The 72,089-nt window shown below is 36.6% G+C and overlaps 3 protein-coding genes across 3 annotated transcripts; all 3 read right to left on the reverse strand.

Moving 5' to 3' along the window:
* On the reverse strand, positions 13,053 to 31,223 carry LOC102186211 (olfactory receptor 4N5). Its single transcript, XM_005685432.2, has 3 exons — positions 30,946 to 31,223; positions 17,330 to 17,403; positions 13,053 to 14,229 (listed from the first exon to the last, which is right to left on the reverse strand). The coding sequence occupies exon 3, from the start codon at positions 14,219 to 14,221 to the stop codon at positions 13,292 to 13,294; it is 930 nt and encodes a 309-aa protein (XP_005685489.2). The 5' UTR covers positions 14,222 to 14,229; positions 17,330 to 17,403; positions 30,946 to 31,223; the 3' UTR covers positions 13,053 to 13,291.
* LOC102182509 (olfactory receptor 4L1-like) lies at positions 37,562 to 40,106 on the reverse strand. Its single transcript, XM_018054507.1, has one exon. It carries the CDS (start codon positions 39,883 to 39,885, stop codon positions 38,956 to 38,958), a length of 930 nt encoding a protein of 309 aa, XP_017909996.1. The 5' UTR covers positions 39,886 to 40,106; the 3' UTR covers positions 37,562 to 38,955.
* On the reverse strand, positions 47,308 to 48,246 carry LOC102182232 (olfactory receptor 4K13-like). Its single transcript, XM_005685575.1, has one exon. The coding sequence runs from the start codon at positions 48,244 to 48,246 to the stop codon at positions 47,308 to 47,310; it is 939 nt and encodes a 312-aa protein (XP_005685632.1).

Below are 72,089 nucleotides of genomic sequence, written 5' to 3' on the forward strand. Positions count from 1 at the left end.
GATAGAAAGTTAAGTATTGAGACAGCTCCATGGTTTACTTAGATCAAACCCTATTCATTTACACCTGAAACACCAGATTAACTCTCAAAAGTGCAGATACTCATTCACCTATTTTCCTAAATCTTCCCTTTATGTGGCTATGTAAATAAGTTTATTCCATCTGTGCATTCTTACCCTGCATGCTGCATGCTGTCACTTCAGCTGTGTTCAACTCTGTGCGACCCTGTGGACGGTAGCCTGCCAAGCAAGAATACTGGAGTGGGTTGCTTTGCCTTCCTCCAGAGGATCTTTCTGATCCAGGGATATCAATTGCATCTCCTGCATTAGCAGGCAAGTGTTGCAAAATCTATGACCATTTTTATCTGATATTTGCTCTTTGACTCACATATTTTCATAAATACAATTAGTATGTAGAAATACCAAAAATACTGTTACTAAGATCATGAGCTAGTGATGTAACCAGGGTAGTCCTGTTCAACTTTTCACTCAAAGAGATGTAAGGAGCAGGGTGACTGAATTGTTTACAATTGTGCATCTAAACAAACAAACTAAAAGTATGATGAACTGTTTGAACAGAGTAGCAACTTTGGATAGTTACTTCTCACCTTTGAAACTGTTTCCTCTCATTGATTTTCCTTAAGGTTCCTTTAACCTTTAACTTTGTCAAGGATAGACAGACGTCATAGATATTGTAGTGCTGATTGAGGTGGACTCTGCTAAGCTCAATTATTTTTAAAAAATACAAATAAAAGGAAAAGTCAATATTTCATCTACATAAACTCACTTATTTCATTGCCTCCCCTGTTGATCTGATTTTAGATCTATTGTTCAAGTTTAATTACAGGCTCAATGATCATCTCTAGTGCTTTTATTGCCTTTTTCAGAGCCTAGAGTCAGACCTAATGCCAAAAAGAGAATAAAATAGAATATATTTGATTATTTGTGTACCTTTAACCTGTTAATCACACAGTACAGTTTTCAGAGACACAGTATATCCTGTTGACCATAATGAACATTACATACACTTAGGTATGTAAGATTAATATCAGTGAGACACACATTTGATAAGTGGCCATACTCTAACCATTATGTTTGACACCATTACTTAGAGTAGCATAGAAACTTCATTCTTTCACGTGGTAGTCAGATAGAAAATGGAAATCTTTGATATATGAATCATCATTCCTTCTTTGTGCTTTGTACTCTTAATGTAAGACAATGATTTTATCTAAGCTACAGCCACTGGATCTTCTGTGTTTTTCTGAAGTATGCAAATAAGTAGATTTGAAGGTGCTCATTGACTTGGCAAACATCACATCCTAGACAGGATGATTCTTCTCTCTCTCTCTTTTTGTTTTTTACAAACTCAGTTCAGTTCAGTTCAGTTCAGTCACTCAGTCATGTGCGACTCTTTGTGACTCCATGAACCTCAGCATGCCAGGCCTCCCTGTCCATCACCAACTCCCGGAGTTTACCCAAACTCATGTCCATTGAGTCAGTGATGCGATCCAATCATCTCATCCTCTGTCAACCCCTTCTCCCCCTACCCTCAAATCAGGGTCTTTTCAAATGAGTCAGCTCTTCGCATCAGGTGGCCAAAGTACTGGAGTTTCAGCTTCAACATCAGTCCTCCCAATGAACACCCAGGACTGATCTCCTTTAGGATGGACTGGTTGTATCTCCTTGCAGTCCAACAGACTCTCAAGAGTCTTCTCCAATACCACAGTTCAAAAGCATCAATTCTTTGGTGCTCAGCTTTCTTTATAGTCCAACTCTCATACCCATTCATGACCACTGGAAAAACTATGTTTATTTAAATACACGGCCATTTTCAGACTGCTGTCACTGGATAGTTTGTCATAAATTCCTCTCCATAATTCTAAACAAGTGTAATGAAAGCATCAATATTTTATGTGTTGAAACTCTATGATTGTCCAAGCCATGAATCAGGCATTTTATTCTTGCAGTTTTGTTATCCATCTCCCTTAAAAAATAACTGCATCCCTAAAAACAAATATTCAAATTCCTCTATATTATGTAGTAGCTCAAAGAATAAAATCATTTAATCTGATCAGGGTAGCCAAACAATTAAAATATCTTGAAAACATAAAAAAGAATAATTGTTCTCTAAGAAGTTATTCTCTAAGAATAATATTCTAAGAATATTTCTAAGAATATTATTCTCTAAGAATAATTTATTTGGCCTGGATTACTGCCTTGCTGCTGCTGCTAAGTCGCTTCAATCGTGTCAGACTCTGTGCAACCCCATAGACGGCAGCCCACTAGGCTCCTCTGTCCCTGGGATTCTCCAGGCAAGGAAGAACACTGGAGTGGGTTGCCATTTCCTTCTCCAATGCATGAAAGTGAAAAGTGAAAGTGAAGTCGCTCAGTCGTGCCTGACTCTTAGGGACCCCATGGACTGCAGCCCACCAGGCTCCTCCGTCCATGGGATTTTCCAGGCAAGAGTATTGAAGTGGGTTGCCATTGCCTTCTCTGATTGCTGCCTTACTGCTGCTGCTGCTAAGTCACTTCAGTCGTGTCTGACTCTGTGAGACCCCATAGATGGCAGCCCACCAGGCTCCGCCCTCCCTGGGATTCTCCAGGCAAGAGTACTGGAGTGGGTTGGCATTGCCTTCTCCGATCGCTGCCTTAATTCCCAGTAAATATGATTAGAGTGATTTTTATATTTTTTCCACTTATATAAAGATAAGATTTGTTCCAGTGCAGTTTCACTCTTCAATCCTCACCTGTTATTATCTTGGCATTTAATTTTGTCATTTACTTACACATTTATATCATAAATGAACTAGCGTGATAGGTGTGTTGTATAAGTAGAGTAACACATCAGGATTACGTAACCTACCAGTTGCACTTGTACCTTAGAAGTAACGTCACTATGAAATCCTGAATGCTTGGTTATTATCCAATGATTCTATTTTCTGCTCTGGACTTCAAACTGCTCAATATATAAATGTATCCCTTAATAGGAGGTATAAAGGAGAAAACTCCCTTGATTGTTTCAGAGTCCTCAGAGACTGGCAGTAAAAAGTAACTGGGATTGTTAAAAGACACTTTTGCTGTTACATAAATTGAGACACCATTTTTCAATTCTCAAATTGACAATTCTTTAAAGGCTGCAATAGATAATCAAGGGGGTTTTGGAAGCTGTCACTAGTTGTGAATTGTGGAATTTTTGTATAGTTTTTGTTGTTGTTGTTGTACTTTAATGTCTAAAATAAGCATTAAGAAATGTTATATTTAGGCAAATATATATATTCTAGGTGACTTTAACTGTTGAAAATTATTAAGGTTGAGAATGTCACATTTAAACTCAAATCTGTTGACATTTATTGAGAAATGATATAAGGAAATTTTCCATCATTCCAATGAAATAGTACTCCACTAACAATTTGTTATGCATATACAAATTTGTAGATGGATCAGGTTCTTTGTTGGGTCTGCTCATTTTATTCCTTGTCTCGGCTGTTAACTTTTGAGGTAGTCCTATGCACTTTATTTTTACTCATTATGTTTGATGGTATATTTCAGTGTTAGAAAGCGCATGTCCTTTCTTACTGCTTTATTCATTCAAAGAGTTCTTGTATGTTTTTATATCTTTTTATTCTAAATTAAGTTGATTTATTTTCTAAAATTAAAACAAGTTTTACTAGTCATTTTGATATCACAATATTAAACATAAAATGTAGAAAAAATTAAGAGAATTACAAAATTGAGTATTCTAGGAAATTCTTACGCCCCTTTAAATATTTATTATCATGACACAGCAAAATTTTGTCATACTTGTTATTTCAACACATTTTTTGGTAACACATTTTTGTTAAATCTAATTGTGCATATTTTGTACTTAAGTGCTACACTTAATATTGGGTTTTCCCCTAACATGATTGATCTTACTGTTACTGTTTTTGTTTTACATATATAGGTGGTAAATGGTATCATTGCTGACATCTTATTTCTGATAGTTTTTCTACTAATTTCTCTTCTTTGTATCAGGTTAATGATAAAATGATCTCCAAATATTAGTATTTTTTCTATTACTTATCTTGTTAACTAAAATTTTCTAGCAATACTGAGTAACAGTGACAATAACTGCTATGGGCAAAACTTGTTAGCTTCCCAACCATGACTTTCTTTTTTCTTGATAATGACAACTCATTTTCTTGGGATTAGTTGCCTATGTACTTCCATGAAGCCTCAAACTCTATAAAAAGCTGCATCTCACTAACCAAGGTCAATCCCAACTCGACTATTCTCCTCACCAGTATCTAGTTTAGCCATGATTATACACCATGTAGCAGAGACTGCTATTATCTGCTGTGTGGCCTTCTCCTGTTCTTCATTTGTAATGGATACCTGAATTCATTTACAGACATTGTACAGCCTCCCTTGTAATTAGAATTGGTAAATAGCATGAAATAAAACTATATTATCATGTGGCTACTTGGTTGAAATTCCCTATAAGGGCTGACTCATCAAAAACTTATGCTCTTTGCCTCTTGCTAATCCTATATAATCCAAGTCTATGACCCGAACAGTAATGCTGAATAAGCTGGAGTTGAATGGTTCTATGAAGATTACAAGACCTTCTAGAATTAACACCCCCAAAAGATGTCCATTCCATGACTGGAATACAAAAGTAGGAAGTCAAGAAACACCTGGAGTAACAGGCAAATTTGGCCTTGAAGTACAGACTAAGCAGGGCAAAGGCTAATAGAGCTTTGCCAAGAGAACACACTAGTCATAGCAAACACCCTCTTCCAACAACACAAGAGAAAACTCTACACGTGGACATCACCAGATGGCCAACACCAAAATCAGACAGATTATATTCTTTGCAGCCAAAGATGGAGAAGCTCTATACAGTCAGCAAAAACAAGAGCAGGAGCTGACTGTGGCTCAGATCATGATCTCCTTATTGCCGAATTCATACTTAAATTGAAGAAAGTGGGGAAAACCACTAGACCATTCAGGTATGACCTAAATCAAATCCCTTATGATTATACAGTGGAAGAGAGAAATATATTTAAGGGACAGAGTGCTTGATGAACTTTAGATGGAGGTTCGTGACATTGTACAGGAGACAGAGATCAAGACCATCCCCAAGAAAAAGAAAGCAAAAAAGCAAAATGACTGTCTGAGGAGGCCTTACAAATTGCTGTGAAAAGAAGAGAAGCAAAAAGTAAAGGAGAAAAGGAAAGATATACCCATTTGAATGCAGAGTTCCAAAGAATAGCAAGGAGAGATAAGAAAGCATTCTTCAGTGATCAATGCAAAGAAATAGAGGAAAACAATAGAATGGGAAAGACTAGATATCTCTTCAAGAAAATTAGAGATACCAAGGGAACATTTCATGCAAAGATGGGCTCTAAAGGACAGAAATGGTATGGACCTAACAGAAGCAGAAGATATTAAGAAGACGTGGCAAGAATACACAGAAGAACCGTACAAAAAAGATCTTCATGACCCAGATAATCATGATGGTGTGATCACTCACCTAGAGCCAGACATCCTGGAATGTGAAGTCAAGTGGGCCTTAGGAAGCATCACTATGAACAAAGTTAGTGGAGGTGATGGAATTCCACTTGAGTTATTTCAAATTCTGGAAGATGATGCTGTGAAAGTGCTACACACAATATGCCAGCAAATTTGGAAAACTCAGCAGTGTCCACAGGACTGGGAAAGGTCAGTTTTCATTCTAATTGCAAAGAAAGGCAATGCCAAAGAATGCTCAAACTACCACACAATTGCACTCATCTCACATGCTAGTAAAGTAATGCTCAAAATTCTCCAAGCCAGGCTTCAGCAATATGTGAATCATGAACTTCCAGATGTTCAAGCTGGTTTTAGAAAAGGCAGAGGAACCAGAGATCAAATTGCCAACATCCGCTGGATCATGGAAAAAGCAAGAGAATTCCAGAAAAACATCTGTTTTTGCTTTATTGACTATGCCAAAGCCTTTGACTGTGTGGATCACAATAAACTGTGGAAAATTCTGAAAGAGATGGGAGTACTAGATCACCTGACCTGCCTCTTGAGAAACCTGTATGCAGGTCAGGAAGCAATAGTTAGAACTGGACATGGAACAACAGACTGGTTCCAAATTGGAAAAGGAGTACATCAAGGCTGTATATTGTCACCCTGCTCATTTAACTTATATGCAGAGTACATCATGAGAAACACTGGGCTGGAAGAAGCACAAACTGGAATCAAGATTGCCAGGGAAATATCAATAACCTCTGATATGCAGATAACACCGCCCTTATCATAGAAAGTGAGGAAAAACTAAAGAGCTTCTTGATGAAAGTGAAAGAGGAGAGTGAAACAGTTGGCTTAAAGCTCAACATTCAGATAACTAAGATCATGGCATCCAGTCCCATTATTTCATGGCAAATAGATTAGAAAACAGTGGAAACAGTGTCAGACTTTATTTTTTTGGGCTCCAAAATCACTGCAGATGGTGACTGCAGCCATGAAATTAAAAGACACTTACTCCTTGGAAGGAAAGTTATGACCAACCTAGATAGCATATTCAAAAGCAGAGACATTACTTTGTCAACAAAGGTCCATCTAGTCAAGCCTATGGTTTTTCCAGTAGTCGTGTATGGATGTGAGAGTTGTACTATGAAGAAAGTTAAGCGCCAAAGAATTGATGCTTTTGAACTGTGATGTTGGAGAAGACTCTTGAGAGTCCCTTGGACTGCAAAGAGATCCAACCAGTCTATCCTAAAGGAGATCAGTCCTGGGTGTTCATTGGAAAGACTCATGTTGAAGCTGAAAGCAATACTTTGGCCACCTGATGTGAAGAACTGACTCATTTGAAAAGACCCTGATGCTGGAAAAGACTGAGGGCAGGAGGAAAAGGGGTGACAGATGATGAGATGGTTGGATTGCATCACCAACTGAATGGACATGAGTTTCGGTAAACTCCATGAGTTGTTTATGGACAGAGAGGCCTGGCTTGCTGAGGTTCATGGGATGGCAGAGAGTCGGAAATGACTGAGCAAATGAACTGAATTAAACCCTGTTTTCTCAGGTCTAATTTGGAAAAGTGTTTGTCTTAAAGCTAATCTGAAACACGGTAAATATTTATAGTCAAATAATGTTAATAAATTTTTTAAGCAGAATTAATTTAATTACTCAAGTGGCACAATGACTGAGATGATAAGAGCCTTTGACCATCATTACTCTTGAGGACATATGAAATGTTCAAAATAAGATGAGTTTTATTATGATATGTTAGTTAAGCTTAGTTTTCAGCAAGAGATTCAAGAACTGACTAATGAGCAGATATCTACTGGCCTTATCATTTACTGCATAACAGAGAAGGTACTGTGCTGGCCGGTAGAGCATTAGAGTAATCATTTGCTATCACATTTTATTTATTTATTTATTTATTTTTGCTATCACATTTGAACCATCCATTTTTATATTGCATCCCGCTGTCTTGGGATAGCATTCTCTAACATACACTCTTAACCAGTGATTATTATGTCATTTTGTCCTAAGTTCCCCTATAGGAAGAATCTGTAGAATTTGTATTTTTTCCCCCCACAACTTTAGACTCTGTAGTTCTAGAAGCTCTGGGACATGCTTTCACCAGAAGATGCATTAAGATTTCTCTTAACTTCAACTTATTGCTGCTGCTCAGTAACTACATTTTCCTTTCCCAAAGACTCATAGGCAAGGAAAGGTGCCACAACCTTATAAAGAGTAATTTACCTTGGTCATCAAGAGAAGCAGTAGTACTATAGTATAAATGGTCGAGTCATTGAGGATATTAAAAAAGTCCAAATTGAAACATGGGATTGAACTATTCTGTTTGTGAGATGAGAATGCATTGAATGGTATTAATGACAGAGATGACATTTCAGAAAAAAGATTAGTGCACTTGAAATTACCAATAGAACTATAACATGGAGAGAATAAAAGATAATTTTTATTATATGTCTCTTTAAAAAGTAAATAATTTTGCAAGGAAAAAGTAATAATAATGTGTTGTTGAATGTATTAGCTCAGTAAGAAAATAGTAGACATTGAATATACAACACAAATATAAAAGCAGCGAGGAGGTAAATGGAAGTATGCTGCTGTAGCTTTCTCATATGACACATAGAAATATATAATTTCCAAGTTAGACAATGATAAGATGTACAGTACATATTTATAACCCTAAAAACCACAGGAAAAAGATAACTAAGTCAACATTATTAATATGAATAAATATAAATTAATAATAGAAAATACTTAAATATTTCCCCCAAAACAGAAAAGACAAAATCAGAAAAAAATGGGTGAAACAAATATAAAATAGAATGTTTTGTCAGTTTTACCCAAACTGCACCTATAATCATAATATATATAAATGGCTTCAGTTCAGTTCAGTTCAGTTCAGTGGCTCAGTCGTGTCCGACTCTTTGCGACCCCATGAGTTGCAGCACACAAGGCCTCCCTGTCCATCACCAGATCCTGGAATTCACTCAAACTCACATCCATCAAGTCGGTGATGCCATCCAGCCATCTCATCCTCTATTGTCCCCTTCTCCTCCTGCCCCCAATCCCTCCCAGCATCAGTCTTTTCCAATGAGTCAACACTTTGCATGAGGTGGCCAAAGTACTGGAGTTTCAGCTTTTACATCATTCCTTCCAAAGAACACCCAGGACTGATCTCCAGAATGGACTGGTTGGATCTCCTTGCAGTCCAAGGGATTCTCAAGAGTCTTCTCCAACACCACAGTTCAAAAGCATCAATTCTTTGGGGCTCAGCTTTCTTCACAGTCCAACAAATGGCTTAATAACCCAATTAAACACAGAGATTGTCATATTGGATACAATATATGTTACAGACAAGAAGCCATCATTAAAATAAAGATACATAGATTAAAAGTAAAAGGACAGAAAAAGAAAACTATACTAATATGTTATTGTTTAATTAAACTGCGATGTGCTGCTTTACTCCTGCTGCTATAAAAAATTACCACAGACTTAGCCACTTAAAATAGCCATAATTTATTATCTTACAATTTTTAGGTCAGAAATCTGATGCAGTTTCACTGGGTTAAATTCATAGGGTTGATTAGCTCTAGTAATTTTCTGGTGGAGTCTTTAGGGTTTTCCATGTAGAGGATCATGTCATCTGCAAACAGTGAGAGTTTTACTTCTTCTTTTCCAATTTGGATTCCTTTCATTTCTTTTTCTGCTCTGATTGCTGTGGCCAAAACTTCCAGAACTATGTTGAATAGTAGCGGTGAAAGTGGACACCCTTGTCTTGTTCCTGACTTTAGGGGAAATGCTTTCAATTTTTCACCATTGAGGATAATGTTTGCTGTGGGTTTGTCATAGATAGCTTTTATTATGTTGAGGTATGTTCCTTCTATTCCTGTTTTCTGGAGAGTTTTTATCATAAATGGATGTTGAATTTTGTCAAAGGCCTTCTCTGCATCTATTGAGATAATCATATGGTTTTTATTTTTCAATTTGTTAATGTGGTGAATTACATTGATTGATTTGCGGATATTGAAGAATCCTTGCATCCCTGGGATAAAGCCCACTTGGTCATGGTGTATGATCTTTTTAATGTGTTGTTGGATTCTGATTGCTAGAATTTTGTTGAGGATTTTTGCATCTATGTTCATCAGTGATATTGGCCTGTAGTTTTCCTTTTTTGTGACATCTTTGTCGGGTTTTGGTATTAGGGTGATGGTGGCCTCATAGAATGAGTTTGGAAGTTTACCTTCCTCTGCAATTTTCTGGAAGAGTTTGAGGAGGATAGGTGTTAGCTCTTCTCGAAATTTTTGCTAGAATTCAGCTGTGAAGCCGTCTGGACCTGGGCTTTTGTTTGCTGGAAGATTTCTGATTACCGTTTCAATTTCCGTGCTTGTGATGGGTCTGTTAAGATTTTCTATTTCTTCCTGGTTCAGTTTTGGAAAATTGTACTTTTCTAAGAATTTGTCCATTTCTTCCACGTTGTCCATTTTATTGGCATAGAACTGCTGATAGTAGTCTCTTATGATCCTTTGTATTTCTGTGTTGTCTGTTGTGATCTCTCCATTTTCATTTCTAATTTTATTGATTTGATTTTTCTCTCTTTGCTTCTTGATGAGTCTGGCTAATGGTTTGTCAATTTTATTTATCCTTTCAAAGAACCAGCTTTTGGCTTTGTTGATTTTTGCTATGGTCTCTTTTGTTTCTTTTGCATTTATTTCTGCCCTAATTTTTAAGTTTTCTTTCCTTCTACTAACTCTGGGGTTCTCCAACTCTTCCTTTTCTAGTTGCTTTAGTTGCAGAGTTAGGTTATTTATTTGACTTTTTTCTTGTTTCTTGAGGTATGCCTGTATTGCTATGAACTTTCCTCTTAGCACTGCTTTTATAGTGTCCCACAGGTTTTGGGTTGTTGTGTTTTCATTTTCATTAGTTTCTATGCATATTTTGATTTCTTTTTTGATTTCTTCTGTGATTTGTTGGTTATTCAGAAGTGTGTTGTTCAACCTCCATATGTTGGAATTTTTAAGAGTTTTTCTCCTGTAATTGAGATCTAATCTTAATGCATTATGGTCAGAAAAGATGCTTGGAATGATTTCGATTTTTTTGAATTTATCAAGTTTAGATTTATGGCCCAGGATGTGATCTATCCTGGAGAAGGTTCCATGAGCACTTGAAAAAAAAGTGAAATTCATTGTTTTGGGGTGAAATGTCCTATAGATATCAATTAGGTCTAACTGATCTAATGTATCATTTAAAGTTTGCGTTTCTTTGTTAATTTTCTGTTTAGTTGATCTGTCCATAGGTGTGAGTGGGGTATTAAAGTCTCCCACTATTATTGTGTTATTGTTGATTTCCCCTTTCATACTTGTTAGCATTTGTCTTAACATATTGCGGGGCTCCTATATTGGGGGCATATATATTTATAATTGTTATATCTTCTTCTTGGATTGTTCCTTTGATCATTATGTAGTGGCCTTCTTTGTCTCTTTTCACAGCCTTTGTTTTAAAGTCTATTTTATCGGATATGAGTATTGCCACTCCTGCTTTCTTTTGGTCTCTATTTGCGTGGTATATCTTTTTCCAGCCCTTCACTTTCAGTCTGTATGTGTCCCTTGTTTTGAGGTGGGTCTCTTGTAAGCAGCATATAGAGGGGTCTTGTTTTTGTATCCATTCGGCCAGTCTTTGTCTTTTGGTTGGGGCGTTCAACCCATTTAAGTTTAAGGTAATTATTGATAAGTGTGATCCCGTTACCATTTACTTTATTGTTTTGGGTTCGAGTTTATACACCCTTTTTGTGTTTCCTGTCTAGAGAATATCCTTTAGAATTGAATCGCCAGTCCATGTCTGACGTAGGGTGCAGCTTGCTTGGGGCTGGTGCATGGGGATGACCCAGAGACATGTTGTGGGGAGGGAGGTGGGAGGGGGGTTCATGTTTGGGAACGCATGTAAGAATTAAAGATTTTAAAATTAAAAAAAAAATTAAAAATTAATAAAAAAATAAATAAATTCATAGGGTTGGCAGAGTTGCATTTCTTTCTGTAAGATATAGGAGAGAATTCATTTCCTTGTGTGTGTGCGTGCGTGTGTGTGTGTGTGTGTGTGTGTGTGTTAGTAACTCAGTCTGACTCTTTGCAACCCAAGGACAGTAGCCCTCCAGGCCTCAGCCTCTCTGTCCATGGAATTCTCCAGTCATAGTACTGGAGTGGGTTACCATTCCTTTCTCCAAAGGATCTATCTTCCCCACCCAGGGGTCGAATGCATTCTCCCACATTGCAGGCAGATTCTTTACCATCTGAGCTGCCAGGGAAGCCCTCATTTCTTTGCCTTTTTCAATTAAACCAAAAGAAAGCAGAAAAAATAGAGCAAAAACAACAACAACAAAAAAAACATCTGGCAAGAAAACAAATTTTAATCTAACCATATCAATAATAATATCATTAAATATAAGTGATCTTTCATTTTTCACTATTGTACTGCATTTATACATGTATATACATATGTCATGTATATAAGTCCCATGAGATAGCTACTATTTTTTATACAGTCAGTTTTTAGTGTGTACTTATTTTAACATGTATCAACATAGTTGACAATCTTCTTCTATATCCCCCAGCTTTATAATTGTTATGAGCACAGTATCTTGTTTTATATAGCAATTTGTTGGCAATGTTTTGGGATTATCACTGAGTACCATAACAAAATATACCTTTACAACACTTTCCATGATTTTGTAAGCACCTAATGCCTTATATTACCTTATTTAAAATATAACCAGAAAAGTTAATTATCTATAACCAAATAATGACTTATACACCAAATACCTATCATTATTGCATTAAGCGAAAAGATTTTGTATGAACTCAAATTCCTTTCTAAGATTAAAAAGAAAATAACCATTATGAATAACCACAAAACTTTCCAAAACTTTGAAATATGAAGTTAAACTGTTTTATGACCATTTTCCATAGAATATTACAGTTTTCGTTACTTCACTCCACCAAATTAGGAACAAAAAACTACATCTTTAAGTGTCCATTAAAATCATGTAACAGCATGATACTTTGTACTTAATGATATTTTACTACTCAAAACTCTATAGAATCTCGAGAATCCTGCTTTAAATCAAATAGGAAACATTAGTCACTATTTTACTTAATACATTTTTTGGCCTCTCTTTGAAATTTGAGTAGATTGAACATCTTTTTATCACTTAAAATATGTGATTTTCTTGTACCAATATCTCTAGCTTCAATTTCTGCCACTTTCACACTAACTCTGCTACAGCTGGTCTATTTTTCTTTATGATTTTCAAATGTATCAGACTTATAAGATCTTTGTGTCCTTGTATTAGTCATCCTCTCTGCCTAAAATATTTAATCCCCAGGGTTATTGCATGATTGTTTCTTTCAAATCGTCTGGATATCAGCTAAATAACACTCAATATCTTGCTTAACAACCAAAAATAAAGTAACTATCATCTCTCAGTCAAACTCTAACATGACATTATTTTTAATTAGCTTCAGAGTATTATATCTTTCAGACATTGTGGTTTTTTTTTTTTCAGTTTAATAGTATAACCTATCTTTATCCACTCAAATATAGTCCCAGCAGATCTGGAATCTTACCTGTCCTGTTCATATACTTAGAATAAAGCCTGAAACCTGAAAGGGTCTAATAAATACATTATTTGCTAAATGATTGATTGATTCTGTGCATTAATGCATAAATAACTTATTTAATTTCAAATGAACTTACTCCCCTCCTTGGTTTTCCAGTCTTTCCATTGCATTCAGCAAACCATGTGATGACTCAACAACTTCCTCATGGAAGCCTTTACTTCCTGATTGCGAAGGGTATAAATCACAGGGTTCATCAAAGGAAAGATTACGGTGTGAAAGAGAGAAACCACTTTGTCAGCTGGGAAGGCTCTGAAGGGGCGGGTGTAGATGAAGATGGCAGGTCCAAACATGAGAAACACGATGATAATGTGTGTGGTGCACGTGGACAGCGCCTTGCTCTTCCCCTCAGAGGAGTGCCCCTTTACACGGCAGAGGATGACTGCATAGGAGGCCAGAAGGCCCAGAAAGCACAGCAGGGTGAGCAGGCCACTGTTGGAGACCATCAGGAGCTCCACCACAAAGGTGTCCGTGCAGGCCAGCTTGATGACCTGTGGCACGTCGCAGAAGAAGTTGTCCAGTCGGTTTGGACCACAGAAGGGCAAGTGGATAATGAGAGCCACTTGAACAATGGAATGAGTAAATCCCCCAAGCCACAGAGCCAACAGCAAGGCATAGCAGGCTCTAGGGTTCATGACAGTCGAATAGTGTAAAGGACGACAGATGGCAATGTAGCGGTCAAAGGCCATCACAACAAGAAGGAACATCTCCCCTGCCCCCAGAAAGTGCAAGAAAAACAGCTGAGTGATGCAGCCTCTATAGGAGATCACCTTCTTGTCAGAGAGGAAGTCCACCAGCATCCTGGGAGCCACAATGAAGGAGTAGGATGCATCCAGGAAGGCCAGGTTGCCCAGGAAGAAGTAGAGGGGGGCCGTGAGGCCGGGGTCTGACCTGATGGTGAGGATGATGAGGAAATTTCCAGGGAGGATGATGAGGTAGAAAATTAAGACTAGTGTGAAGACCAGGAGCTGAACATCTTGAGACTGGGTCAGACCAAGTAGGATGAATTCTGTCACCTCAGTGCTGTTCTCCCTCTCCATCATTCCTCAGTCTGTGGAACAACAAAGAGGAGAATACCATCTGTTATAATCACCTTTTCATCTATCCCCTAGCTCTTCTCCAAATAAAAATGATATTTTACACATCCAGCACTTTGCCAGCTGAATGCACTTTACACATCATAGCTCTCCTGTGTTTTCAGTTAAACTTCCTACCTTTCATTGTCCTGATTCTCCAAGACACTGATCTTATGGCCACACCACTTGCATTCCTATTTAAGCATGTGTTTCTATATAATTGTGTTCTTTAGCTATTTTGCTTGAAGTATACTAGAAAATTCCTGATTAAAGCAAAACTAGTCATTATTAAGGTTGTCAGGTTGTTGTGGCTCTTGTTGTTGTCGGTGGTGCGCTGTCTCTAATGCTTAGATTAGTTGCTGAGTTTTGGTCCCTTCTTCATCTCCACAGAGCAAAGATATTTTGCAGATGCTTCTTTCCTCCAGTTCCTGTAGAATTCCCAGTTCCTGATTTGCAGCTATGTGCTTCACTTTCTCTTTTTACCTTCATGCATTGGAGAAGGAAATGGCAACCCACTCCAGTGTTCTTGCCTGGAGAATCCTAGGGACGGGAAGCCTGGTGGGCTGCCGTCTATGGGGTCTCACAGTCCCCATGGATAATTCCATGGACAGAGGAGCTACAATCTACCGGGTCACAAAGAGTCAGACATGACTGAGCAACTAAGCACACATTCCCCTATTTACACCTCTGATTGGTCCCCAACCCTGCATGTGTTCCACACCCTGTCCTGAAATCCTAATTGATACTAGTCCAGTCTTACTTGCTCACCATGTATATCTACAGTCTACTTTTCCCTCAGATCTCAGGATGATAGCCGAATACTATTCCCACAAATATTTTGTTGTAATGTAAAGCTTATTAGAATATATAAAATATTTTGACTGTCTCAACTAATAAAATCAAAGCTAGATCTGGAAATGACCATATAGAACATGTAGTCTAATATATCATTTAGCAGATGAGAAAAATAGAGCAATTTCAGTTAAGATTCTTAAATTTGCAATGACTTTTCTTTTTAATTCTAATTAGTAAGTGATAGGGGCGAAAAGGTATGTGTTCCTCTGTTTAAACAGATTGTGTGTGTGTGTTCAGCTGTGTCTGATTCTTTGTAACCCCATGGACTGTAGCCCACCAGGCTCCTCTGTCTATGGGACTTTCTATGTGATAAAGTTGCTAATTAGTGCCCCATCAACTTGTATGATTTTATTTAGGCACTTAAATAATTACTATCTGCTTATATAAATACTTCGTCCTTGTGGGCTATAATCTGATCTAAAGAAGAATTCTGTTCATGACATCCAGAATTAAGGTTTAGTCTATATAGTAGTCTCCAAAATGGAGTATGCTCATTGCATTGGATAAACAAGATAATCCATTAGGGTGCATAAAAACAATGGAACTTCTCCTTTTATTATTATAAATCATGCTTTGAATTTTTAAAAGTATTTGTGATTGCTTTCTAAGTGTTACATTAGTATAATTGTAGAAATATCCTATAAATAAACATTCATATATGTGACATTTGTGCATATTTGTTGAGATGAATGATGTAAAAGAAGGTTGTTGACTATAACAAAATATTATAATGTGACATATAGCAATATATTTCCCTTGATTTTTAATTATACACAATGTTGATTTTCAAGAATGCTATGCATACAGTGGAATGCAATTTAGCAGTGAAAAGGAATGGATTACTGATATATGTTACAACATGGATATAACTCAAAACCATTATGCTATATAAAAGGAGCCAGTCACAAAGGACCACATATTTTATAATTCAATTTATGCAAAATGTCCAGACAAGGAAAATCTGTAGATATAGAAAGTAAAAGGGTGGTTGCCAAGGAATAGGAATGGGATAGGAGTGACTGTTAATGAGTATGAGATTTCTTGGGGAGTGACAGAATGTTTTAAAATTATATCATGTTTATGCTTGCATAGCTCATTAAATACACTTAGCACTGAATAATATGGTCTAAATGGTAAATTTTATCATATGTTTTTTATATCTCAATAAATATTATTTGCACTGTGCTCAATCGCTCTAGTTGTGTCTGACTCTTTGTGACCTCGTGGACTGTAGCCTGCCAGGCTCCTCTGTCCATGGGATTTTCCCGGCAAGAATACTGGAGTGGGTTGCCATTTCCTTCTCCAAATTTCTTTAACTATTATTTAATGTGCCAGACAAGAGTAAAGAGGAAAAAATTTCTAATTGAAATTTGACATAACTATTACTAGCCTCCCTGGAAAGAGGAAGAGAGAAAAGGAAAGAGTAAAGGAAGACCACCCTTAACAAGTCTGTATAGGGAACTCATGGGAAATTCACACAATCCACCAGTATTTTAGGCATACTTATTAGGAAACATCAGAACATGTGTTCCGTGTGATTAGCAACATCTGTAAGGAGCAGCCAAATGTGACAAAGAAGTTGTTTATAACTCATGGGTGGGCTTTCCTCATAGTTCAATCGGTAAAGAATCTGCCTGCTAATGCAGGAGACCTGGGTTCGATTCCTGGGTCAGGAAGATCCCCAGAGAAGGAAATGGCAACCCACTCCCATATTCTTGCCTGGAGAATCCTATGGACAGGGGAGCCTGGCAGGCTACAGTCTGTGGGTCGCAAGAGTCGGACACGACTTAGGAACTAAACCACATGTTTGTGCATAAAAATACATATTCACACATTGTGAGTCTAAGAAAATTGAAATAGGAAAAAATATGTCTTTGGTGACTTTCAAATTAGTTTAGGAGCTTCTTTCTTTCTTTTATCCACTTAAACACTGATTTGTCTCCACATTCATTCCTCATTCTGCCTGTAGAAACCTACTCTTAGGAAAGTAAGTCAACAGCTACCTCTATCTGTTCTTAAGCTTTGTGCATTTCAGGTGCTCAAGGTTATTTCTTTGGGTTCCAGGACAGAGGGATCACTATGAGTTACAGGCTCTTCCACTCTACCTTTGCTTTTATTTTCTATCATCCACCTCTACTCCCTATTTGTTATTAACAAATGAAAATCTATACCACTTAATACTTTAAATTCTCTGTTCTTCTCCCATTCTCATGTACATACCTTCTATTCCAGTGATTCTCAGATTCTGCTCTTCATAGAGATAAAGGACAGACGTGCCTTGGATGACTATTTCTCTGTGAAAAAAAAAAAAAAGAAAAGAATGAACTCTGAAAAAAAAAAAAGAAAAGTCCCAAACAATGGATCTTAGATGGACAAGCTTTTGTCCTAATCCTATAAAGCAAAGAAGTAACTGTCAGTGTAGGCTAAGATGTAGATCTGAATGCTCTCATCTCTAATATTCCTTGTTATTTCAACTGGTACAAAAACACACCTGGAACTGAAGATGCATGGGTAGAGATGTCTATTTCTTTTCCTTCTTTCTGCGAGTGCAGACCCGCAGCATCCCTCCACAAGCAATATCGAGCGTGCCTAGTTTCCAGCTGCTATTAGATCAGCTCCCCTCTGGGGACCTGATTACCATCCTGGCATCTCACTCTTTAATCTTTCCCCATTTATTTCCTGTTCTTGTTTTTTATAATTTCCCATTTTCTTCCTGTTAATCCTACCTTAATACATTCATTTTCTCAATTATTCTTTTTATATTTATATTTTATTTAGCTTCCTTTATTTTCAATTTTATTCTTTTATTTTTTCTGCAATTACTCTTCCTTGTTATATCTCTTGCTTTCGCATCCTCCTTGCTTCCTTTCTTATCATTCTCTTTCTTTTCCTTCTTTTTGCCCAAATTCTTTCAGTGTTAAATCTTTCTCACCTTCTTCTCTATATGTATTCTATTTCATCGTGTTCCATGCCTGTCTTTCCATTAATTCTGAGGTAGTAGATTGTTTTTCTCATTCCATGGTAGAGGGAGCATGGTAGGTGCTTCCTAAATGATCACTTAGAGTGGATTTTCTACAGACTGAAAATTCTTAACTTGGTCTTCAGCGCTACGCCTTTTCTCCTGAATACTATCCTCTGAAATTTACTCAGCCTCACATATTAGTCACTCAGTCACACATTCTCTCACATATTTTGTCTGCTTTTAACTCATTCTGATATATATGAAATGACTTTGTGCTCGAAAACTAATCTCCTTGATACCACCCTTACCAAGAGGAAAGTTCAAATATGACAATGTGGTTTCTGACAATGTATTGATTTCTATATTTTATTACAATATATTGTTACTATTACTACAAGATTTAAAAAATGTGGATCAGGCAGAAGAATAAGAATATTTAATTGATAGTAGAGTTGTTCAGTTCAGTTCAGTTCAGTTGCTCAGTCATGTCCGACTCTTTGAGACCCCATGAATCACAGCATGCCAGGCCTCCCTGTCCGTCACCAACTCCCAAAGTTCGCCCAGACTCATGTCCATTGAGTCAGTGATGCCATCCAGCCATTTCATCCTCTGTTGTCCCCTTCTCCTGCCCCCAATCCCTCCCAGCATCAGAGTCTATTTCAATGAGCCAACTCTTCTCATGAGGTGGCCAAAGTACTGGAGCTTCAGCTTTAACATCATTCCTTTCAAAGAAATCCCAGGGCTGATCTCCTTCAGAATGGACTGGTTGGATCTCCTTGTAGTCCAAGGGACTCTCAAGAGTCTTCTCCAACACCACAGTTCAAAAGCATCAATTCTTCGGTGCTCAGCTTTCTTCACAGTCCAACTCTCACATCCATACATGACCACTGGAAAAACCATAACCTTGACTAGACGGACCTTAGTCGGCAAAGTAATGTCTTTGCTTTTGAATATGCTATCTAGGTTGCTCATAACTTTTCTTCCAAGGAGTAAGCATCTTTTAATTTCATGGCTGCAATCACCATCTGCAGTGATTTTGGAGCCCCCAAAAATAAAGTCTGACACTGTTTCCACTGTTTCCCCATCTATTTCTCATGAAGTGATGGGACCAGATGCCATGATCTTCGTTTTCTGAACGTTGAGCTTTAAGCCAACTTTTTCACTCTCCACTTTCACTTTCATCAAGAGGCTTTTTAGTTCCTCTTAACTTTCTGCCATAAGGGTAGTATTATCCGCATATCTGAGGTTATTGATATGAGGATTATGTAAAATTTTATTCAATTGCACAAATCTTCACCCATACAATATCTTATAAATTAAATGAAATAGTTAAATTAGATCATATAAATTTGTATTTTCCTTTAATACTCCAAGATTTTATATAGTATCAGGAATATTATTTGAAGATATTTTATTTAATATAAGTGACTATTTCTATAGTTTGGTAACTGTATAACCTTGGGCAAGTTATTTAGTGTTTTAAAATCTGTTTTTTTAATCTAAAAAGGAGAAATAATATATCCCATCCTTTTGGGGTCAAATGAGATGATCAGTAGCCAATTCACATCTACTTAGACTGAACTAAACATCCAGTAATTAGACAAATGTAGATCTCACCTTTTCTCTGTTCCTGCAACATTATCCTATTAGCATGCATTTTCAGGCAGCAAATGTCTCGGACAGTTACAATGTGAATTGTTTTCTATTTTCTTCTTCCTTTCAATTTCCTTCAAATATGAAGACTGAGCAAAAATTTCACCTCACCAGGTGTTCAGTGTAACTCTCAAACAAATGGCTATTATCCTCCTCCTGATAAAAAGGGGATTAACTGATCATTCCAGAATTTTTCCTTAAATATATATTCTCATGGTGAAACATGATGAATTTTAAATCTGTTCTACAACTTATAATGCAATAAGGGATGTATGGGGTATTATAGCTACTTTAAGCCTACAGAGTACTTTCAGTGGGAATATTAGAATGTCATCTAAAACTAGAGGAAAAGATGAGAATACTTTAAGGATTAATTGTTCAAAAAATGTACCAGCTAGGGCCACACAGGTCTTGTTAGGATTTAGAATTTGACAGTTTATCAGTGACAGTGATAATGGAATGGCACATATGTTTATTAAGCATAATGAAAGTAGAAAGTCTAGGGAGATTATTTTAGATCTTATTATACTATTCATACAAGTGATGAAAATGCATGGTTGTTTAATAAGAAGTTAAATAGTGAAAATAAATCAATGGTAAATATGTTACTACCTTCATTTCTTTGTATAGAAGAGTTTGATAGAGAATATATTATGCTCAAAATGTTTTTCAAGAATAATTCTCCTTAAATAAGAGAACTTCATGATGTCTTGTAGAATAGTCTCTCTAGGGATATGCTGTCTCAAATAAAAGAATTATTACACTGTGATTTTTGTATCTATAGTTATTCACTTTTTTGAATGTGTGTTCAGCTGTAGCAAAATGAAGAATTTTTAGTTTCTAAATTAATGTTATATGGAAGAAAAAATAATTGTAAGAAATTAATTTGACTTTTTGTTTAAGAAGTGAAATAAATCTATCACATTAAAATTAAAATAACAAACATCTTTTTCAAAAGGAAAACAATATATGATCAAGTGTACTTTCATTCAAATTTATATCCAATTCAGCCAGAGATGCAGTAGGAGATAAAAAGTTGGAGAAAGAGGTAAAGAGATGAAAATAATGTTATTTATTTTTTCCTATTATAATCTGTGCTGCAAATAAATAACTTTGAATATATGTCATTTTGCTTGGATAAAATTAATATAACAATATAAATTTCCAGAAAGACAGATTGAAATGTAATTGGAAACTACAGGAGAAAAGAGGGGAAAAAAATGGAAAGACATAATGGAAAAAAAAAGAAGAAAAGATGTAGAGACAAAGAAACCATGCCCACAGAGATGCCTGTGCCGCAAAGTCATGTATGCAGATACAAGAAAAGGAGGAGAGGACAAAGAGAGAGGAGAGAGTGTCAAGAGAGAGGAAATATCCCTGGAAATGCAGTGCCTTTCGTTGTGATTTTTGGGTTTTATTGTTTTTTTTTTTATATAATTACAGATTTCTCAGGGATTTCAGTTTTCAGTAGTGATTGATAAGATAGATTCTATTTCTTTGAGAAGCCTCTGAGAAGTTGAGGTGTTAGGTGCATGTATTGATTCTTTCCCTCCCCAGGGAGAAATGAGAACTAAGGTTTTTAATCACCAAGTAGTATTCTTTTTAAAAAATATATAAATTTATTTATTTTAATTGGAGGTTAATTACTTTAAAATATTGTATTGGTTTTGCCATACATCAACATGAATCTGACACAGGTATACACGTGTTCCCCACCCTGAACCCCCCTCCCTCCTCCCTCCCTGTACCATCCCTCTGGGTCATCTCAGTGCACCAGCCCCAAGCATCCAGTATCATGCAACGAACCTGGACTGGTGATTCGATTCTTACATGATATTATACATGTTTCAATGCCATTCTCCCAAATCATCCCACCCTCTCCCTCTCCCACAGAGTCCAAAAGACTCTTCTATACATCTGTGTCTGTTTTGCTATCTCGCATACAGGGTTATCATTACCATCTTTCTAAATTCCATATATATGCATTAGTATACTGTATTGGTGTTTTTCTTTCTGGCTTACTTCACTCTGTATAATCGGCTCCAGTTTCATCCACCTCATTAGAACTGATTCAAATGTATTCTTTTTAATGGCTGAGTAATACTCCATTGTGTAGATGTACCACAGCTTTCTTAAACATTCATCTGCTGATGGACATCTAGGTTGTTTCCATGTCCTGGCTATTATAAACAGTGCTGCGATGAACACTGGGGTACACATGTCTCTTTCAATTCTGGTTTCCTCGATGTGTATGCCCAGCAGTGGGATTGCTGGGTCATAAGGCAGTTCTATTTTCAGTTTTTTAAGGAATCTCCACACTGTTCTCCATAGTGGCTGTACTAGTTTGCATTCCCACGAACAGTGTAAGAGGGTTCCCTTTTCTCCACATCCAGCTTCATGTTCATCTCACTCATAGTATCTTTCTGGCAGATGAGCTTTTCTACCTGACATGAATTGTTTAATAAGCCAATTAGATCTGCAAATTTACTCAGTTGAATTTTGTATTTTAACAGGTGTTTCAAACCACAGTTTTTTCAGTGAACGTGTGTTTTCTTCTACCAAATACTCAAGCCTGTCACTTTGAAGTTGCAAGTTAAAAGAAAATTATCACCTTGATGTTTCAGGACATACAAAGAATTTGATGACAAGCCAAACCCTTGTTAGGGAAGCACTTATTTTCATCTCCACTAAAAATCAAGTTTGAGAGACTTTTTTTTTTTTTTCTTGCTGCCTGCTTCTGCTGGGCAAGCTTTCTTCTGATTTTTTCTCTTTTTTTTTTCCAGACTCTGAGCTCTCATTCAGGTGAAGTCTGAGCCATCCCTGTTCAGGGTGTCAGCAGTGACACACAGTTCCAGGGCGTGTGTCTCCACACACGCAAGCTTAACCACAAGGGGAAGGTCACAGAATATACTGTCTATGACGCGGGGGCCACAGAAAGGCAGGTTTACAGTTAATACCATCTGACTCATGGTGTGTGTAAAACCAATTGTCCATGAGAGTACAACAAACCCGTTCAGCAACCTGTGGTTCATGATTTTCCTGTAGTGCAGGGGTTTACATACGGCCACATATCTGTCAAAAGCCATGGCTACCAGCAGAGTCATCTCAGCACCTCCAAACAAACAAGTGCATAAAGAACGTCTGAGCCATGCATCCCCATATAGAGATGGTCTTGTGTTCAGTGAGCAAGTCTCTGATCATCTTGGGTGTGGTGACCGTGGAGAGACACATGTCCAAAAAGGAGAGGTTTCCAAGGAGGAAGTACATGGGAGAATGAAGGGTGGAACTGCATGTCACTGTGACCATAATGAGAGCGTTTCCCAGCACAGTAGCCCCATAGATCAAGGAGAATGTCACGAAGAAGACAATCTGAAGTCCCCATCCTGCAGAAAATCCTTGTAAAATAAACTCAGTCACTACAGATCCATTTTTCAGATCCATTTACTCAACTCAAAAGAAGTTCCAGAAGTTCTTTCTTATCTCGGATATTTTCAAGAAATGATTAGTGCCTACAAATTAGAGAAAATAAAATGAAAAGAATGTTGTTCCCGTAGGTTAGCCTTCAGAAGTGTAGAGTGTAAACTAAAATGTTGACGGTGGACCTGGGAGTACACAGAGGACAGAACCACACTTAGCCTTCTATGAAGAGCTGTGCTACACGAATAACATGTAAATGAGCAGAAATATTACTATTGACACTTTTGTGACACTAAATGCAATAATTACATGCACTATGGAGAAACGACAAAGCTTGACAACTATTAACATGAAAACCAACTATAATTTGGGGACCATTGCCTTTGTCACATGGATTTTTTTTTTAACTTCCAGAATTATATTTTCTTATTTTTTAAAACTAAACATAAAGATAAGTTTCTATTGTAAATGCTCCTGTTAATGAGAAAGGGACTATACTTTTCACATAGTTCCTATGGTACATGGAATTTTACAACCCATGATACAATTAACAAAAGAAAAATCTGAATATGAAATTAATTCAATTAAGCAGAAATTGATTAAAAAGACTTATTTTGGCCTTTTACTTTATTTCAGAGGGAAAGATGGCATTCATTTAAGTTGATGACTTTCCCAGCGCTTGTGTCTCTTATTCTTTTTCCTGACCAAGTCTTCTCAAAATATTTATTTCTGCACTTAATAGACCTGCTCTTCTATTATGAATACAAAGGCAATTTAAATGAAAGGAAAGAAATTATTTTATAGCTTAGACAACAAAATGTATTGGTAAAGAAACTTTTATTCCTCTTGAATAATTAATTGCCAATTAGATTTTATTGCTTTCACTCAATTTATTATCCACTTTGGAGAAAACTGAAGGTAGAAAAATAATACATTAGCACTAGGATAGAACTTTCTAATCATTTTTTCTCCAAATCTTATTTAGTAAATGATTTCCCTGAGTCCTAAAGGCAAGACCACTCCCAAGAATGTGTAGTGAGTATTAGATCGGATAGCATATGTATAAGCTCCTGGTTTGGCACAGAATGAGCACCGAGAAGGCATATATTGAGTGTTATTCATGTAAATCCAAGATTAAAGTCTGAGAATAATTTACATAAATCCCTGTTAGAAAAGTAATAAAACAAGGCTTATTTTATTAAGTTATCAGATATGAACATTTCCACTCTTGCTCATGTGTATACAATACACATTACTTAATGTAACAAGTAAATCTTTTCTTTCCCTTTCATATAGACATTTTAAGAAAACAAACATAATTTCAGTATTGATGGATTTTATACTTTTTAAAACCTATGCACGCTTATCCTAGACAAACCTCAAAAACTAAGTAAAAGAGACCTAACACAAAAGACCACATGTTATATAATTTCATTTATATGAAATATTTAAAATCAAAAATCCATAAAGACAGAAATTATATCAGTAGTCCCCTTGAGTTGGGATGTGAATGCCAATGAGCACTGCTGATGATAATGACTTAAATCAGATTGTGGTGATAGGTATACATATATATGAGTGTAATAATAATCACTTACATGTGTACTTAAAAAGGGTAAATGTATACTATGTGAATTATATTCAATAAAATGTAAACCATTATACATTTTTAACTTTTATTCATGTTAAAATTTGGTGTTTGTAAATTATAGTTTTCTAGTACTGTACAGCTGCTTATACTAAAATATATTTCATTGTGAGATAATTAATGACCTACTGCAGTCCAATCAAATCTACTTATAAATGTATTGATACCCCTATTTGAATTTATATTTTTGGCTATGTTTAATATTTGGAAACTTGCTCTTCTCTGTTCTTGCTAAACAGTTTTCTTCATACTTTTCATACTTATTTGAATACTCATAATTAGTTTCCTGGAATATTCAAATTTTCCTTCAATCCAGAGTTCCGAAGAAAAGCAAGGAGAGATAAGAAAGCCTTCCTCAGAGATCAATGCAAAGAAATAGAGGAAAACAAGAGAATGGGAAAAACTAGAGATCTCTTCAAGAAAATTAGAGACACCAAGGGAACACTTATTCAAAGATGGAAATAAGGACAGAAATAGTAGGGACCTAATGGAAGCAGAAGATATTAAGAAGAGGTGGCAAGAATACACAGAAGAACTGTACAAAAAAGATATTCACGACCCAGATAATCAAGATGGTGTGATCACTCACCTAGAGCCAGACATGTGAAGTCAAGTGGGTCTTAGAAAGCATCACTATGAACAAAACTAGTGGAGGTGATGGAATTCCTGTCGAACTATTTCAAATCCTGAAAGATGATGCTGTGAAAGTGCTGCACACAATATGCCAGCAAATTTGGAAAACTCAGCAGTGGCCACAGGACTGTAAAAAGTCAGTTTTCATTCCAATCCCAAAGAAAGGCAATGCCAAAGAATGCTCAAACTACTGAACAATTGCACTCATCTCATGTGCTAGTAAAGTAATGCTCAAAATTCTCCATGCCAGGCTTCAGCAATAAGTGAACCATGAACTCCCTGATGTTCAAGCTGGTTTTAGAAAAGGCAGAGGAACCAGAGATCAAATTGCCAACATCTGTTGGATCATGGAAAAGGCAAGAGAATTCCAGAAAAACATCTATTTCTGCTTTATTGACTATGCCAAAGCCTTTGACTGTGTGGGTCACAATAAACTGTGGAAAATTCTGAAAGAGATGGGAATGCCAGACCACCTGACCTGCCTCTTGAGAAACCTGTATGCAGGTCAGGAAGCAACAGTTAGAACTAGACAGGGAGGGACAGACTGGTTCCAAATAGGAAAAGGAGTACATCAAGGCTGTATATTGTCACCCTGCTTATTTAACTTACATGCAGAGTACCTCATGAGAAATGCTGGGCTGGAGGAAGCACAAGCTGGAATCAAGATTTCCGGGAGAAATATCAATAACCTCAGAGATGAAGATGACACCACTCTTATGGCAGAAAGTGAAGAGGAACTAAAGAGCTTCTTGATGAAAGTGAAAGAGGAGAGTGAAACAGTTGGCTTAAAGCTCAACACTCAGAAAACGAAGATCATGGCATCTGGTCCCATCACTTCATGGGAAATAGATGGGGAAACAGTGGAAACAGTGGCTGACTTTATTTTTCTCGGCTCCAAAATCACTGCAGATGGTGATTGCAGTCATGAAATTAAAAGACACTTAGTCCTTGGAAAGAAAGTTATGACAAACCTAGACAGCATATTCAAAAGCAGAGACATTACTTTGCCAACAAAGGTCCATCTAGTCAAGCCTATGGTTTTTCCAGTGGTCATGTATGGATGTGATAGTTGAACTATAAAGACAGCTGAGCACTGAAGAATTGATGCTTTTGAACTGTGGTGTTGGAGAAGACTCTTGAGAGTCCCTTGGACTGCAAGGAGATCCAACCAGTCCATCCTAAAGAGATCAGTCCTGGGTGTCCATTGTAAGGACTGATGTTGAAGCTGAAATTCCAATACTTTGGCCACCTGATGCAAAAAGCTAACTCACTGGAAAAGACCCTGATGCTGGGGAAGATTGAGGGCAGGAGGAGAAGGGGTCGACAGAGGATGAGATGATTGCATGGCATCACTGACTCAATGGACGTGGGTTTGGGTCGACTCCGGGAGTTGGTGATGGACAGGGAGGCCCGGCGTGCTGCAGTTCATGGGGTCTCAAAGAGTCGAATACGACTGAGTGACTGAAATGAACTAAACTACACTCTTGAATATGAAGGGTTTTCCTGGTGGCTCAGACAGTAAAAAAATCTTCCTGCAATGGAGGAGATCCTGGTTCCATCCCTCAGTCAAGATGAGCCCCTGGAGAATGAAATGGCAACCCACTCCAGTATTCTTGCCTGAAGAATCCCATGGACAAACGAGCCTGGCAGGCTGCAGTTCATAGGGTTGCAGAGAGCTGGACACTACTGAAGCGACTTCGCACTTTAATACAAACATCTTGTAGGGACTTCTCACTCTTTCAGATTTATTTAAAATCTCATTGTATTAATGGTACGTTTTATACAGAGATTTTCTAAATACCTAGTTTGTCTACCTAACTCTACCTTGCCAACTCCTGCTTCAACTGTCATTATATATGCATATTTACATTTTCTGCCAACACTTGAACCTTGATCCCTATTCTGCGGAAAATGTCATGGGTTTCTAGGTTTTCCTTTATTTTATTTGATAGTATGAATTATTTGGATACTCAGGATTTACTTTGGAGAAGGTGATGGCACCCCACTCCATTTTCTTGCCTGGAAAATCCCATGGACGGAGGAGCCTGGTGGGCTGCAGTCCATGGGGTTGTGAAGAGTCGGACATGACTGAGTGACTTCACTTTCGCTTTTCACTTTCATGCATTGGAGAAGTAAATGACAACCCACTCCAGTGTTCTTGCCTGGAGAATCCCAGGGACAGGGGAGCCTGGTGGGCTGCCGACTATGGGGTCGCACAGAGTCGGACATGACTGAAGCGACTTAGCAAGCAAGCAAGCAAGCAGGATTTACTTTTCTTAATTTTAGTCATGATTCCTAATCACATCATCTAGTGCCATATCTTACTTTGCAATATCATTTTAAGAATATATACCTTTTAAATTTTCATGAAAATTGTTGGTTATAATTCATTGTGAAATAGGTATGTGATTTCAAATCTTAAAATCCATAGCCTTTTCCTTTCAGCCAACACAGAATTAATTAAAATACCATTTTCAGTGTATGAACCTTGTAATGAATTAGCTCTCTGTAACATTTTCTCTTACCTGTTCTAAAGGCACAGTATTAGGAGCAGCATGTTCAGGAGTTTGTTCAAAATGACAAATCTACTTTTCACTCTCTGTGAGTCCCTTCATATGGTTCTGGGTACTATTTTAGGCCTGTTTTATAAAGATGTGAAACACATTGGAGGCAGATTTGTTGGATCTCTGGGAATCCAAATTTTAGTGGAAGTAGTTAAACACCGAGGCTTCTACCATAGTGTGACCAGGAAAGATGTTCACACTTAATTTCTGATTCTGGAATATGAAGTCACTCTCCGGTCATTTTCTGGAGTATTCAAATTTTCCTTTATTCTCTTGAATATGAGGGGCTTCCCTGGTGGGAATTTGGAATGATTAAAATAGGCATGAGAGTGTTGGTAGATTGTGATATAGTAAGTGTAGACAGCTTTGATTTAACACAGACTTCATTTTCCTCACTTTACTCCCAAGAAATTTTCTTACATTCCTTCTAAGAACTCTGCAGTAATTTTTGAGATGAATAATTGAAAAACCTTTCTGTCCACCAAAACCTTAATATAAAAATGGATCTACACATATTACATAAAAGCACATCTTATGTATATGTTTACATATTCCAGAAGTAGAAATTTTAAAAAATAACATTGAAATAAATTATGTTAAATTATTTAAAATTGATAAAGAGACATGACTGAGCAACTGAACTGAACTGATATGCACATCATATAGAAATGATGCTAAAGCTGAAACTCCAGTACTTTGGCCACATCATGCGAAGAGTTGACTCACTGGAAAAGACTCTGATGCTGGGAGGGATTGAGGGCAGGAGGAGAAGGGGACGACAGAGGATGAGACGGCTGGATGGCATCACTGACTCGACAGATGTGAGTCTGAGTGAACTCCGGGAGTTGGTGATGGACAGGGAGGCCTGGCGTGCTGCGACTCATGGGGTCGCAAAGAGTCGGACACGACTGAGCGACTGAACTGAACTGAACTGAATGATATTTCTGCTTTAAGCTAACTAAAATATAGCTATTTTCGTTATCCAGGTATCTTTCTATGAGATTTTGAGAGAATATTTGTACTTGGCACAAAATAGTTTTATAATCATTTCTGGTGCTGTTGTGCTGTGTGCTCGGTTGTGCCTGACTCTGTGACTCCGTGGACTGTATGCTGCCAGGCTTCTCTGTCCGTGGAATCTTTCAGGCAAGAATACTGGAGTGGGTGCCATTTCCTTCTTGGGGATCTCCCAGACCCAGGGATCAAACCTGCATCTGCATCTCTTGCTTTGACAGGGGGATTTTTAACACTGTGCCACCTAGGAAACCCTTTCATAATCATTATCCTTCTAAAAATAAAATATAATAAGTTCTTGTTTTGTAAGTTGTTCCTTTTACTAAAGTAATCTTATTGATGTTTCTGGTATACTCTGCAACACAGGCTTCAAAGTCTGTTTCGATAACTTGACAACAAGGGATGCTCTGAATAACTTTTGAACTGGTTGACATCTCTGTTCCTTATCTCCAAATCTTTATTTAATTCTAGTCAAATTCATCATTTAACCTACGGTTTAATATAGAGCTTTTGCATGCTGCTGCTGCTGCTAAGTCGCTTCAGTCGTGTCCGACTCTGTGCGACCCCATAGACAGCAGCCCACTAGGCTCCTCTGTCCCTGGGATTCTCCAGGCAAGAATACTGGAGTGGGTTGCCATTTCCTTCTCCAATGCATGAAAGTGAAAAGTGAAAGTGAAGTCTCTCAGTCGTGCCTGACTCTTAGAGACCCCATGGACTATAGCCTACCAGGCTCCTCTGTCCATGGGATTTTCCAAGCAAGAGTATTGGAGTGGGGTGCCATTGCCTTCTCAAGAGTTTTTGCATAGGTATTGCTTTTTTGCAAGAGTCATTGTGGTTGATGGGAATTTCTCATATACAAATGTTAAAATCTCCCATAGTCTTACAATGAGCAAAATTCCTTTCCACAAGACTTAATTTATTCTATCACTATATTTGCAAGCATTAGAAATGGTTTGTGTGTACCTTTCCATGGTGTTTGCTGATAAAGAATGCATTTTATTTATTGTCATATTGTTCATCTTATCCATTTTTACAGAATAGCAGAAAAACAAGTATTTTTCTCAGTGAAATGTGGCTTTGTTAATTTGCTATTAATAAGAAACATTCTAAAACACTTTTTATTATATTAAGTGAAAAATTTAAAGCCTTCCATTGAGTATTATATGACTATTAATATTTCAAAGAAAATTATCAGTAGTTTCATTATGGCATTATTGGAAAAGGTGTTTGATATATTTTAAATCTTCTTATGTTTATTGAGACTTATTTTATTGCCTAACTTGATATCTACCCTAGAGAGTGTTCTATGTGAAATTGAAAAAATATATATTCTATTGATCTTGGATGGAATGTTCAATAAATATCTGTTAAGTTTTTCTGTTCTAATTTGTCATTAAAGACCAATATTTCTTTATGATTTTCTGTCTGGAAGAAAATCCACTGATATAAGTGGTGTGTTAAAGGCCCCCTACCATTATTGTACTGTCCTTTTATGTCTGTTATTATTTGTTTTACGTATTTAGAAGTTCCTATGCTGAGTGCATAAGTACTTACAAGTGCTATTTCTATTTTGAAAAATAAATGATTTTCATTTTTACAAGATGTAATACTAGTCAATCTTGTTTATATCCAGGTTAGCAAATAAGGCATGAATAGCTGCAAAGAGATTTTAATATTTTAGTAAATTCACAGAGTACTTGATAGTGTAACACAACTTGTAACTTAAAATTGTATTTCATTTAAGCATAAATTTCTGATATTTAAAGGAGAAGATAATCAGAAGCTTAGAAAATAACAGAGAAGAAACCAAAAAAAGAAAAATTTAAATGAGAGACAGGAGACATAGAAGGGCTACTTCGTAAGTCTGGTGTCTCAGCGGCAAGTTTAGTGGATGACTTGAAGGCAGAAACACAAAATAAAAAGCAGCCATGAGGTTGTTCTCTGATACCTGTTTCTCCTGCATTACCCTGCTTTTTCAAAGCTTCTGCTCCAGCCATGTCTTCCATGATTCAGGCTTACTCGTTGTTTCCTGGCATTCCAGAAACTTATTTCTCTTTCTTCTATTTTAGTTCCTAAATTTATGTTATTTTAAACTTAGAAATATTTCATTACTCTGCAATTATTTGCTTGTTCTTGTTTATTCCTAGCTGAAAGTTTTGAAGAAAATATTCCTCTGTAGTAGCATTCAGTTCAGTTCAGTCACTCAGTTGTGTCCGACCCTTTGCAACCCCATGAATTGCAGCACGCCAGGCCTCCCTGTCCATCACCAACTCCCAGAGTTCACTGACTCACGTCCATCGAGTCAGTGATACCATCCAACCATCTCATCCTCTGTCATCCCCTTCTCTTCCTGCCCGCAATCCCTCCCAGCATCAGAGTCTTTTCCAATGAGTCAACTCTTTGCATGAGGTGGCCAAAGTACTGGAGTTTCAGCTTTAGCATCATTCCTTCCAAAGAAATCCCAGGGCTGATCTCCTTCAGAATGGACTGGTTGGATCTCCTTGCAGTCCAAGGGACTCTCAAGAGTCTTCTCCAACACCATAGATCAAAAGCATCAATTCTTCGGTGCTCAGCTTTCTTCACAATCCAGCTCTCACATCCATACATGACCACTGGAAAAACCATAGCCTTGACTAGTAGCATTACACTGGTTCAATTCAGTTCCATTACTCAGTCATGTCTGACTCTCTGCAACCTCATGGACTGCAGCACTCCAGGCTTCTCTGTCCATCACCAACTCCTGAAGCCTGTTCATGTCCATCAATTTGGTCATGCCATCCAATCATCTCATCCTCTGTCATCCCCTTCTCCTCCTGCCTTCAATCTTTCCCAGCATCAGGGTCTTTTCCAATGAGTCAGCTCTTCACATCAGGAGGCCAAAGTATTGGAGTTTCAGCTTCAGCATCAGTCCTTCCAGTGAATATTGAAGACTGATTTCCTTTAGGATGGACTGGTTGGATCTCCTTGCTGTCCAAAGGACTCTCAAGAGTTTTCTCCAACACCACAGTTCAAAAGCATCAATTTTTTGGCACTCAGCCTTCTTTATGGTCCACCTCTCACATCTGTACATGACCTACTGGAAAAACCATGGCTTTGACTATATGGACCTTTGTCGGCAAAGTGATGTCTCTGCTTTATAATACGCTGTCTAGGTTTGTCGTAGCTTTTCTTTCAAGGAGCAAGCGCTTTTTTATTTTGTGGCTGCAGTCACCATCCACAGTGATATTGGAGCCCAATAAAATAAAGTGTCTCACTGTTTCCATTGTTTCCCCATCTATTTGCCATGAAGTGATGGGACTGGATGCCATGATCTTAGTTTTTTGAATGTTGAATTTTAGGCCAGCTTTTTCACTGTCCTCTTTCATCCTCATCAAGAGTCTGTTTAGTTCCTCTTGCTTCCTGATATTAGAGTGACCATCATCTGCATTTCTGAGGTTGTTATTTCTCCCAGCAATCTTGATTCCAGCCTGTGAGTCATCCAGCCTGGCATTTCAAATGATGTATTCTGCATAGAAGTTAAATAAGCAGGATGACAGTATACAGCCTTCACATATTCTGTTCCAAGTTTTGAACCAATCAGCTGTTTCATGTAAGGTTAGAAATACTGCTTCTTGTCCTGCATACAAGTTTCTCAGAAGACAGGTAAGGTGATCTGTTATTCTCATCTCTTTAAGAATTCTCCACAGTTTTGTTGTGATCCACATGGTCAAAGGCTTATATTGAGGAAATAAGCAGATCATCAAAGGAGATAATTCAGTATAAAAAAAGAACCCTATATACCACCATTCATCATTGGATCTTGATTGCCAACTATGTTCTCAATTAATAACTTGATACTTTAAAATAAATGGAATCCCTGGGATACTTCTTATTAAACAGTCAAAGAAAAACACTGAAGCTCTCTCTCATCATATAAAATAGCCCATGTCTTTGATGACTAATTTTCTTCAGTTTGAACTGAGAAGTTCATATATACATACTAATATAATCTAAAAGTCAAATGTTCTAAACTATGTTTTAATTTATAAAAGATGGTCACTTATGGTGCTCTTAGTGCTTGGGAAAAGGAAAGAATAAGGCAATAAGTAATTTACTAGTGAATTACATCTATTTTTCTGAAAAAAAAAAGAAAACTTGAAAAGCTATTAATTTTAGTGCACTACTAGTTTAATTTTAACATAATAGGAAAAATTAGAGACAAATATAGCATACAAAAATGCCAAAAAGTAGAGAATATAAAAAAGGCAATAAAATATCTATTAGGACCAGTAAAACCAGAACTCCTCTCTGCCATGCCTACTTTTACCTTGGAAAATGAATTAGACATTGGCTTTAAAAGCTTATAGCTGCATCCCAGGAGAAGGAGAAAAAGGATTTTGGTAAAAAAAACAAATCAAGATATTGCTCTATTATAATTAATATTATTTCCATAAAGCACTCTCAAATTTTCTTTTAATAACTATTGAAAGAATACCATACCCAATAACTTTATTTGATATTTTTGCTATTTTTAAAGCCAACCTTTAAATTCTGTTATCTACATGATAAATAATTTATAGATGTTAAGATGAACAAATCTTAAATGTGCACTTTGAAAATTTTGTTTTCCTTTTGCCGGCATCTATGAAACTACCACACTTGTCAAATTTCTAAATATTATTCTCACACCAAAAATTTCCCTTTGACCGCTTTGCAATAAACATTCACCAGCAGAGATAAGGACTATTCTCATTTCTCTCACGTAATATCAGTTTTGTCTATTGCTGAATTTCTTTTAAATAAAATCTTACAATGTGTATGCTTTTGAGTATCTTCTCTCTAAAATAACAGTCTTTAAGAGGTGTATCCAGAGTGTTTAATGTACAAGTTTGAAAATTTTTAAATGTATTACCGAGTTTTATTCCACTGTGTGAATGTACTATGAATGTAACCTCATCTTGGTATCCATTTCTCAGAAGACCTAAATTAACATAGTTGGTACCAGGAGTGGTCTGAAAAACAGATGAAAATGGGGATTTGTAGCTGGCTAATCACCTGGTGGCCAATAAGATTCCACTACAAATGGTAAGGTTCCCACGTGGCTCAGTGATAAAGAATCCACCTGCCAATGCAGGAGACACAGGCTCAATTCCTGGCTCAGGATGATCTCCTGGAGGAGGAAATGGCAACCCACTCCAGTATTCTTGCCTGGAAATTTACATGGACAGAAGAGCCTGGCAGGCTAGAGTCCATGGGGTCATAAAGAATTGGCTATGACTTAGTGAGTGAGCATGCATTCACACAAGTGGTAGATGGGACCCAGGTCCTGGCTTAGTGTAGTTGGCTGATGGCTAAATATTACATGGGTGGTGATCTGGGAATACAACCTGTTGGGAAGGAATGCTATCACAGGTGAATGATTCTTTTATTTGAAAGAAAGAGAAGAGAAGTTCCTACAAAGAGAGCAGTTGTTTGCTTATTGTAAGTTGTATCGATGCCTTGAAATAAAAAGAAATTGAAAGCCATTAACTAGCAGACGTTAAAGGTTAGGTGTTTAAAAGATTTAAAAACTCTTTGGTAGTTTTCAAAGAGTTCCTTGTCTCCTGATTAAGTAGACACAGACAAGCAAGACTCTGAAGATCTAACAGTTACACAAGTATACCTATAGAAGATTCTTCATCTTTGAAACTGTTAGTTACTCAGTAGTGTCTGACTCTGCAACCCCATGGGCTGTTGCTCGCCAGGCTCCTCTGCCCATGGAATTCTCTAGGCAAGAATACTGAAGTGTGTTGCCATTCCCTTCTCTAGGGGATCTTCCACAGCTACAGAGATCCAAACAAGTGCAAACACTCTAGGCATATGTGTCATGATAAGGTCAGAGCACTGGTAGGGAAAAATTTAGAACCCTGAAATATGGAATGAGTACATCTGGATAAATGCCCTGGCAGACTTTAGCTCTACAGACTCGTCAACATCAGTAAGAACTTGAACTTTCTCCTGCTCAAGGAGCTTCAGAGGCCTCGCCTCTGCAAGGAAATAGGTCATCTTTTAGGCCTGGACTAACTTCCTCTTGTACATAATAACTAGAGTAGAAGCCCAGCATAATCCCTGGGATACGCTGGGCCTGAAAAAAATGAAAGAGACTATATACTAAAGTAATTGTGACATTTCACTGTCATGTTCTGGCAGGAGCCATGAGACTATTATTGAAGGGAGTATTCATGCATTGTTCTCTTCATTCCAAAGGGAATTTTTATGACAGTTATTTTTAATTCTCAGTCAGGTAAATCATGAACTCTGTTTCATTACTGTCAGTTTCTGGAGATTTACCTTGCTTATTTATTTAGAACATCTTTGCCTGGTTCTCTGTTGATGCTCTGTGTTGGTCTCTAAACATTACACCATGCAGGCACCTCTGCCAGTCTTCACAGATTGGCCTTGTAGAGGAGGGGGTCCTCACCAATAAACCTGAACAGAGGTTCTGGAGACCTCTGCCGATGGTTTCCCACCTCAGGAGGAAGCATGCCTCTTGGCAGTGATTTTTGTTTTCTCACTCTGTGGACAGATTGTGGTAGGGTATGTGGTGAAGCTCTGGCATCTAGAAACCCAAACTGCCAACCCAGTTGTCCCCCAGCATCTGGACTCTATCAGAACCATCACAGCCCCTGCCTGGTGAGATAAGTACTAGTTCTTTGAGAATCTTCTGTGAAGTCTGGATGCTAGATCCATAAATTGACTCTTTTCCTTTACAGGTGGAAGCTGAGAGCTGGAATTTTTTATCCACTCATTCTGTGCTGAGTTATGGAGAATCAATTATATAGCTGGCCCAGCTAACTGCCTCTGTCTTTCCCCAGACAGCCAGACTGTGACAGACCTGTCAGAGCTCCAAGACTAGCAAGACTTGAATCTCCTTGCCTGATTTGGTGAGTCTAATTTTTCATCCCCCAGGGGTAAAAGAGACTTTCAATTGGTTTCAAAGTTCTCACAAAGAAAATCTATCACAAATTGCTGTTAAATTGGTGTGTTTGTTGGAGAGCAATGGTCCAGGGATTCCTCCTCTCACGTTGCTCATGTCACTCTTGGCATCAAGAAGTGAGGTAAGCTGTGATGTGAATGAGTCTTGAAAACATCCAAGAGAAGCCAGGCTAAAAAGACCACATCCTTGCTTCCCTCACACTCCCGGCTCTAGGCGACCATTAGTCCACTTTCTACTTCTAAGGTTTTGCCTATAAAGGACATTTCATACAAATGGACTCATGTAAGGTGTAGTTTTTAGCGACTCGTTTCTTTAACTTAGCCAAGTGTTTTCAAGATTCATACATAGTGCAGCATATACCGTGGTGTTGGAGAAGACCCTTGAGAGTCCCTTGGACTGCAAGGAGATCCAACCAGTCCATTCTGAAGGAGATCAGCCCTGGGATTTCTTTGGAAGGAATGATGCTAAAGATGAAACTCCAGAACTTTGGCCACCTCATGAAAAGAGTTGACTCATTGGAAAAGACTCTGATGCTGGGAAGGATTGGGGGCAGGAGAAGGGGATGACAGAGGATGAGACGGCTGGATGGTATCACTGACTTGATGGACGTGAGTCTGAGTGAACTTCCGGAGTTGGTGATGGACAGGGAGGCCTGGCGTGCTGCAATTCATGGGGTCGCAAAGAGTCAGACACGACTGAGCAACCGAACTGAACTATAGCATATACCAGTACCTGATTCATTTTTATTGCCAAATAATATTCCTTTGTATGGATATAACATGTTTTATTTATCCATTCATTAGTTGAAGAACATTTGGGTTGTTTTAACATTTTTACTAGTATGATGAAAGTTGCCACCATGATTTTATTATAACTTTGGGGGTGTACATGTGCCTTAATTTCTTTCGAGGGTGTATTTGAAATGAAGTAACTAGGGCAAGTGGAGAGTAAAAAAGTTGGCTTAAAGCTCAACATTCAAAAAATGAAGATCATGGCATCTGGTCCCATTACTTCATGGCAAATAGATGGGGAAACAGTGGAAACAGTGTCAGACTTTATTTTGGGGAGCTCCAAATTCACTGCAGATGGTGACTGCAGCCATGTAATTAAAAGACGCTTACTCCTTGGAAGAAAAGTTATGACCAACCTAGATAGCATGTTGAAAAGCAGAGACATTACTTTGCCAACAAAGGTCCGTCTAGTCAGGGCTATGGTTTTTCCAGTGGTCATGTATGGATGTGAGAGTTGGACTGTGAAGAAAGCTGAGCACTGAAGAATTGATGCTTTTGAACTGTGGTGTTGGAGAAGACTCTTGAGAGTCCCTTGGACTTCAAGGAGATCCAACCAGTCCATTCTGAAGAAGATCAACGCTGGGATTTCTTTGGAGGGAATGATGCTGAAGCTGAAACTCCAGTACTTTGGCCACCTCATGCGAAGAGTGGGCTCATTGGAAAAGACTCTGATGCTGGGAGGGATTGGGAGCAGGAGGAGAAGGGGACGACAGAGGATGAGATGGCTGGATGGCATCACTGACTCTATGGACGTGAGTCTGAGTGAACTCCAGGAGTTGGTGATGGACAGGGAGGCCTGGCGTACTGCGACTCATGGGGTTGCAAAGAGTCTGACACGACTGAGCGACTGAACTGAACTGCACTGAACTGAACTAGGGCACATGGTAATTCTATATTTAAAATTTTTGAGGAACTGCCAAAATTCTCTCCAAAACGGTTACACCATTTTGTATTCCGTCAGCAGTATATGAGGGTTCCAATTATTCTACATCCTTGTCAACCCTTGTTATTTGTCACCTTTTTGATTATAGCCATCTTTGAGAAATAATCATAATTTTTATGGGACAATTTTAGGTATAGTATAAAGCTGTTTCACTGGTAATTTTTTATGAGCATTCTGGTCAATAATATGTTTAGGTTATTTTGACATTTGTGAACTACTAAGCATGAATTTAGCATGTCATACAGTTTAAAGAAACAGGCTACCAACATGCTGTAAAGAATCCAAGCGATGTGTTTTAACAGCATCACTCTGGATGAACTTGAGGATACACTGAATGGAGAAAAAAGTCTATATGCTTCTTTAGGATTAACTTCAAAACTATTGCCTAGAACAAGAAGAAATATTTAGTCTCTTGAATTGGGGAAGAATACTTAAGACTAGCCATCAATAAGTTTAGGATTCTGAATTCAGCAAGAAATGCCCCCTACCCCTTAACACTAACAAGCAAATGTTAATTTGCTTATAATTGCAATAAAAATTGCAAGCTTAACAAAGACAATTGAACCATAGTTTAAGCACTTGGAAAAAACAAGTTACGTGGTATATTACATAAAATTTAAAAAGTGTGCTACTACTTTTATTTCCTTAGGTTTGAAAGTCAACTGTGTATACAGATGGAATTTCTTAGAGCATTTGATTTCAAGGCTGCTCTGTGCAGTTCTACTGAAATTGCCCTTCTATTTGTTTTTCCCTTTGGCATATTATGTTCAATCTAGAATTTTATATTTATGATGCTGTCAAATATAAGTTTTTAATCTTACATTTTCTCTCATTAGTTCAAATTCTTTCAATCATTATTTGTTCAGGGTGTCTCATTTAATGGTAATATAAATGACTGTCATTTGTATAAATGACTGAGAATAAATGATAGTATTATGACTGTCATTAACAACCCATTTCAATTGAAGTAATCTCTTAACAGTAATCACTGTGTATTTATATTTATTTCTTCACTAACAAATATATTTCCTGTATCATAAAGTATTTAATGATTTTTATATGTCTGTTTTGCTGAGATCACTAATTATCATATGTTATAACAGCACTGTATAAATTTAAAATATATTATCATTAATTTTTATGCATCAGTTATGATTCTAAAATAAAAGAGTAAAACCATGTAGTGCATATATATTCAAATTATATTTGCATTATATTTGCATTATATTTGAAAGCTGGATTACTTACACAGTCTAAAATCTAAAAGTTCTATGTGGAGCTAACATTTTGGAACCTTAATTTTTTCATGGCCTCTTGCATTTTCTGATTTCTCAAGGTGTAAATAATAGGATTCAATAAGGGTGTGATAACAGTGTAAAATACAGCAAGCACTTTATTTCTGGCAAAACTCTTGAAAGGCCAGGCATAGATGAAGATACACGGCCCAAAGAACAGACTGACCACAGTGATGTGGGCAGACAGTGTGGACAGAGCTTTGGAGAGGCCTCCAGATGATCTTCGTTGCACAGTGGCCAGGATGACCGTGTAGGAGACAAGCAGGAGGAGGAAACACATGAGGGACAACAGCCCGCTGTCAGCAATGACAAATAGTTCCAGGGTGTACGTCTCTACACACGCAAGCTTAATCACAAGGGGAAGGTCACAGAATATACTGTCTATGACGCGGGGGCCACAGAAAGGCAGGTTTACAGTTAATACCATCTGACTCATGGTGTGTGTAAAACCAATTGTCCATGAGAGTACAACAAACCCGTTCAGCAACCTGTGGTTCATGATTTTCCTGTAGTGCAGGGGTTTACATACGGCCACATATCTGTCAAAAGCCATGGCTACCAGCAGAGTCATCTCAGCACCTCCAAACAAGTGCATAAAGAACATCTGGGCCATGCATCCCCATACAGAGATGGTCTTGTGTTCAGTGAGCAAGTCTCTGATCATCTTGGGTGTGGTGACTGTGGAGAGACACATGTCCAAAAAGGAGAGGTTTCCAAGGAGGAAGTACATGGGAGAATGAAGGGTGGGACTGCATGTCACTGTGACCATAATGAGAGCATTTCCCAGCACAGTAGCCCCATAGATCAAGAAGAATGTCACGAAGAAGACAATCTGAAGTCCCCATCCTGCAGAAAATCCTTGTAAAATAAACTCAGTCACTACAGATCCATTTTTCAGATCCATTTACTCAACTCAGGAAGATTCTAGATGTTCTTTATATACAAAGAGAATTTTTTTAAGAAAGCCACAGTTAGCACTGGCATGGGGTCGCAGAGTCAAACACGACTTATCAAATGAACTTCAACAAAAACACCAACATTTTTTGATTTCTATTTGATGAGTAACTATTGGTGCTATGAGAATAGTCTTAAATCTCAGATCTTAATTGGAGATGTTTTCTCAAAACCTTTTATCATCATTGTTCACAGTGAAAAGTTTGTGTGTTGTGTGCAAACTTTTGGTATGTCATGGTTTAGAAGTAAATAGTGAAATGATTCAATCCTAATGTATAGATATTGCTTTGGTTGCAATATATCACACTAAATTTTCTTTGCTGAGCTTTTTAAATGTCATTCTTAGGATGTAGAGTGGTCAAAATTAATTATAATTATATGATCACTATGTGATAAGCTGTATTGTATTTCACATATGTTAATAAGCTTTACTGTTATGGGCATAACAATCCCATTATTATAATTATCCTAATTTTGTATTAAAGGAAACTTGGCATAGATGTTTTAAATGACTTACTCACACCAGTATCTGGGCTTATAGCAAAACACCATATTTCCTCCAAACATAAAGGAATGTATATTTATGGTCAGATTATTAAATATTGATTGAATTTATATGTTCCATTTATATGAGCATAACAGATATGATTCAACAAGTATTTGTAATCCTTCTAGGTAATTAACCGTACTTTTCTTTCTTATACAAAAGGAATCAGAACCTGGTATCTCAGGAGTTTACCATCTAGAGATTAATTGTCAATCAAAAATTAGCGATGAGACATGTAACAAAATATTTAATATAGCACATGATTTGTGAAAAATGTTGTAAGATTTTTTAAAATTGGCAACCAATTCCAAGTGTCACTTTTAAGACACAGCTTCAAACTTGTTTGTTATTTATCTTCAAATCATCTTAAAAAATTAAAAAAAAGTACTCATGGTCAGTAAATAAAAAGGACAAGGCATAAAGACTGAAGATTTATAAGAAGAAAAGAATTGATAACAGTGAGTAGAAAGAGTGGTATATTTGGAAAAGTGACTGAATTAAGTTTTAAAGATGCTTAGGAAATATTTGTTTTCCAATGACCTGTAAATCTCTCCTTGTTTTCAGCTCTGCTCGGTCTTTTGTCAAAACTTCTTATCACCGTTACACAACCTTAATTATCTCAATTGTTATCTTACCTCCGATATTTTTAAGAAATAGTCAGTGTCTACAAACTAGGGGAAATAAAAGTGAAAAATGGTGTAGTTCCTATAGGTCAACCTCCAGGAGTGTACAGAGTGGATGCTAAATGGCGTACTGCGGGCCTGGAGGGGCATGCAGAGGACAGTCTCCACACCATGCCTTCTATAACGACTGTGTTACATGACTATCATGAGAGTGACCAGAAATATTGCTGTTGAGACTTTTGTGACAGAAATTGCAATAACTGCATGCACTCTGGGGAAGTGACATGGCTTGATAACTGTTAGAAAATAATGAATATGCCAGCTATAATTTGGGAACCAATACCCTTGAATTTTATTTCCCACAATAAAGTAAAAACAGAACAACGTGCAAATGAAATTAATTTAGTTAAACATAATTGATTAAGAAAGATTTATTTTGGCCTTTTATTTCAGAGGGAAAGCTGGAATTTACTGTGTTGATGCCTTTCCCTGCATTTCTGTCTCTTATTCCTCTCTTTCACTTTTAAGCAAGCTTTCTCAAAATATTTATTTGGTTCTGCACTTAGTATACCTGCTTCTATATTATGAAGGTAAAAAGACTATGCAAATGAAAAGAAATAAGTTATCATATAGGTTAGACAAAAATCCTATCAATGAAGAAAATTGTCTTCCTCTTAAATAATTGCACATTTTGTGTTAGTTACCTTTACTCAATTTATGATGCGCTTTGCAGGAATTTGAAGACAAAATCACAGTATATTAGAGTTAGGATGGAACTTTGTAATTAGTTGTTCTCTTTAGTAAATGAAAAATCAAGACTCCCGTAATTAATTAAATTTTCCCAAGTCTTAGAGGTAGGACCACCCTGAGGAAATGTAGTGATTATTAGGTGAGATGGTGTATGTATAAACTCATGGCTGGACACAGAATGGGCACAGAGAGGGCATGTGTTGAATCTGAGTCACTCATATAAATCTTATATAATCCTGAGACTTTTCCATATAAATCTCTATTAGGAAAGGAAGGAGTCAAGACTTGATTTAGTAAATTGTTGAAAATAAATATTTCTACTCTTGCTCATGTGTGTATAAGACATAAATTACTTAATATAACAAAAAAAGAAGGGGGTAGCAGAGGATGAGATGGTTAAATAGCATCACCAAGTCAATGGACATGAATCTGAGCAAACTTCAGGAGATAGTGAAGGACAGGGGAGCCCTGTGTGCTGTGTGCAACAGGGTCGCAAGAGTCAGACACAACTTAGCAGCTGAACAACAAACACTATAAGCAAAACTAACTCAAATAAATATTTTCTCCCATTTTCATTATAGACATTTAAATAAACTAAGCATAATTTCTACCTTGACTAATTTCACCTTTTTCTAAAACTATACATATTTATCTTAAAATACAGATGAAACTGAAAAATATGCTTAATAAAAGAAGCTGGACACAAAAGACTATATGCTTTGTAACTTCACTTATATTAAATGTCTAGAAAAAGCAAATTTTTGAAAAAGAACCCATATTAGTGGCCCTTCAGCTGAGGATTGATTGGAGATGGGCATGAGTTTTCTTTTTGCAGTGGTGAAAATGATTTAAAATAAGATTGTGTAAAATAAGATTGTGGTGATCCTTGCATAGCTATGTGAATAGAATAATAATCATTACAATGTATATATATTAAATGGGTGATTTTATATAAGGTGATTATATTCAATAAAACTATTATGCATTTTTGCTTTAATTATTAAATTAAAATTATCTTTAATATTTTAATTTAGTGTTTTTAAATAGAGTTTTCTAGTACAGTCCAGCTGCTTGTCCTCAAATTTATTTCACCAGGAGACAATTACTGTCACACTGCAATCCAGTACAATCTAGCTTTAAACTTTTCTTAAAGTCTCCTATTTAAATTTATGGCTTTGAATGACATCTATTTGGAAGCTTGCTCTTCTCTATTTTGTTAAATAGTTTTCTTGATTATTATTACTATTTTGAATACTCATAATGAGATTCCTGAAGTATTCACTTTTTCCTTCATTCTCCTGAATATGAACATCCTGTAAGAGCTTATTTGTCTTTATTCTTTAAAATGCCCTATGTATATATGGAATAACCATAAGTTTCAAATGGTGATTTTCTAAATATCTAGTCTAAATACCTAAATGTCTAGTTCATTAATTCTCCCTTGCCAGCTTCTTTTCCAACTGTAATCATGCTATTCTTATTTATATGTCCTGGGTATACCTGAAATTTATTAAAAGAAATCTATCACCATACTACAAAAAATAATATGAGTTTCTAGCTTTTCCACTATTTTCAATGATGGTATGAATTATCTGGATGCTCAGGAATTTATGTTTCTTAACTTTATTCATTATTCTTAACCATTTACCATATACCACCAAAATTATTTGCAATATCGTTTTGAGAGCATATACCTTTTGAATTTTCATGGAAATTGTTGATTACAGTCCATTGTAAAATAAGTAGGTAATTCCATGTCTTGAAAACCATAGTATTTTCCTTCCAGTCAACACAGAATTAATTAAAATACCATCTTCAGTATACTAAATTTGTAATGAATTAATCCTCTATAATATTTTCACTTACTTGCTGTAAAGGCGCATTATGAGAAACAATGTGTTCAAGACGTTATTTGAAATTATAAATCTAATTTTCACTCTCTGTGATGCCCTTCATGTGGTTCTGGATACTGTTTTCTGCATCTATTATAAAGATGTGAACCAGTTTGGAGGCAGATTTTTTGGAGCCCTGGGAATCCAAATTTCAGTGGGAGTAGTTACAACATTGGGGCTGCTGTGATAGCATAACCAGGAGAGATGTTCACTCTTAATTTCTGGTCCTGTAATATGCTTTGCTTTCCTTGAGTATTGGAATGATTAAAATAGTCATGAGAGTATTGGGTTTTTGTGATATAATAAGTACAGACAGCTTTGATTTATTGGACGCTTCCTTTTCCTCACATTATTCCCAAGCTACATTCTTAGCTTCCTTCTAACCATTTTATGGTATTATTTCAGATAAATAATCTCTAGACCTTTATGACCATTATATCTTTAACAGAAAAATTGATCTATACACGTTACACACTTACTCCTAAAAGTGCATATTATATGCACATTAATATATTTAGAAATAGAAAATTGTAAAGATATACTAAGAATAATTCACATTAAATTACTTCAAACTTCATATTATACATTAATGTTACAACTAACTGTTTTATGGTCATTAAAATACTAATTTTTTAAAAATTTATTTACCTTGCTATGAGAGTTTCAGAGAATATTTATATGGCAAAACATATTTTCAGTGTCATTGCCCTTTTTACTGTAAAATCTTACAGTAAATTATTCTTTTATAAGAGTTTGCTTTTATACAGTTTATCATATTGATCATCCTAATGTACTTTGCACAGCAGGCTTCACAGTCAGTTTCAATAACTTGCCAACAATGTCATGAGTAACTTTCAAATTGGTTGACACATCTGTATCTTATCTGCAAGTTCTTATTTAATTCCAGTCAAATTCACTATTCAACCAAGGGCTTAATGTAGATTTTTGTCATAGACTAGCTATTATTATGAGTCAGTATTATTGATGAAAATTTTTATGTACAAGTGATAAAATCTTTCAACTCTTATATAAGGCAAAACTCCTGCCAAGATATAATTTATTCTATCACTTAATTGCAGATAATTAGAAATAGTTTCTGTGTTCTTTTCAGTAGCATTTGCTGATAAGAAATAAATTTTATTTATTGTCATACCTTAGTCATTTTTATAGAATGGCAGAAAATACAAGTAACTTCTCTGTGGAATGTGGCTTTTGTTCTTTTGGTATTAGTAAGAAATGGAAACACTTTTTACTACATTTAGTTAAAATTTAAAGCCTTCCATTGGTTATCATTGACTATTAATATTGCAAATAAAATTGTAGAGGTTAATTTTATGTTTTATATATTTAGTTTTTGGTGTTTTACTAATTTTGATGACTAGCTAATTTATCAAGGTACAATATGTATTGTCACATTCACTGTTAATAAAGATGGAAGTAAATCCATGTTGTGAAATACTTTTTCTTAACTTTAAATATTTTGGCCAGCTTACTGTATCTTGTATTTGTCAGTTATGTATCTCATTGTTCTTTTATTAATACTTTGTGATTTAGCTAAGGAAAAGTTCATATTGTGGGTATAATTATCAATTCTGTCATTTTATAATCATTTACATGAATTTTAAAAACAAGAATGATCTTCAATCCAAGGTTTATTCACAGAAACATTTTTAAAGCCCTAATGAAGTTGTGGAGGATGAATTGAGCTAACATAAGTTAATATAATCTTTAAGCATTCCCTCTCCTTCACTTTAGCACACCTAAGCTATTATACAGAGAGACAGCTGTTTATTGAATGACAATTTGTTCAAAGCAAATGACCTTGAAGAGAACTGTTTTTGATTCCCCTCTGTCTTTGGTTACTCACATCTTCTCCAGAAACTTTAAATGCCATATATCATGACCAGGCAACACACAGATTGATTGAGTACCTAAAATAATCTGTGTAGTAAATAATAACAAAACTTACTTGTCATTTAATGTTAAAAGACATAAATAGATGTTCTCATTTTTTTGTACCTAATTAAATGATTACAGTTAGCTTAAAATGCATGCACCTTCCTTAAAACAATGGGTTTGAATAACTTTTTAAAATAACTGCTTAATTCAGGCTTCTCTTTTGTTTCAACTATGAATTTTGACCCAATAAAATATTCCTCCAGATTCCTCATTACTTATATAATATCCTTTATTCTTGATTAAATATGTACCCTAAGTTACTGGTCAGGGTAAAATTCTGTGATTCTCAGTACATGCCTTCTCTCTTCTCAAATGTTTAATACTCTCATTCTATCTTTATTTAAACTGCCGAGGAACAACAGTTGTCTTAGCCTAAAGATTTATACAAATCAAGACATTCACCCTCTTTTCTCCAAATGGAAAGACAAAATTCTGTAGGTTACTATGTTCATCTCAGTGAGGTATTGATATTTCCTCTAATTTAGTCATAATCCCACATGAATATCCCATATCTTAGAGACAAAATTCTAAAGTTAACCTCCAACAACTCCTTGATAATGAACAACAACAAAAAATTGAAATTTGTCAACAAATACTATACATACACAATGACCATAAATATTTTAGGAAGGAAACAGTCTTAGTTTCTATAATCATCATTCTACTAATGTTAAACTATTGTAATATTTATTTATGGCTATCTTCTTTTACTACCAATTGCATTCTTCTTTTGTCTTCATCCAAGATCTCCATTGATGGTGATTCTTTTCTTGGTGGAGTGAATCAAATTCTAATTTGTACTAGGTTGTGTAATTTTCATATTTTTACTACTTGATGTGCAAATACTGTGAGGCACCACAGAGAATCACATGGGTTTCAAATATGATTTTTCCTACCCTGCTGTGTAACAGTAGTACTGGTACACCTTGCTCAATGGGTCAACCTTCTTAGCTGTTTTAATAAACTCTTTTCATTGAATCAGAGGCATAAGGAAACAGAAATTGTTGGTTTCTTTTTACTTTCAGATCAAAGGAAAATCATTTTAACCTATTTTGGGGAAGATTTAATTATTGGGAACTACGATATGTAAAGGAGAGGACAAGAAAACAAAATGTATGAATACTAATTAAAATATAGATAAGATTTTTTTTATAAAAGCACAGATTTTGTAGTTACATGTAGGATCTGATTCTAGATCTAGTACTTAACAATTTCTGTGACAAGTTTGTTAAATTTTATAATGTGCAGTTTTCTGGTGATAAATATAAATAATATTCTCTATTTTCACTGTGTGAGGTTAAGAGTAAATGCATGCAAAGTGCCTTAGACATGGTTAGAACTCAACCAACAGTATTTTAAAATCTAAGAATTTGTAGAAAAATTTAAAAATTACAACTTAAATGGATGATAATATGTTGGAATGATTTTGCACTTAGATGTGCAATTCAGAATGCTTTGTTGCATATATGCTTGTGTAGGGAAAAGTAATAATTTCCCAAAATATGACTTATATTCAGTGTAAAATCTTATACCTGTGTCTCTGGATGATGATTACAATGACAACAACAATGATGATGCCTTTGATGATTGTAATATTTAAGTTAAAAGGCTGATCTGGAACTCACATTCTTGGTCTTTATTTTTATTATTGCTTTCTTCATGTCTTTATTCCTAAATGAGTAAATGATTGGATTTAAAAGGGGAGTAAAAATTGTATAAAACACAGAGATGATCTTATCTATGAAAACATGGCTGAATGGCCATATATAGATAAAGAGGCAAGGTCCAAAGAATAGTACCACCATGGTGATGTGGGCTGAAAGAGTGGACATGGCCTTGGAATATCCACTGGAGGAGTGATGATGGACAGTTATCAGGATGATGCTATAGGAAATGAACAGAAATATGAAACAGAACAAAGAAAGTAGTCCACTAAATGCAATGACTAATAGGTCTAAGACATAGGTGTCAGTGCAGGCAAGTTTGATCACCTCAGGCAGGTCACAGAAAAAACTATCCACAACATTGGGGCCACAAAATGGTAAAGTCACTATAAAAACCATTTGGCTAACAGAATGCACAAATCCAGCAGTCCAGGAGAAAAGTGCAAGTCTGATGCAAATACGGTGGCTCATAATATTTTTGTAATGCAGGGGTTTGCATATGGCAATTAATCTATCAATTGCCATGGCTACAAGCAACATCATCTCACTTCCACCTAAAAGGTGAAGGAAAAAAATCTGGGCCATGCATCCTTCATAAGAAATGGCCTTATTTTCACTAATTAAGTCACCAATCATTTTAGGAGTAGCAAAGGAAGCCAGAGACATATCAATAAAGGACAAGTTGACCAGTAGGAAGTACATTGGAGACTGTAATTGAGGGTCCAATTTCACTACCAAGATTATAATGAGGTTACTTAATAAAATGGCTATATAAATAATGGAAAAAAAGTAAAAAAAGAAAATCTGTAACTCATGAGACTCTGTGAGCCCCAGCAAAATAAATTCAGCCACTACAGAGTGATTTTGTTTTTCCATTTGTTTGGCTGTTGGCAAATGTTACCTAAAACAAAACCAAAATAGAAAGTCTGTTAGTTGAATTTGAACGATAAGTGCATAGTCACTTAACTTTTTTTCCTAAAATTCACTGAAATGCTTAAAAAGGATAAAAAAGAATTAACACTAAATCCAGTTTTTTGAAAGAGATAGACACAATTTCTTAACAAAAATTATGAGGAATATCTGCCATAAACCAAGATGTTTGAAGGAAATTGAAACTATCAATATGTAACTCATATTTGGGCTTAACAAAAGTGATGATCTCAGCTGGTGGGAGAATATGCAAGCTCTTTGACATCTCTTTTAGAGTTTGAGAAATAAATTTATTCTTCCTCCATTGACAAAAAAATAAGGTCTACCATCTTGAACTCTAATAATAGTAAGGGTCATGTAAGTGAAAGACTTCCCTGGTGGCTCAGATGGTAAAGTGGCTGTCTACAATGTGGGAGATCCAGGTTCTATCCCTGGGTTGGGAAGATCCCCTGGAGAAGGAAATGGCAATCCACTCCAATACTATTGCCTGGAAAATCCCATGGACAGAGGAGCCTGGTAGCCACAGTCCATGGGGTCGCAAAGAGTCGGACACCACTGAGCGACTTCACTTTCTTTCTTTCACTTTCAAGTGAAAGAAAGGCCAAATGGTCTTCTAATTATAAGCAGGACTAAGAGAAATGAAACTGGGTAACTGGAATATAGAGCATTAACAATCTAGAAGTCGTTCTGTAGTTGCTGCTAAAAGTCAGATGAACAGAGAGATAATAAACATTATCAGTTTTGAGACAAATGAATCTATGTTTGGCAAATGAAGATAGCTTCCCATCTTATTTTTTTCTGAGATGGAAGAAGTGTCCAAATATTTGAGCCTTCTCCCACAGGCCCTGATTTCCTTTGGGCCTATGCATTTAGTAGATTGAGAAGTACAGTGCAGAGATAGCCTAAATGGATGCTTGCTGCTGGCTTCAGATCCCTGATAAACAAAAGGAAATCTCATGTACACCCGTGGCAGATTCATGTCAATGTATGGCAAAATCAATACAGTATTGTAAAGTAAAATAAAGTAAAAATAAAAATTAAAAAAAAAAAGGAAATCTGTTTATCTGGGAAAACATCCATGTTGCTCTGGATGTGTAAAGCAGACCTTTGTGGAATGACATCCATTTACACATGAATAGTCCATTCTGAAGGAGATCAGCCCTGGGAGTTGTTTGGAAGGAATGATGCTAAAGCTGAAGCTCCAGTATTTTGGCCACCTCATGTGAAGAGTTGACTCATTGAAAAAGACTCTGATGCTGGGAGGGGTTGGGGGCAGAAGAAGAAGGAGATGACCGAGGATGAGATGGCTGGATGGCATCACCGACTCGATGGATGTGAGTTTGAGTGAACTCCGGGAGGTGGTGATGGACAGGGAGGCCTGGCGTGCTGCGATTCATGGGGTCACAAAGAGTCGGACATGACTGAGCAAGTGAACTGAACTGAACTGAATGCTAGCCAGAATTTTTGAAACAAAATAATAAGGAAGATATACCAGGTATCTAAGAAGAGATAGTAACACAATACATTGTTTTTAAGAGATCTGAAAAAAAAAAAAGAAGAGTTTCTAGCTGAGCAAAGAAAAATATTTTTAAATATTTTAAGAACCCAGAAAAGTAAAAAATATTATAATAAAGATCTCCATCCTGTAATTAATAAGTATGTGCATTTTTATCATTTTGCTTCAAACTTTTTAAATAAAATAAAAAATACTGGCAGAGGTAAAGTTCACTTATCATCTTACTAGTTTGTGTATGATATGAAAATGAATAAGTGATATCCTATCATAACAACACTTTGCAAATGATTTTATTTTTACTGACAAACTGATATTCTAAAATTGCACAATATACTTGTACATATCTATCTACATGTGAAAAACTTTTTCAAGATTACATTACCAGAAGCACAATTACTAGTCATTTTCAACTAACCAAATAATGCAAAATTCTCAATAAAGATTTATAGAAATACTACTTTGCACAAATATTGGTATTTTTTTAGCTCTCATTCTGACCACCTGATTTTATTGTAGGAATGCAAAAATGGTTCAATACTAGAAAGTCACTTTATGTAATTACCAAAATTAAAAAGTTAGGCAAGAAACATAATTTACAAGTGACATCAAAATAAGCATCTAATAAATATTAGACTCATGAATTGTAAAATATGCCAATTATCTTTAAGTTCATATATATATTCATGTACTCCCAGTCTGAATTCAAGTAGGAGTTTTTGGAAAATTGACATGTTAATTCTAAAATGTATACTGAATTACAAAAGACCAAGATGAGCCAAGGCTGTTTTGAAGAACAAAGCTAGAAGATTTATACTGCCAAGACCTACTGATAAAGCCATATAAGACAGTTTGATTTTGTCTCAAGGATATAAGAATAAACCAAAGAAATATCAGAAATGACAGTGACAGATAACATAGTAAAGCACATTTGTGGAGAAACAAATATAACTTTACTGATGAGCCAGTATGTAATAAGTAGCTGGTGCTGGTGGCTCTGTTTTGGGAAAGAGGACCTTTCTAATGTCAGAATTCCACATCATCAATAAATGTCAGTAGTTGGCTTAATCATACTCTCCTAAAAATTTGGCTTCAAAATTAATATTGCTTAACTTTAAAGATTTGATATTTTAATCTTTTCTTCCAGTTTGTTCTCAGGGTTGCCTGATTATAAAGTAGACCAGGCAGTGGGTGAGATAACTTGCCTAGGACACATTATAAGTCTACATGCAGCAATAACCCAGCTTCCTCATGAGATGATGAGAAAAGAAGGAATTTTGCTAAATTTTTACTTATAAGTTTTTCCACTAAATCATACTTTTCACATGTGACTCTGCCATGTGACATAGTGGTGTGTGTCTTCATGCACTACTTATTCCACAAATTACAGATTTTAGAGAGTAAGGACGCAGAGCGGGAAGAATGAGACAGCAAAATGAAACAAAACTACAGCTGACCCTTGGATAAGGGTTAGAAATGTGCATATGAAGATTGTTTTCCAGGAATAAATACTACAGTATTGTATAATTGGTTAGTTCCACTGTGTTGAAGGGTTGGTGCCCCTAATCTCCCCATGTGTTCAAGTTAGCTCAATCATGTCCAACTGCTATCCCATAGACTATATATAGCTCACCAGGCTCCTCTGTCCATGAAATTCTCTAGGCAAGACTAGTGGAGTGGGTTGCCATTTCCTTCTCCAGGATGTGTTCAGAGTCAATTGTATTGTCCACACCTAGACACAAACACATAGGTAAATGAGATATATGATAGAGATAGATTTTGGGATCTGTAAGTATTTATGTATGGATGTGAGAGTTGGACTGTGAAGAAAGCTGAGTGCCGAAGAATTGATGCTTTTGAACTGTGGTGTTGGAGAAGACTCTTGAGAGTCTCTTGGACTGCAAGGAGATCCAACCAGTCCACTCTAAAGGAGATCAGTCCTGGGTGTTCTTTGGAAGGAATGATGCTAAAGCTGAAACTTCAGTACTTTGGCCACCACATGGGAAGAGTTGACTCATTGGAAAAGACTCTAATGCTGGGAGGGATTGGGGGCAGAAGAAGAAGGGGATGACCGAGGATGAGATGGCTGGATGGCATCACTGACTCGATGGACATGAGTTTGAGTGAACTCCGGGAGTTGGTGATGGACAGGGAGGCCTGGCGTGCTGTAATTCATGGGGTCGCAAAGAGTCGGACATGACTGAGCGACTGAACTGAAGGGAAATAGTAAATGATAATGGGGCAACTTAGCAATCAGGAATGGTAAGATCAAACCTCTAATTTCACTTCACTTTTGAAAATAAATCTCAGAAGTATAAAAGATTTAGATTTGTAAAAATACAGCTATGAAAACATTAAAGGCAAACATAGGTACATATTTTAACCCATTAAAATAGCTCATTAAAAATGTTTTAGATATGATGCAAAAACTAAACTCTAGGAAGATATAGACTAGTAGATTTGATTTTACTAAATGTAAAAAATAAAAAAGTGATCATAAAAAAGAGATGAGAATATACTGTCAACAAATGAAACTAAGAAATGTTTCATACTAAGAGCTTTGATTAGTAAGAAAAGGTTAAAGAAACAGTGGAAAAGTGGAAAAACCATATGCTTATCACATTTTAAAATAAATTTAATTTTGACAGAATGTGAGATAGAGTTTAATAATTCTCTTTTTGATATTGGCCCTATATATATTTTGGGAGGGGGAGTCAGCACTATATCTTAGATTTAAAGGTTTGACGACAGTTTAATGGAGAATCTCCACTTAGGGGATTTATAGGCTAAGTGTTCAAAGAAACATAATTGGTGCTCTTTGTATCATTGTCTTTAATAACCAAAAATCAAGAACCTCCTCAAAGTCCCACTATTAGTGGGATTATTTTAAAATGGAAATGTATATGTGCTGATATATGACATTAAATTTGTAAATGTTATATTTTAAATTGCTGCAATATTTTAATGAAATATTTCATACAAATTTCAGAGAACTATCAATTCACTAAACTATCGAACTGCTTACCTCTGACATATTAACATAAAATTTAATAAAGATTCTAAATTTTATAAGTTCAAATTCTGTACAATTTAATAAAATTGAATTAGAGTCTAGTCCTGGATAAATGCTCTCAAAAATGTAGTTGGCATTTAGCTACCAAAAGCTTTGAATCAGAGAGTCATTTATTTTACACACAGCTATAATGGAATATTTTAAAATATCCGTAAATAACCTGAAACTTTTGATATTAACTTGCTGTGCCAGTTTATCATCTACCGCCTAAAGCGTTTAGAGTTGCAGTGGCAATTCTAAGTTGGTAATTATGGATTTGGCAATCAATCATACATAGCCAGAATTGGAAACATATTCTAAATTGTATATCAACTTTGACAAAGAAACTTCAAGAAAGTCAGGACAATATCTCTGTCCCCTTACCCTTCAGCCTTTCCAAAGTGTCCTCATTGAATAATGAGAAAAATTATTGAAGTGAAGGACAATGCAGTCTGATATTAAAATGTATTACAAAGCAGAGTAATAAAATTATATTTTAGTTTCATAACATTAGATGGAGTAATGAAGTGATTGTAAGAAACCTGAGAATTTAAAAATAGTCATAGATTAAAAATATGTTCTTAAGGATAAATTTACAGTTATTTGAGAATAAATATGGCTGGTTAGCTACATATCGTAAAGAAAAATAAACTTAAATATTTTAAATATTTCAACAATACTTTCAATGATGAAATACTGACGTAAATATATAAGTGAATATATATGCTCTTTTGTATTAATATTGGGTAAGATCTAGATAAACCTATAAGTAAATATATTCATTTTGTTATGTTATAGTATTGAGTTAGGATCATGTAAAAGGCAAAAATAAAGGTCAATATATTTTATTCAGTGAGTATGAGTAAACTCTCTACTATCTCAAAACCAAAAAATTTGTGAGGCAAGAGCTGAACTGGAAACAGTCAATATATATGCTCTTAATATCAATTTTTTTATGAGTCAACAGGATAATATCGAGAGCCATGTAAAAAAAATAAGACAAAGTGAAGTATAAAATGTTTAAGAAAATATATGTGATGTTTGAACCTGTGGAGAAAAGAAATTAATTTCCATAAAAATATAGCTTGAGATCATACACAGCAAAGTCGTGGAGATTTAGTTGGATGGTAGAATTAGATTTCTGGTTATGTTTTCCTATAGATCTTGATATGTCACAGATATTTTGTAATAGAGATATTTAATTTTTAAAATTAAAGATGCTTGAATAAATAGTTTATTTAATATATTCAAACATAAAAATATCTTTATTTTTTTTCTCCATACCTTGTACCTTCTTTGAGAGTTGTGGCTGAAAATCACTGAGATTCTTCTAGAATTTTTTTTTTCACTTGCTCCCCCTTTCTTTAATCTTTTTGTATGTACAAATTCTAATAAAGGAGAATTTTACTTGAAGATGTATAAGACAACATGAAAAATGTGTCAATTAATAACCTTGGGAAACTCTGGCATCTTATAACTGAATTCCCTCAGCAATTAAAACGACATGTATTTGGCAAGCTAGAGTATTCAAATTCTCTCATTAGTGTGTAGTTTTTCCCAATAACAAGGGACAAAATAAGGCTTTACCAACCAAACAATACATCCACATTTCAAAAAGCAGACATGGATACAAAAACTGAGTGTCCATTTAAAATGTAGATAAAATTGAATTTTCAAAAATACAAAGTAAGAAGGATTTATAAATATGAGACAAGATGGTAATTATATTATAATTCACGTTATTATAGAAAATTTCTTTTAAAAAAACTTTCCTAGCCATAAATATCTCTTTCTTTATTCCTATTATCTGAATAAAAGTCAAGAGAACAAATTTAATTGGAAATATTGAAAATAGCTTATTCCTAAGAGTCACATTCCTCTGATACCTTTCTATTTTCTTCTGTAATTAGATCCTTTTGGATTTGCAAGCTCCCCCAAAACTGCCTTGTTCCAGAAGAGTTCAAACTGGTTAAAATTTGGTTAAAATTAGAGACATTTACTGTTTTTCGATTTCTTCCATGTCAAACAGCAGCTAATTTATTTCTCACATTTGACTGCCGATGTTTATTATGTCAACAAATGGTCTATGCAACCAATTATTTTGTTGAATTATATTGGGATTTCAGTGAAAAGCCTGGTCAATAGTATCCAAAAGCACTTTTTTTCTACTTCTATATTAACAGCTTCACATATTGGTTACTTCGCGTATTCATAGTTTAGATACTCTTAAGAAAATCACGTACCTGTTAAAAGGTTAATGTGTTATTCCCAAACAATACATCCACATTTCAAAAAGCAGACATGCATACAAAAACTGAGTGTCTATTTAAAGCATTCTTGTACCTTTCTTTTGGACATGATCATTTCTTTTTCTTTACATATATACCTTGCAGTGAAATTACTGGCTCTTGGGTAGGTGTGCCTTTTAGAAACTGCCGGTTTCCAACGTTGTTTCACCAGTTTTTCCTCCCACCAGCAGTGTACAAGAATGCTAGGTGTTCCATATCCTTCACAGACTGTGATTATTCTCAACTTTCTTTAAATTAAAGCTATGTTCTTATGTACATAGCAATACTAATTGTGGTTATATGTACATTCCCCTGATTACTAGTAATAAGGAATACCTTTTCATATGATTATTATCCATTTGAATATTCCCTTTTGTGAAGTACCTATATAACTCTTTTTATCCAAATCTTGTGAATGGACAACTTAAGTGAAACAAGCAAATCTTGAAACCACTGTTATACTACTGGCAAAGGAAGAAAGAAAATGTACATGTTGTGTATCAAAGAGATTAAAACCATAATTTAAAATATTCCCTTTAAAAAAGAAACACAAGCCACATTTGCTTCACTAATGAAAAATTTCCAAATGTTTTAAGTGAAATAATATTGAGAGAATAGACAGAGATGATGGTGGAATAAAAGGATGCTAATCGCACCTCCCCCCAGATACACATCAAAACATATCTACACGTGGAGCGATTCTCACTGAAAACAACTTTGAGACTGGCAGAAAGACTCTTGTACAACCAAGGTTGTAAGAAAGATACACACAGAATCGGGTAGGAAAGGAAGAGAAGAGATCAGTTCAGGACTCACAACCCATCAGAGGGGACACAGAAGAATCGGGGTTTGGAGATCCTCCCTAGGGAGTGAGCAGTTAAAAATCACATATTTGACAACCCAGCCCTGGAGTCTGACACTAGGAAGATGAGTCCCATTCACTCAGTTAGTTCAGTCGCTCAGTCGTGTCTGACTCTTTGCAACCCCATGAATTGCAGCAAGCCAGGCCTCCCTGTCATCACCAACTCCTGGAGTTAACTCAAACTCATGTCCATTTAGTCGATGATGCCATCCAGCCATCTCATCCTCTGTCGTCCCCTTCTCCTCCTGCCCCTAATCCCTCCCAGTATTAGAGTCTTTTCCAATGAGTCAACTCTTCGCATGAGCTAGTCAAAGTACTGGAGTTTCAGCTTCAGCATCAGTCCTTCCAAAGAACACCCAGGACTGATCTCTTTTAGAATGGACCGATTGGATCTCTTTGCAGTCCAAGGGACTCTCAAGAGTCTTCTCCAACACCATAGCTCAAAAGCATCAATTATTTGGTGCTTAGCTTTCTTTATACTCTAAGTCTCACATCCGAACATGACCACTGGAAAAACCATAGCCTTGACTAGATGGACCTTTGTTGACAAAGTAATGTCTCTGCTTTTTAATATGCTATCTAGGTTGGTCATAAATTTCCTTCCAAGGAGTAAACCTCTTTTAATTTCATGGCTGCAACCACCATCTGCAGTGATTTTGGAGACTGCCAAAATAGAGTCTGACGCTGTTTCCCCATCTGTTTCCCATGAAGTGATGGGACCAGATGCCATGATATTAGTTTTCTGAATGTTGAGCTTTAAGCCAACTTTTTCACTCTCCTTTTTCACTTTCATTGAGAGGCTCTTTAGTTCTTCACTTTCTGCCATAAGGGTGGTATTGTCTGCATATCTGAGGTTATTGATATTTCTCCTGGCCATGTTGATTCCAGCTTGTGCTTCTTCCAGCCCAGCGTTTCTCATGATGTACTCTGCATATAAGTTAAATAAGCAAGGTGACAATAGACAGCCTTGATGTGCTCCTTTTCCTATTTGGAAACAGTCTGTTCTTCCACATCCAGTTCTAACTGTTGCTTCCTGACCTGCATACAGGTTTTTCTTAGTCAGGTGGTCTGGTATTCCCATCTCTTTCAGAATTTTCAACAGTTTATTGTGATCCACACAGTCAAAGGCTTTGGCATAGTCAATAAAGCAGAAATAGATGTTTTTCTGGAATTCTCTTCCTTTTTCTGTGATCCAGTGGATGTTGGCAATTGATCTCTGGTTTCTCTGCCTTTTCTAAAATCAGCTTGAACATCAGGGAGTTCACGGTTCATGTATTGTTGAAGCCTGGCTTGGAGAATTTTGAACATTCCTTTACTAACATGTGAGATGAGCGCAATTGTCTGGCAGTTTGAGCATTCTTTGGCATTGCCTTTCTTTGGGATTGGAATGAAAACTGACCTTTTCCAGTCCTGTGGCCACTGCTGAGTTTTCCAAATTTGCTGGCATATTGAGTGCAGCACTTTCACAGCATCATCTTTCAGGATTTGAAATAGCTCTACTGGAATTCCATCACCTCCACTAGCTTTGTTCGTAGTGATGCTTCCTAAGGCCCACTTGACTTCACATTCCAGGATGTCTGGCTCTAGATGAGTGATCATACCATCATGATTATCTGGGTCATGAAGATCTTTTTTATACAGTTTTTCTGTGTATTTTTGCCACCTCTTCTTGATATCTTCTGCTTCTGTTAGGTCCATACCATTTCTGTCCTTTTTTCGAGCCCATCTTTGCATGAAATGTTCTCTTGGTATCTCTAATTTTCTTGAAGAGATCTCTAGTCTTTCCCATTCTGTTGCTTTCCTCTATTTCTTTGCATTAATTGCTGAGGAAGGCTTTCTTATCTGTCCTTGCTATTCTTTGGAACTCTGCATTCAGATGCTTATATCTTTCCTTTTCTCCTTTGCTTTTTGCTTCTCTTCTTTTCACAGCTATTCGTAAGGCCTCCCCAGACAGCCATTTTTGCTTTTTTGCATTTCTTTTCCATGGGCATGGTCTTCATCCTGTGTCCTGTACAATGTCACGAACCTCCATCCATAGTTCATCAGGCACTCTATCTATCAGATCTAGGCCCTTAAATGTATGTCTCACTTCCACTGTATAATCATAAGGGATTTGATTTCGGTCATACCTGAATGGTCTAGTGGTTTTCCCTACTTTCTTCAATTTAAGTCTGAACTCGGCAATAAGGAGTTTATGATCTGAACCACAGTCAGCTCCTGGTCTTACTTTTGCTGACTGTATAGAGCTTCTCCATCTTTGGCTGCAAAGAATATAATCAATCTGATTTCGGTGTTGACCATCTGGTGATGTCCATGTGCAGAGTCTTCTCTTGTTGGAAGAGGGTGTTTGCTATGCCCAGTGTGTTCTCTTGCAAAAATCTATTAGCCTTTGCCCTGCTTCATTCCGTATCCCAAGGCCAAATTTGCCTGTTACCCCAGGTGTTTCAGGGAATGGCAGATCACTTCAGTATTCCTGCCTTGAGAACCCCATGAACAGTATGAGTCCCATTAGCTGATTTGAAAACCAGTTGAACTTACAGAGGGCTGTGGGAAACCCAGACCCACTGGTGAAGTGCATGTACATCTTCTTTACTCCCAGGAACAAGGATGAGGAAGCAGATTGAAACTGCCTCAGGCTCTGGTTGGTTTCCAGAAAACACCCCAAAGTGTACCTTTGCCCATGTCAGTCACCCACTCTGGCCCCTCCACCTCCAGCACACTCCCCACTAGAGTGAACACTGCCTTTCTTAAGAAGAGTGTTCAATGTTGATGAATTTATGCCTAAAAAATTCCTGAGACTGAAAAAGGGGACAAATACTCAGGTAGAAGACAAATATTCAGATATTCATCATAGAGGACCCTAATCAAGATGAACCCAAAAACCTCACACCAAGTCATATCATAACTAAAATGACAAAAATTAAAGATAAATAATTCTAAAGGCAGCAAGAGAAAAACCAGAGTCATATACTAAAGAACCCCTATCAGATTCTCAGCTGAATTTATGCAGAAACTTTGCATGCTGGAAGGGAATGATATGATATAAATTACTGAAAGAGAAAATAAACCTAGAATACTCTACCACTCAAGACTATCATCAAGAATTGAAGGAGAGACAGACAAAAGCTAAGAGTTCATCAGCCTCATTTTGTTCTTTGATCTGTGGGTTCACTGCTGTTGTTCAGTCATCAAGTCATGTCTGATTCTTCACAGCCCCATGGACTGCAGCACACCAGGCTTCCCTTCCCTCACCATGTCCACTGAATCAGTGATGCCATCCAACCATCTCATTCTCTGTCAGCCTATTCTTCTGCCTTCAATCTTTCCCAGCATAAGGGTCTCTTCCAGTGAGTCAACTGTTAGCATCAGGTGGCCAAAGTTTCTTCTTCTCCAGCATCAAACGTTCCTAAGAGTTTTGACTTCCTTAAAGATCAACTGGTTTGATCTCCTTACTTTCCAAGTGACTCTAAAGAGTCTTCTCCAGCACCAGTTTGAGAGCATCAATTCTTTGGCGCTCTGCCTTCTTTATTGTCCATCTCTCACATCTGGACATGACTACTGGAAAGCCCATAGCCTTAACTATACAGACCTTTGTCAGCAAAGTGATGTCTTTGCTTTGTAACCCACTGTCCAAGTTTGTCACAGCTTTCGTGCCAAGAAGCAATTGTCTTCTAATTTCATGGCTGCAGTCACCATCCACAGTGATCTCCGAGCCCAAAAAGAGGAAATCTGTCATTGCCTCCACTTTTTCCCCTTCTATTTGCCATGAAGTGATGGGACTGGATGCCGTGATCTTAGATTCCTAATACTGAGTTTTAAGCTGGATTTTTCACACTCCTTTTTCACCCTTAGTTCCTCTTCACTTTCTGCCATTAGAGTGGTATCATCCACATATCTGATGCTGTTGATATTTCTCCTGATAATCTTGTTTCCATCTTGTAACACATCCAGCCCAGCATACTTTTCATTAAATTTATAATTTTTTAAACATTATTTCTTTAGATATTTCTTTTCTGTCATCCCTGACTCCAGTACCACATATGGTATATCATGTGATATTTTTCATAGGTTATAGAGGCTCTTTTAAGTTTTTCTCCAATTTTCTTCTGTTTCTGATTTAGCTTAGATGATTTCTATTTTCTATCCAGGTGTTTAATTTTTCCTGTTTCCAAAATGGAATTTTTCAGTTTCTGTGTTATATTTTACCACCCCCCAGTTCTATTTGGTTATTTATTTCATATCTTCATTTTTTCTCTCATTTTCATATTTTCCTTTAAAGTCTTGATTTATTTATATAATGTCTATTTCAAAATTTTTGATTTTAAAAGCTTATTCATCTAAAACATTTCTGAATATGTATCTCTTGATTATATAGATCATATCTTACTCCTTTGAATTTTTATTAGCTAATGATTGAACGTCATATATCCATGGGATTCTCCATGAAGGACATTTGGCATAATCTGGGGACCTGGTTGGATGTCATATGTAGGGGCTACTACTAGAATTTAATGGATAGAGGAAGGAATGGTGCTAAACATCTTACAATGATCAAGAAGACCTTTCAACCTACAATAAAACTACCTTTAAAACTTAAAGTTGAAATCAAGACGTTTTAAAGCATACAAAAAAATTAAAGAATTCTTAGCAACCTGATGTTTATATAAATATGCTAAATGAAGTTGTAATGAAATTTTTTACGTTTATTTATGTACAAATAAAATTTGAATATGACAACAGTCCATAGAAGAGAAGGTGCATAAAGAAGTTTCTTACATATTTTTTTTTTATGAAATGGTATAATTATTTGGAGGTATGAGAAATAGAATGTTTCCTGCCATATCAGTAAATGAAGATGTTACAGTCATTAGCAATTGCAGCCACCACCATGGTGAGCTGGTAACTCTGAGGGAACTTGGAAGGAGAATACCTGCTATGTTGCAGCCATCAGATTATAGCCACTCCCTACAGTGAGCCACAAGGAAACTCAGGATGTGAACAACATGGGATACTGGTCTTACATAGCTCAGGTGCAAATAAATGGGATGATTTCAGTGAGCCCAAACTCTTGCATCTTCCCACACATGGAAAAGAACGAAATTCCTTAACTTGAGTTATCTGGTTTTCTTTAAGTAACAACAATATTTTGTTGTTCAAACTATCTGCCTTTTTTTGCAAAACTTCTATATAACCTGGTTCTTCCCTTCACCTCCTTGGAGCAGTTCTCTCAGGGTCACTTGAGATGTTGTCTTCTAGGTTTGAAGTTCTAAAAATTCCCACAGGGCGGGGGTGGGGGTGGGGGAGGGATAGCTCTCAACTTTTAGGTTGTGAGTATTTAAGTTGACAGGAACCAGAAAGTGACAATTTAAAGTTCAGTTCAGTTCAGTCACTCAGTCATGTCTAACTCTTTACAATCCCATGGACTGAAGCACACTAGGCTTGCCTGTTCATCACCAACTCCCAGAGCTTGCTCAAACTCTGTCCATTGAGTTGGTGATAACATCCAACCATCTCATCCTCTGTCATCCTCTCATCCTCTGTAATCCCCTTCTCCTCCTGCCTTCAGTCTTTCCCAGCAGAGTCTTTCCAACAAGTCAGTTCTTCACATCCAGTGGCCAAAGTATTGGAGTTTTAGCTTCCGCATCAGTCCTTCCAATGAATATTCAGGATTGATTTCCATTAGGATTCACTGGCTTGATCTCCTGGCAGAGCAAGGGACTCTCAAGAGTCTTCCTGAACACCACAGTTCAAAAGCATCCAATTTTCAGCACTCAGCCTTCTTTATGGTCAACTGTCACATCCATACATGACTACTAGAAAAACCACAGCTTTGACTAGACAGACTTTGGTCAGCCAAGTAATGTCTCTGCGTTTTAATATGTGGTCTAGGTAGGTCATAGCTTTTCTTCCAAGAAGCAAGCGTCTTTCAATTTCATGGCTGCAGTCACCATCTGCAGTGATTTTGGAGCCCAAGAAAATAAGTCGTTCACTGTTTCCATTGATTCCCTATCTATTGCCATGAAATGATGGGACCGGATGCCATGATCTTAGTTTTTTGAATGCTGAGTTTTAAACCAGCTTTTTCACTCTCCTCTTTCACCCTCATAAAGTGACTCTTTAGTTCATTTTCGCTTTCTGCTATAAGGGTAGTGTCATCTGTGTATCAGAGGTTATTGTTATTTCTCCTGGCAATCTTGATTCCAGCTTGTGCTTCATCCAGTCTGGCATTTCACATGATATACTCTGCATATAAGTTAAATATACAGCTTTGATGTACTCCTTTCCAAATTTGGACGGCTTCATTGGTGGCTCAGACATTAAAGACTCTGCCTGCAATGCAGGAGACCCAGATTCGTTTCCTGAGTTGGGAAGATACCCTAGGAAAGGAAATGGCAACCCACTCCAGTATTCTTTCCTGGAAAACCCCATGGACAGAGGAGCCTGGCAGGCTACAGTCCATGGAATTGCAAAGAGTCAGACACAGCTGAAAGACTAAGGCTTTTTCCAATTTGGAACCAGTCTGTTGTTCTGTGTCTGGTTCTAACCATTGCTCTTGACCAGCATACTGATTTCACAGGAGGCAAGTGAGGTAGTCTAGTATTTCCATTTCTTGAATTTTCCACAGTTTCTTGTGATCCAAGTAGTTCAATAAAGCAGAAATAAATGTTTTTCTGGAACTCTCGTGCTTTTTCTATGATCCAACAGATGTTGGCAATTTGATCTCTGGTTCCTCTGCCTTTTCTAAATCCAACTTGAATGTCTGGAAGTTCTTGGTTCATGTACAGTTGAATCCTGGCTTGGAGAATTTTGAGCATTACTTTGCTAGCGTGTGAGATGAGTGCAACTGTGTGGTAGTTTCAACATTCTTTGGCATTGCCTTTCTCTGGGGTTGGAATGAAAACTGACCTTTTCCGGTCTCGGCCAGGACTGGAAAACTTATATTATGTAATTTAAAGTTACATATGACATACTCTAAAGAAACCACAAAAGTGAAATAGAGAAAGAGAGAATGACAGAAGGAAGAAGGAAAGAAAGAAGGAAGAAAGGAAAAAAAAAATGAAAGAAAAATGAAACAGAGGTTATCTAAAATAATCATGTTTGTCTAGTAGCTACTAACTTGGACAGCCCAGTCTAAGCCATTTGATTCTTTCCTGGTCAAACCAAATAAGCTTTTTGGATTAGTGATGGGCTTTCCAGAATGAAGGCCATGTTGCTCTTTGCATTATTAATCAGCCACAGTCAGTCCCAATAAGCAATAAAAATGTTGAAAAAGGTAAAAGGGAAATCTGCATGACAAATGTGCCAAGTATCCCATGTTAGTATTGCAGCAGGAATTCTGTTCATAGTCACAGTGATATCTTCAGACATTGATAGTCTCTTAAACCAGTGTTCTTCCTATGTGGTCAAATGCATTGGCTCTAGATAATTGGAGAATAAAACCACTCTTATCTTGAGAACTTGGTCATGGAAACTTTAATGGGAACTTTGAGGAAAATATAAAAGGTCATGTAGAAACCTATTTAAAAGAAAACCTGGAGCCAGGAAACTGGAATGCATCTGCAAAGTCTTTCAGATGACTTAGAATTCTTAGAAGCAGCCACTTGGGGTCATGAAATAAATTGACATGGGAACATCAAACAAGAAATAGATGTCCATATATCTCTCATACACAGCTGCTGAAGCCACTTCTCTGAACTGAACTCGATGCCCATGGGGAAAAATAATCTGAAGATGAGGTTAGGCAAATTTCTCTGATGGCAAACCTGCACAAAATCAGAAAATGGATTGTATTGGATTCATTCCTGAAACTCCAGTGGTATAAAAACAGATATTCAATAGAACTGACACCTATTCAGCTCTGAAATCTGCTTAGCCTCTTATAGAAGCAACCACCATGAATACAAGTAAAGATTTATAACATTGTAGAGTCTATCAGTGTACTTCATATGAATGCAATTCCTCTGGTCAAGAAATGCATTTTTTGTTATTAATATACAAAAAATTTTCCAAGAAACATTTAATTATGTGGTATTCACATTTCTCATCATTCTTAGAGCATTGGTCTTACTGAAAACTGAAACAGGCAATTCAAAGCGTATGTTACTTTGAATAGGAGTGGATACAGACATGAAAGTCTGCTAATATTAATGGGAAAATGTACTTTTCAGTTAAATATAAGAGTAAAATGAAATATTCCACAGGAAAAGTTTCTTAAAACTGGAGGTGGAGATGAGGAAATAGAGGGAAATAAAATTACCTAACATTATCTTTTCAAGTTTGTATTTTAATAAGCCCAGTTGTATTTAAAATACATTAAATACATTAAAAAAACTAAAGTTAGTTTACAGTAAAAGTCAGATATATTTTGTATTTGATGCTTTTTAAAACTCTTCAAGTAAATTTTCATAATTTGAATATACCAGACCTGAGAGTGGTTTTATATTGCCCTCTTTTCTGTTGTCCATAGTAAAGCAGATCAACTTCTATAATTATGTGATACTAGAAAAGAATGTTTAATTCTATTGTAATTAAGGGAAAACAATGCAGCATCTTTGATAATTCCCATTGGTATTTGATCATCAGTTGGGTATTGTTAGGTCTCAAAATATATCTTTTTTTATTACCACCATCTCAATATTTATGATCCCTTTTTCTCTAGGAAAATGAATATTCATATGTGTCAGTATTTTAGGGATAATACAATTATTTTGGAGTGAGACACTCTCCAGGTTTCAGTGTGCCCCGAGTCAAGTGATGTTCTGAAACACTCTGCAGAGTTGGTAAGTCATGGAGTCAGTTTTAATGTAGATTAAAACAATACAGAAACATTCCTGGATACTGGCTTATAATCACAGTGTCCATAGGTAGAATCAGATCTGAAAAGTCATTTAGAAGCTGAACAATGTGATAAAATTATAAAATTCTAGAAGGCATTATTATTCTAGTTGTCATACAAATATAGCATAGTCTCATAATCTGCGTGACAACATGAGGAAAATTGTATGATTGAGTACACTTTGATACAACTCAAGTGATTTTATTTTCAATCTGCTAAACAGTGTCCATGTCAAACTTTATCATGTCAATGTTATTGCCAACAAAAATTTTATGGCAAACTATGCCAGTGTTTATTTAAAATCGTGAGTGAATGGAAACTTCCCTCTGTTTTCCAAGAAATGTGTTATTCTCTTGTGCTTATAAACCTACCACATCTAACATATCAATTTATCCTATTCTATTTTTCAAGAAAAAAAGTCAGCTAAATTGACTAGTATCATATGGGTAAGGATACGACTTTTGGCAAATCTGACCTAAGAATATTCACTTTTATTTAACGTTTTTATGTATTAAGATTACGAATATTAAAATATAAACTTTCAGTTCCGTTCAGTTCAGTCGCTCAGTCGTGTCTGACTCTTTGCGACCCCATGAATCGCAGCACACCAGGTCTCTGTCCATCACCAACTCCCGGAGTTCACTCAGACTCACATCCATCGAGTCGGTGATGCCATCCAGCCATCTCATCCTCTGTCGTCCCCTTTTCCTCCTGCCCCTAGTCCCTCCCAGCATCAGAGTCTTTTCCAATGAGTCAACTCTTCGCATGAGGTGGCCAAAGTACTGGAGCTTCAGCTTTAGCATCATTCCTTCCAAAGAAATCCCAGGGCTGATCTCCTTCAGAATGGACTGGTTGGATCTCCCTGCAGACCAAGGGACTCGAGTCTTCTCCAACACCACAGTTCAAAAGCATCAATTCTTCAGCACTCAGCCTTCTTCACAGTCCAACTCTCACATCCATACATGACTACTGGAAAAACCATAGCCTTGACTAGATGGAACTTTGTTGGCTAAGTAATGTCTCTGCTTTAATAGAATAAATCTTTTATCTGTTCTCTAATATTTGAACATTTTATTCTTTGTAGAACAAGCACTAGGTGCATGCCAAGTTCCTTCAGTCATGTCCAACTCTTTGTGATTCCATGGACTGTAGCCTTCCAGGTTCCTCTGTCCTTGGGAGTCTCCAGGCAAGAATACTGGAGAGAGTAGCCATTGCCATCACTAGAGGATCTTCCTGACTCAGGGATCAAAACTGGGACCTTATCTTTTCTGCATTGGCAAGCGGATTCTGTACGACTAGCACCACCTGGGAAACCCTAAAGCACTAGGTAATCAACCACAGTTTGTCCTTTTCTTATCATATTTTGATGACTATAATCTTCTATGAGTAAATAGTTCAGTTATCCTTCCTGCACATGAGTCTATGCGCTGTACTTAGTCACTCAGTCACATCCAATTCTCTGTGACCCCATGAACTGTATGTAGCCTGCCAGGCGCCTCTGTCCACAGGGATTCTCCAGACAAGAACATTGGAGTGGGTTGCCATGCCCTCCTCCTGGGGATCTTCCTAACCCAGGGAATGAACCCAATTCTCTCACATTATAGGAAGACTCTTTACCATTTAAGCATTAGAATTAAAATGTTAATTTAAGGGTTTCATATATCCATCTTTATCTTCAAATGTTTTAGGATACTCTGAAAGTTTTTTGTCTAACAAAGGGAAGTGAAGGACTTTGCTTTTGCAGAAAGGGAAGATGCCAGGCAGACAATCAAAATGATCCTTTTGAAAACAAAAGAGATTCTTTTCTCTGACTTCTGCCTTCTCCATACCCTTAGGGAGTCTGTGTGGGTGAGTGTATGAATGTGTGTGTGTGTATGTGTGTGTGCTTTCTCTGTATGTATATGTGTTAGGTTTTGGATTAAAAACCTATATATAAAAATATTCTTTAAAGGAAAATCATAGATTAGTGCAACACTATAAAAACAAAAAGGAATAAAAGTAGAAAAATCCACTGGCATATAAAAATTATTAGTTATATGTTTTTAGAAATATTATTCTAAAAATATTAACAAATTTTTCAGAATTTTTGTCTTTTTAAATATCTGTATGGTTTCACTCACTCAACAGCTTTATTGATGGCTTTCATAAACTGTATTAGTATTACGAGAAATAATTTATATATTTTCAAGGACCTTAAAAATTCCTTATTTGGGAAGGAAATCACACTAGAAATTTAACCCTAGAAGTCAGAGATACCTAGTGTTAGAATAAATGTGCCTAATTCTTATTAGAAGAATTAAAGAACTAAAGAGCCTCTTGATGAAAGTGAAAGAGGAGAGTGAAAAAGTTGGCTTAAAGCTCAACATTCAGAAAACGAAGATCATGGCATCTGGTCCAGTCACTTCATGGCAAATAGATGGGCAAACAGAGGAAACAGTGGCTGACTTCATTTTGGGGGGCTCCAAAATCACTGCAGATGGTGATTGCAGCCATGAAATTGAAAGACACTTACTCCTTGGAAGGAAAATTATGACTAACCTAGACAACATATTAAAAAGCAGAGACATTACTTTGCCAACAAAGGTCTGTCTAGTCAAGGCTGTGGTTTTTCCAGTAGTCATGTATGGATGTGAGAGTTGGAGTATAAAGAAAGTTGAGCACCGAAGAATTGATGCTTTTGAACTGTGGTATTGGAGAAGACTCTTGAGAGTTCCTTGGACTGCAAGGAGATCCAACAAGTCCACCCTAAAGGAGGTCAGTCCTGGGTGTTCATTGTAAGGACTGATGTTGAAGCTCAAACTCCAATACTTTGGCCACCTGATGCAAAGAACTGACTCATTGGAAAAGACCCGGATGCTGGGGAAAATTGAGGCCAGAAGGAGAAGGGGATGATAGAGGATGAGATTATTGGATAACATCACCGACTCAGTGGACATTAGTTTGGGTAAACTCTGGGAGTTGGTGGTAGACAGGGAGGCCTGGCATGCTGCAGTTCATGGGGTCGCAAAGAGTCAGACACAACTGAGTGACTGAACTGAACTAACTGCTATTGTTACTGCTAAGTCACTTTAGTCGTGTCCAACTCTGTGCGACCCCATAGACGGCAACCCACCAGGCTCCCCCATCCCTGGGATTCTCCAGGCAAGAACACTGGAGTGAATTGCCATTTCCTTCTCCAATGCATGAAAGTGAAAAGCGAAAGTGAAGTCGCTCAGTCATGTCCGACCCTCAGCGACCACAGCCTTCCAGGCTCCTCTGTCCATGGGATTTTCCAGGCAACAATACTGGAGTGGGGTGCCATTGCCTTCTCCGAACTGAACTAAACTGAATTCTTATTCTGGGCTTCCCTGGTGGCTCAGTGGTTAAGAATTTGCCTGCCAATGTGGGCAATGCAGGTTGAACCCCTGTGTCTGCATGATCCCCTGGAGAAGTAAATGGCAGCCCACTGCAGTGTTCTTGCCTGGGAAATCCCACGGACAGAGGAGCCTGGTGAGCTCTAGTCCATAGGGTCACAAAAGTGTTGGACATGACTTAGCAACTTAAACAACTCTTATTCCAGTGTTCCTTCAGAAGACTGAGAATTAATACATGTAATATATGTGATATATATGGGAAATAGTTAAGTTATAGAATGCATGAAATGGGCAATAAATACAGTGGAAATTATCATGAGTTTCATATCTATGGAGGGTTTTATTATGTACAAGAGAGGCCTTGATGTGCTCTGAAGGATTTGGTTATATGACAAAGGAATTTGTGTAGCTAAGAAGGAGAAAACAAACAAGGATGGTAAAAAAATGCATGAAGAATGCAGAAAGCAGGGAGGTTGTTTCTGCTGAAAGAGAAATTGAGTTTTTTCAATACTAGAAAATAGTATTGGATTAGTTGGTGAGGGGGTGACTGTGAAGACCTAAGAACATTTGAGGATTCATAATATAGTTAAAAATTTATAAGTTAAGAAAACAATGATATGATGAAAACAGAATTTTTATGGGAAATGTTAAAATCTTAAAAACAAACTATATTTGTGGGGTGATTACATATGTATCATCTATTGATGTAAAATCATATTCTGTATACTTGCAAAAAGTTCATAATTTTTATGCACTCATATGAACATGTCTTTAATTTGTAAGTGAAAAACCCAAGAGAAATAACTATGCATATAGCATGAAGACTGTTGTCTTATAACTAAACATACACTAATATACACAACACACAAACGAACACCATACTAGTATATTATTATTTTTCTTGAAAGCTATCTAGGATACAAATGGCTTACAGTTAGTGATCCTGTTATGTGTAACATGTTCTTTTTTTCCCCATTAGTAAAATCTACTTTTTAAAAAGTAATCTAAAGAAAGACTATATTTTTAACAAATATTATTAAATGGTGATTGTTTCTATTTTAAATGCTTCAACATTCAATTTGACATATGATTAAAGTTCCCAATTTTCCAGTTCTATTGACTTTGCTCTAAAACTAATTTTAACCTAAATCCTGAATATATACTGTATAATTCATTTATTCAACCATTCATTCAACAGATATTTGAGTGTCATGCACAGATGCTAAAATGTGTATACATTACTTTATGTGTTTCTTGAGAACTGTCCTGTTCTCTTTAAATAAAGTTTCAAAAATTAGATTTTAAAAAGGATCATTATAAGGGATCCCTAAAATACTAGACTGTAGCTGAAAGGAGCTATAAACTTTCTAGACATGGAAATGAATAACTTTACATACTTGATGTAATTTAGTACTTTAAGTCAATTCATGTTTCTCAGAGTAGGAAATTGGCCAAAAGATATGTTTATATAAGGGAAAAATACAGCCTCATTTGGAAAATGTATTAATACTATGAAGTTGTCTTGAAGAAACAGAATATACACTATTATGATGCTTATTCTTTCTGTTTTTGATGATTGGGAGAGTAAATTGTGGGAAATTGATGGGATTGAGGCTAGAAGATGCATGGATACCCCTGGGATTCACAGAAGGCACCTTCACATGAAGATATTTTCTCCCTGTCTGCTGGGTATCATTGGGGCAAAAAGAAGACTATATTTTATTTACTGAAGGAGGTTTATAAAAACAGGTAATTTAGAAATCATTAATGACTATGCTAAAGCATTTGACTATGTGGATCACAACAAACTTGAAAATTCTTAAGGAAATGGGAATACCAGGCCGCCTTAACCACCTTCTGAGAAATCAGTATGCAGATCAAGAAGCAACAGTTAGAACTGGACATGGAACAATGGACTGGTTCCAAATTGGGAAAGGAGTGCCTTATATGCAGAGTATATTATGAGAAACACTGGGCTGGATAAATGCATGTAAGAATTAAAGATTTTAAAATTAAAAAAAAAAAAAGCTGGAATCAAGCTTGCCGGGAGAAATATCAATACCTGAGATATGCAAATAACATCACCCTTATGGCAGAAAACGAAGAGGAACTAAAGAGCCTCATTATGAGGATGAAAGAGGAGGATGAAAAGCTGGCTTAAAACTCAACATGCAAAAACCTAAGATCATGGCAAAGCAAAAGTAAAAGTGAAGTCGCTCAGTCGTGTCTGACTCTTTGCGACCCTGTGGACTATAGCCCACCAGGCTCCTCCGTCCATAGGATTCTCCAGGCAAGAATATGGGAGTGGGTTGCCATTTCCTTCTCCAGGGCATCTTCCTGACCCAGGGATCGAACCCAGGTCTCCTGCATTGCAGGCACATGCATTAACCTCTGAGCCACCAGGGAAGCAGACTGGAAGATCATGGCATCCAGTCCCATCACTTCATGGCAAATAGATGGGGAAACAATGGAAACAGTGAGACACTTTATTTTCTTGGGCTCCAAAATCACTGTAGATGGTGACTGCAGCCATGAAATTAAAAGACGCTTGCTCCTTGGAAGAAAAGCTATGGCCTACCTAGGCAGCATTATTAAAAAGCAGAGACATTACTTAGCCAATCAAGGTCCATCTAGTCAAAGCTATGGTTTTTCCAGTAGTCATGTATGGGTGTGAGAGTTGGTCCATATAGAAGGCTGAGCACCGAAGAATTGATGCTTTTGAACCATGGTGTTGGAGAAGACTCTTGAGAGTCCTTTGGACTGCAAGAAGATCCAATCAGTCCATCCTAAAGGAAATCAGTCCTGAATATTTATTGAAAGGACTGATGCTGAAGCTGAAACTCCAACACTTTGACCACCTGGTACGAAGAACTGACTCATTGGAAAAGACCCTGATGCAGGGCAAGATTGAAGGCAGGAGGAGAAGGGGATGACAGAGGATGAGATGGTTGGATGTCATCACCGACTCAATGGACATGAGTTTGTGTAAGCTCTGGGAATTGCTGATGGGTGTGGATCCTGGGGTGCTGCAGTCCATGATATTGCAAAGTTGGACATGACTGAGTGACTGAGCTGAATTGAATGATGAAAGCAATTTTTAAAAAGTAAACCTAGTCAAATCAGTTTTGCAATAAGCATGGGCTTAATTAGGTGATTCTACTGCAAAATTTGTATAAGCTAGTTGCCTCAAACTTTTTCAGTTATTTTGAAGCCTATTACAGATACACCTGCACAAACCAAACAGTGGTTTGTACAGCAACAAGCAAACAAAAAACAAATAAATGATTCAAAACTAAAAATGAAATAAAATCAGTTACATTTGGCTGTGGATTTTTTTCACCTTTTCTATTTTTTCCCCAGAATTCTAGAAGAGCCATTTGATGTGAATACAGTTAAATTTTGAGTGAATAAGTTGTATTTTTATATACTTTTAAAAAGTGTGTAATGACCATCACTAGTTAAGCTGTGAGACATTGTTGCACTGAAACAGGGAATGGAGCATGGAAAAATAAAGGTAGATTTCTCAGGAACTAAAAGCATATATTTAAGCCTTAATTTATATTTTAATTCATAGTTCTTTACCAAAATCTATTTCAAAATATAGTTCTTGAGAATCATGGATATATTTTCTACATTTCTAATTTCCAGATTAAAAATTTCAATATTGCTCTGTCAGTATAGAACCCACCGTAATTATCTAATGCATGGAGATCTTTATAGCATGAAGAGGCTTTTGATGTCTTGTCCAATTTTTTTTATTTTACAGAGAAGGGAATTTGACCATCAAAAGGGAAATGGCGTATCCTATGTTGCTCAATGAATAGCTCAGCTAGTTGTTGTATTGAAGCCCTCTAATTCCAAGTTCACAACCTATAAAATTGTGGT

The sequence above is a fragment of the Capra hircus genome, chromosome 10, assembly GCF_001704415.2.
Source record: "Capra hircus breed San Clemente chromosome 10, ASM170441v1, whole genome shotgun sequence".
NCBI lineage: Eukaryota > Metazoa > Chordata > Mammalia > Artiodactyla > Bovidae > Capra > Capra hircus.

Excerpts from the sequence above, each read along its gene's own strand:
- LOC102182232 (XM_005685575.1), bottom strand. The coding sequence starts at position 48,246 with ATGGAAAAACAAAATCACTCTGTAGTGGCTGAATTTATTTTGCTGGGG.
- LOC102182509 (XM_018054507.1), bottom strand. The coding sequence starts at position 39,885 with ATGGATCTGAAAAATGGATCTGTAGTGACTGAGTTTATTTTACAAGGA.
- LOC102186211 (XM_005685432.2), bottom strand. The coding sequence starts at position 14,221 with ATGATGGAGAGGGAGAACAGCACTGAGGTGACAGAATTCATCCTACTT.